At 33.7% G+C, this 72,089-nt stretch overlaps 4 protein-coding genes and 1 non-coding gene across 7 annotated transcripts; 2 read left to right on the top strand and 3 right to left on the bottom strand.

Annotated features, from left to right (window-relative positions):
* The first annotated feature begins 36,833 nt into the window (after positions 1-36,833).
* On the top strand, positions 36,834-44,022 carry LOC115722484 (plastidic glucose transporter 4). Of its 3 annotated transcripts, none has more exons than XM_030651699.2 (14): positions 36,834-37,068; positions 37,397-37,673; positions 38,092-38,215; positions 38,377-38,444; positions 38,629-38,761; positions 38,845-38,944; positions 39,033-39,145; positions 40,790-40,883; positions 41,034-41,187; positions 41,709-41,855; positions 41,948-42,021; positions 42,750-42,838; positions 43,022-43,136; positions 43,584-44,022. In XM_030651699.2, exons 2-14 carry the CDS (start codon positions 37,403-37,405, stop codon positions 43,764-43,766), a joined length of 1,665 nt encoding a protein of 554 aa, XP_030507559.1. In that variant the 5' UTR covers positions 36,834-37,068; positions 37,397-37,402; the 3' UTR covers positions 43,767-44,022. The 3 variants fall into 3 exon arrangements, with proteins under 3 accessions (XP_030507559.1, XP_030507561.1, XP_030507560.1); XM_030651701.2 differs by having other exon boundaries at positions 36,841-37,068; positions 38,095-38,215; XM_030651700.2 differs by having other exon boundaries at positions 36,841-37,136.
* Positions 44,023-44,582: 560 nt separating this feature from the next.
* On the bottom strand, positions 44,583-46,396 carry LOC115723651 (uncharacterized). Its single transcript, XM_030653134.2, has 4 exons — positions 46,220-46,396; positions 45,648-45,708; positions 45,365-45,530; positions 44,583-44,895 (listed from the first exon to the last, which is right to left on the bottom strand). The coding sequence occupies exons 1-4, from the start codon at positions 46,220-46,222 to the stop codon at positions 44,853-44,855; spliced, it is 273 nt and encodes a 90-aa protein (XP_030508994.2). The 5' UTR covers positions 46,223-46,396; the 3' UTR covers positions 44,583-44,852.
* A 149-nt stretch (positions 46,397-46,545) lies between these two features.
* On the bottom strand, positions 46,546-48,808 carry LOC133028940 (uncharacterized). Its single transcript, XM_061104946.1, has 3 exons — positions 48,663-48,808; positions 48,021-48,459; positions 46,546-47,616 (listed from the first exon to the last, which is right to left on the bottom strand). The coding sequence occupies exons 1-3, from the start codon at positions 48,783-48,785 to the stop codon at positions 46,682-46,684; spliced, it is 1,497 nt and encodes a 498-aa protein (XP_060960929.1). The 5' UTR covers positions 48,786-48,808; the 3' UTR covers positions 46,546-46,681.
* A 16,110-nt stretch (positions 48,809-64,918) lies between these two features.
* Positions 64,919-65,025, bottom strand: LOC115724391 (small nucleolar RNA R71). Its single transcript, XR_004013184.1, has one exon. It is a non-coding gene; the product is annotated as a small nucleolar RNA R71 (small nucleolar RNA).
* Positions 65,026-66,562: 1,537 nt separating this feature from the next.
* On the top strand, positions 66,563-69,404 carry LOC133031448 (uncharacterized). Its single transcript, XM_061104945.1, has 5 exons — positions 66,563-67,189; positions 67,336-67,387; positions 67,517-67,995; positions 68,822-69,115; positions 69,309-69,404. The coding sequence occupies exons 1-5, from the start codon at positions 66,563-66,565 to the stop codon at positions 69,402-69,404; spliced, it is 1,548 nt and encodes a 515-aa protein (XP_060960928.1).
* The last annotated feature ends 2,685 nt before the right edge of the window (positions 69,405-72,089 follow it).

Below are 72,089 nucleotides of genomic sequence, written 5' to 3'. Positions count from 1 at the left end.
TATGTCATGAACAAGTTGACTTTTGACTTCCATGAGTTAATCAACAAACGTCAGACATTTAAAAATTTGATTGGAGGACCACAGAAAGGAGGAAACAAAATCCTAGTTCTGGCATTGCTAATGGTACGGCCAAGGCTAAGGCAAACATTGCCTCTACTTCAAAACCCAAAAAGAAGAAGTGGAAGAATAGCAAGAAGCCTCTTAAAGCTATTAACATAGCTAATAAGAATAAAAAGGCTGCTGATTTAAAGGCAAAGCAAAAAAGGAAAGTGCTTCTATTGCAACAAAAAGGGCCACTGGAAACCCTAGTGTCCTAAGTTCTTGGCAAAGAAACAAGGTATTTCTATTTATGCTATAAACTCATGTGTTTTAGAGAATTATTATCCTCTTTGGTTATTAATTCTGGATCTACTAACCATGTTTATTTTCTTCTTATTTCAGCTTTAGCTGCTTAAACTTGGATTGATATCCTAGCAAATTTAGTCGAATGGTTGGACAGAAGGGTGGAGATTGTCCAAGTGAAGATGAAGTTCGAAATCTTCTTTAATTTTTGAATTATTGTTTTAGTTTATGAACAATTTAGTTTCAATTAATTAGTTTGGGATTTTATTCCCTATTTCATATTATTGCAGACAATTCATTATGATATTTTTGAGATTATTAATAAAATTTTCTCTTTAAAAATTTTCATTATGAATTGAGCTTAATGTTTACTTTATCTTGTGTATGCCAATACTAATTATATTATTTTGTTTCATATTTTGTATGTGTTTGTGTTTTATTATTGATACAAAATCTATGGTATTTTATTCTCTGCAAAGAGATATACCATATAAACACTAAGAATTTAAATTCAATGTTTATAAATAATTATTTCTTAAGCAATTATTAAGATTTTTTTTAATATTAAAAGATCTTTTGATCTGATAGAGGTTAAAGAAGTTAAGAAGTAATATATGCAGTTCAAAGATCTTTTATATTTTTTGAACTCTAGATTATATTCATAACTCCACAGGATCTCTATAACACTTAGGGGTGGAATAAGTTATTAACATATGCAGTTCTTTTTCTTTCAACTCTAGATTATATTCAATACACCACAGTATCTCTATGACACACATATTTTGATTAGACATGGATGTAATATAATGAACAGAATTAGCAAATTATTAGAACTTATTCTTGATCCTATAATTGTTCCAATTAATATGTTACTGTAGTAATAAAAATTGATACCAATGAAGTTCTTGGACATAGTATCACAGTACCTTATTTGAGTGAGAGAATTTTAAAATTCTAGCCTATCTTTATTTGGATGACACAAGTGATAGATTAATATGTTATGATCATGATAGGAACTTTAGAATATAATTGAGAAAGTAAATCTAACCATTCATATGGATAAAAATAACTTATCACAATTATGAGGATAAGATAGGAAATTTTGTTAAGTCTATTCGAATGACTTGGGCAAAATACCTAATCCTTATGAAAAAGTTTTATGGTATCTTTAATGATTACTTATTCTTAAACAAGTATTTTACATTAATGTTAATACTAGAATGCTATCTTGATGACTTAGTTTAGAAGAAACTTATAGTTTCAGACTAAGATAAAATGTCACCATAAGATGTCCCTGAGAACCCATAGTAAGAGGTTAAATGTACTCCTATGTACGATTTTAACCAGACTCCTACTGTTGAGTGGGAGTCATCTAAGATGTAATCAAACAAGGAACATTAGGAGACAATCATGGAAGAATCTCTGAAAGTGACCTATATGTTAGATAATAAGGGTTTATATTAGAATCCTTATATCTACACCAACTCATAACCTATTAGAGATGGTGGTTACTCTGGGGGTGGAGAAATTATTCTAGAAGTATGTAAAAACTCATCTATAATAATTTAAGCTTCATCAATGAAGCTAAATAACTTAGTTGTTTTTGAAAGCACTGGAATGTTATTCAAACTAAAAAAAGTTCTTAACAGGTTTATCTCTATTCCATTTGGATAGTGTTGTGAAATTTAATATTGATCTATAATTGCGCAAGTGTACACAATCACAAACAAGTAATAAAGTGATAAATCAAGTATCGTGTCCACAAGGATTGAAAATTAGAAACTAATTTATAAAACTAATTACTCACAAATTGGTTTCAACAAAAATAAAATAAAGTGTTGAGAATATATAAAAATTAACAAATGCAAACTATGAGAAGAAAACAAGCTAGAATTATTAAATTGACCTAAAAATGTAAAGTTGATATAATGGTGCTAATGAGTATTGTTGTAAATTAATAATGTTAACTAGGAATTTAAAATGTCATAATCCTTTTTCCAAAGTGTTTATGATTTGATTATCTAATTAATTAATATATTCCTATGCTCAATTAATTTTAAGAATATCAATTTAAGTACAATTCCTTCAAGTCATACAAGGTAAATAACATATTCCTATGCCATTTACAAATCATACTTTTCCAATGTGATATTCATGCATCATTCAAGCAATTCCACTAACCCTATTTTTTCCAAAATCAAGATTAGCTTGCAACTTACTGATGGTGATCAAGCAAATGTAAGCTATTACAGAATAAGCACTCTTGAATGAACAAAATAAATTCACTAAACATAGCAACAGAATGCCGAATCACAATTCAAGTCAAAAAAATAATTCTAGCAAAATAAAAATTAATTCATAATAGATTGTGCAAAAATTACAAAGTTTAAAAGAAAATAGAGATAGAAATAACTCATTTTAGAGTTGTCACAAGACTCTAAGTTTTTCTTCTAAATTCCTCTTCTTCTTCCTCTTGATTTTTGCCAATCTCAAAATAAAAAATGCTAAATTAAAACCCTAAATAAAACTCACTCTCGCTCTCTTTTTCTTTTTCTTTTTCTTCTTTATTTTTCTCTTTTCTTGTTGTAGGCGTCAGTAGCTTCAAAAAATCTAGCCGCCTTCTTCTTTGCTTCCCGTCAATTCACACCTCTTTCCTTCACATATATCATGAGATGCATGTCAATCTCTTCTCATTTGTAAAATTTCAAATGCCAAGTCCATAATGTGATGGTCCAATTCCCTTTCTTTCTTTTTTTTTTCTTTGTAAATGTTGTTAATAGGAATGGCCCAATAAATATAGCCACTCAATTAGTGAATAAAGTGTAAAATGTTTGGGCTTTGAGTCCATTTCACTTTACATCAAATATTGGTGGTCATTAGTGAGTCCAGCCATGAACTTTAATACTCTTCATTTAAACCAATGTGACAAGCCTAAAATATGCATTTAAACTTTCTACAAAAGAAAAAAACACAATATAGAGATTAATTATATATAAAGTGGAAAACTAAATTAAATTAATAAAATATTACAAAATTAATTAAAATTAATCTAAATACTAAAATTAATATTTATGCAAAACTAAATAAAACTAAGTAAAAATTATTTAAATAAACTAAAAATGCTTGAGTACAAAGCTAAATTAATGCACAAAAAGAGCTAAATAACTCTATTTTCATAGAGTTATCATACCCCAAACTTAAATATTTGCTTGTCCTCAAGCAAAAAGAAATAAAATTAAAATCAAAGTAAGACAATAGGCAATATGACACTAAAGTTGGTGATCTCCAAATTTCTCTTAAAGATTGATTAGTGAACATAGCTTCGAGAAAAATAAAAGATTGTCCAATGATTGTGAAAAATTCAAGCACAAGTTTCATTCTAATTTTGATTACTCTTAGTGTGTGTGTGTGTGAAATACCTTTTATCAAAATATTACTTGCAATTTAGGTCAATTTATGTAAATATGAATTAAGCACAAAATGTCTAAAATGACAGTCTCATAGGTTTATTTTCCATCTCTCTCTCCACTAATGTAGACAAACACAAAACTAAAGATCACAAGGACTTTTTCAAGCTTGTAATGTAAGGCTTAGGTGAAGGTGGTTAAGAGAAGTCATTTTTGGTTCAAATCACCTAAAAGCGCTTTAATTTTTGTAAGACCAAAATGAGACCTCACACTTACTTCCTCAAATAACGTGCTCCCAGGAGTTATAGCAATGCTTTAGCATAGCATTTTTTTCTGCGTTTCTACTCCAGAATGCTAAAGCAATGCTATAAACCTGGAACTTCCAACTTCTAAAAAAAGGTCTTCCTTTATTTTATTTTTTTATTTATTTATTTATTTTTTTTTTTTTTTTTTTGCAAACTTAATTTTAAACACTCTTTCTTTTTTTTTCAAGGGGTGGCACACCCCAAACAATTTTAAACATTTTTTTTGAATAACTAACAATACAAATATAATAATGGCAATATACACAAAATATGGTAACTCTCCCCCAACTTAAAATTTAACATTGTCCCCAATGGTGAGAATAATAAAGTACCACAATGAAAACACTCACTCAATTACCACTCAACCAAAATTACACTCCTCCCATCCCCTTCATGACACAACAAATAAATATCTTAGAATAATAAGGTTCTCAGAGGGTATATGGTGAGAAGATTTATATTTGGCTAGGCTTACATATGGTAAAACAAAAATAAAGGGATTCAATTATGCTCAAAGGGGGTGACTAAGGATGAAATAATACTATGGTTGGCTCGAAAGGCTCAAACGGTCCAAAAATGGTCTAAATCATGTCTTTGGTTAAGCATTGTCTAGGATTTCGCCTCAAAAGAGAATCAAACAAACTCTAAGACTAGTGAGATCACAAAATCATATATTTACACAAATTTCAAATCACACACGATTAAATGATCAAGGCATTCATGCTCAAAATTGGACATATCTCCATCAAAATAAAACTAGCTCAAACAATATTTATATTTTTCAACAAGCTATGCACCTTATCAATCATGTATAAGAATGTGAAAAATCACCAAACCAAAGCACATATGCCTCAATTTTTTTTTTCAAACAAGCAAAATAAAATAAAAGAAAAAAATATTTAGTTTCTCAAAGCATGTTTAAGCACAAAATTCTCAAAGAAGAGTTAAGAAGAAGTCCCCTCGTCAATGATGTGCAAACTTGTTAGTGTCAACCTCCATAAGTGTGTCCAATTCCATTTGACTTTATGCTTGCACCTATAAGAGGAAAAGAAAAGAAAGAGAGAAAAAAAAAACTACAATGCAATTGTCGAAACCATTTAACATTGCATATTTATTGAATTTAAAACAAAATAAAGACAAAGTTTAGAAAGCTTGGGTTGCCTCCCAAGAAGCGCTTGATTTAAAGTCGTCGGCTTGACTTGTTGAGAAGTACTCTTCAAAGAGCGGCTTCCGCCCATAGAGAGTGGCATATGCCCTCACAAATGGGTATTTGTCGTGATCGCCCTCAAGCTTGGCGAGATGTTGAATTGATGAGCACAAATGTTCAACTTTTTTTTACTTCGAAGAATTGGCATGATGGATGCCAAGGTACCATGCCAATGGTGTGGGAGGAGGTAGTGGCCAAAAAGGATCTTCATAAACATAATATTCCATTACCATAAGCTCTTTGACTTGAGGAATTAATAAATGCTCTTGCTGAATTTTTTCATAAACTGGGCAGTTTTGCTATGAAAATGCTACACCATTATGAGCAACAACAAATGTTGACAAACTTGAAATGCTTGCTTCCTCATCCTTTTTTTTCACTACTTTGGATTGAAGAGGGCTCTTGCAATACCTCAAAAATTTCTCCAAGCATCTCCAACTCATCACCACTTCTCAAAATGACATTTTCACTTTCTTTTACCTCCTTTGAATTTTCTATCTCAATGTCCAAAGTTTCATGGGGTTTATCACACAACTCATTGACCAAAAGCTCAAATTGGTTCTCCAATTTCCTCATGGATGAAGCTTGGCCTTGAATTAAGGCATCATGTTTAGCCATGAACTCCATCATCAACACTTCAAGTGAGCTTGGTTGAACCATTTGATGAGGCTCTTCTTCTATGTTGAACTCTTGAAAATCTTCTAATTTCTCATCATTTGGTACTTGAGTGTAAGTGTCAAAATTTGGCTCCAAATTGTTGTAATTGTCCTCCCAAATATGGTCATTGTTTGGACAATTACAACACCACTCATTGTACTCCGCCATGTCTTTCAACATCCAATAGGCTTCATCGATTGATAATTGGTAGAAATTGGTGGTACCATCTCCTCTTTCTACCTATTCTCGTGTGTTTGGATTCAACCCATTGAGGAAGACCTCTAATTGACACTCTTTGGAGAACCAATGATATGGAAATCTCATTAGAAATGTCTTGTATCTCCACCATGCTTCATACAAGGGCTCCAAGTCATATTGAACAAAATTCATAAGGACTTGTCGATGGGACATCTCAAGTACCTTGCAAGTGAAACCAAAACAAGACAAACAAAGCGTAAAATAGAACAAGAAAATAAAATTAAACAAATGAAAACAAAAAAAAACAAATTGATAGTAATTAAGTTCCACAAAAAAAAATTACTAAATCAATCCCCGACAACGGCGCCAAAAACTTGTTGTGAAAATTAATATTGATTTATAATTGCGCAAGTGTACACAATCACAAACAAGTAATAAAGTGATAAATCGAGTATCGTCTCCACAAGGATTGAAAATTGGAAATTAATTTATAAAACTAATTACTCACAAATTGTTTTCAACAAAAATAAAATAAAGTGTTAAGAATATGTAAAAATTAACAAACGCAAACTATGAGAAGAAAACAAGCTAGAATTATTAAATTGACCTAAAAATGCAAAGTTGATATAATGGTGCTAATGAGTATTGTTGTAAATTAATAATGTCGACTAGGAATTTAAAATATCATAATCCTTTTTCCAAAGTATTTATGATTTGATTCTCTAATTAATTAACATATTCCTATGCCCAATTAATTTTAAGAATACCAATTTAAGTAATATTCCTTCAAGTCATACAAGGTAAATAACATATTCCTATGCCATTTACAAATCACACTTTTCCAATGTGATATTCATGCATCATTCAAGCAATTCCACTAACCCTATTTTTTTAAAATAAAGATTAGCTTGCAACTTACTAATGGTGATCAAGCAAATGTAAGCTATTACACAATAAGCACTCTTGACTGAACAAAATCAATTCACTAAACATAGCAACAAAATACCAAATCACAATTAAAGTCAACAAAAATAATTCTAGCAAAATAAAAATTAACTCATAATAGATTGTGCAAAAATTACAAAGTTTAAAAGAAAATTGAGATAGAAATAAAAACTCATTTTAGAGTTGTCACAAGACTCTGAGTTTTTCTTCTAAATTCCTCTTCTTCTTCCTCTTGATTTTTGCCATCAAAATAAAAATGTTAAATTAAAACCATAAATAAAACTCACTCTCTCTCTCTTTTTTTCTTTTCCTTTTTCTTCTTTTTTTTTTTCTCTTTTCTTGCTGTAGGCGTCAGTAACTTCAAAAAATCAAGCCGCCTGCTTCTTTGCTTCCCGTCAATTCACGCCTCTTTCCTTCACATATATCATGAGATGCATGTCAATCTCTTCTCTTTTGTAAAATTTCAAATGCCAAGCCCATAATGTGATGGTCCAATTCCCTTTCTTTCTTTTTTTTTGGGAATTTTCATAAATATGGGAATTGAGGGTATAGTTTTGTTGGAAATTATTTTACCAGGATCTTAGATCTACTCACAAGTATGTTGATTAACACCCTAAATATGAACTTTCTAAAACGATGAAATAAACACATATAAAGTTTAGGAAACCTTACATTGGGTGCAGCGGAATTAAATGAATCCTTCCGTTCAGATCTCTAACCCTTGTATCCTTTCTGTCGCAGAGTATTATCAAGATCTGAACCTGGATCTCTTTCTCTAATTCTTTGGTGCTGAAACTCATTTTTGCTGAAAGTCTTTCTTCACGATCTTCCTCACTATGATTGAGGTATCACTTGCTGTGTGTGGGCACTACTCTAATCATTAAGTGTTTTGAAATATTAAGGAAGAAGAGAGAGAAGGAGTGGTCGCCCAAGGTAGAGAGAGAGAGGCTCAGTTTTTTCTAAATGAAAAGTGTGTTATTTTCCTAAAGCCTTCACTATCTATTTATAGCATTCCACTAGGGTTACGTTTGAATTATTTGGCATTAAAATAATGAAAATATCAGAAGATAATTCCTATAAAAGTGGCTGGCCATGGAAGATTGGATTTGGGCCTCACTTTTTGCAATTTTGCAGTTTTATCACTTTTGCATCTGATTTTCTCAAAAACGCCATTTTTCTAATTCAACCATTTAAATGCCAATTCTAACTATTTAATAACTATAAATAATTATTAAATAATATTGTCATTTATCATATTTATTAATTGAACTATACAAAGTATCATAATTAACAAATATGCCCCTAAAAACTCTTTCTTTACAATTTCGCCCTTACTTAGTGAAAAATTCACAAATAGACATAGTCTAACTTGAGAATGATAATTGATTAATCAAAACTAATTACATGAGTCATACAAGCAATATTATCTCAACTAGTGAGGGGACCATGGGTCTATATAACCGAGCTTCCAATAAGTAGATCAAGAATTTATTACTTAAATTCACTGACTTATTAATTATTCGTTGAATCCACGCATAGAACTTAGAATTGCACTCTCAATATATAGAATGCTCTATATGTTCCACCATATAGACACATCATTAGTTATCCATTGTTATAATCCTAATTTGATCAATGATCCTCCATATGAATGATCTACACCGTAAAGGGATTAGATTATCGTTACACCCTACTATGTATTTTATCCATAAAACACTTGACCCCGTCTAAATGATATTTCCGCTTATGTGAAATGAGTACTCCACCATTTATTTTCGTTTGGTCAAGCTCGAAGGAGATCATCCTTTGCTTACTATTCGCCAAGTAGAAGCTATAGATTCCATGTTTATGTTAGCACTCCCACTCAATTGCACTACCGTGTTCCCAAAATGTACGTATCACCCTGACCTAAAAGTAGGCTTAACTAACAAATCAAAGAACACGAATAGCCTTTCGAGATTGAGCCTAAACATAACAGGATTAAGATCATTTGATCTAGGATCAACTAGGCGATATTGACTTGAATAGATATTACGGTAAGTTTAATAAATCTAAGTCAAAGTTCAACATCGGTCCCTTCCAATGCATACTCCATGCATCCAACCTGAGCTTTACTTTAACCAATGTTCTGGAAAGAACATATCATTTCTCCAAATGCAAGTAAACTCTTGTTGTAGATTATCATATCAGTAAAACCTTGTGTCTGATAAATCTAGGAAACTTTATTCACATAGTCATGTTTACTTTCCAAAGTGTTGACATTACAATAAATAGGATCAAGTATGTGAAAAGGATTTCAGATGAATTTATAAATCAAATAGACAAGCAATTGATAAAGTGAACCAAAACATACACAAATGAATGAAAAATACTTTTGTTTCTTTATTGATGTTGAATTAAATAGATTACATTGAAATGGAGTTTTATTTAGGGCATAAATCCCAAAAAACTCCCACTTGCACTAATATTAAACTAATCAGTACAGATCAATTAATCCTAAATTCTGACGGTGCTTTTCAAATGCAGTCACTTCCAAGACTTTGGTGAATGGATCAGCTAGGTTGTCCTCTGTGTCCACTTTCTCAACTAGTACATCCCCTCTTGCCACGTATTCTCTGATAATGTGATACTTCCTTTCAATGTGTTTGCTTCTCTTGTGGCTACGAGGTTCCTTACTGTTAGCTATCGCTCCATTATTATCACAAAGTAGGACCAGAGGCTTTTCGATTCCAGGGACGACACCGATACTAGTGAAGAACTTTCTTAGCCGGACAAGTTCTTTAGCAACTTCGGCTGCAACTATGTATTCAGCTCCCATAGTCGAGTCCAATATCGTGGTTTGTTTTGCACTTCTCCAAACCACTGCTCCACCCCCAAGAGTAAACACCATCCCAGATGTAGATTTCCTGTCTTCAAGACTTGCCTGGAAATCTGAATCAGTGTAGCCTATGGGATTTAAAGCACCACCCTTGTAGACTAACACAAGATTCCTTGTACTCTTTAAGTATTTCAGAATATACTTAACTGCATTCCAATGTTGTTGTCCTGGATTTGACTGATACCTGCTCACGATTCCAGCTGCATAGCAGATGTCAGGTCTAGTGCATAACATTGCATACATTAGACTTCCAACTGCAGAAGCATAAGGAATTTTTGCCATGTCCTCTATCTCTTGAGGATCAGTCGAAGACTGTTCCTTAGATAGATGAATACCATATTTAGAAGGCATGTTTGCCCCATTGGTGTTATTCATGGAGAATCTCTCTAAAACTTTGTCAATGTAGGTTGTTTGAGAGAGAGCAAGAAATCTGTTCTTCCGGTTTCTGATAATCTGAATACCATGAACATAGGCTGCTTCACCCAAATCTTTCATATCGAATTGAGTGTTGAGCCATTCCTTGATGTGAGTCATTTTCTTGACATTGTTTCCAATAATCAAAATGTCATCAACATAAAGGACCAGGAATACTACTACTTGGTCTTCCTTGAGTTGGTAAACACAAGGTTCATCTTCATTCTGAAGAAAGTCGTAGGTCTTGATGATTTCATCAAACCTTTTGTTCCATGAGCGAGAAGCTTGCTTAAGTCCATAGATAGACCTATTTAGTTTGTAAACTTTCTTTTCCTGCCCTGGAAGAACATGGCCTTCTGGTTGCTCCATATAGATGGTTTCTTCAAGTACCCCATTAAGGAAGGCAGTCTTGACATCCATTTGCCAGATTTCATAATCGAAAGCAACAACTATTGAGAGAAGAATTCGGATGGATTTGAGCATGGCAACAGGACTAAAAGTTTCCTCATAGTCCACGCCTTCTCTTTGGGTACAACCCTTGGCTACAAGTCTAGCTTTAAAAGTTTCGACTTCGCCTCCAGCTCCTCTTTTCTTCTTGTAAACCCACTTGCATCCTATCGGATGATAGTCATCAGGTGCATCTACATATTCCCAGACTTTGTTCTTTTTCATGGAATCCATTTCTGAATCCATGTCGGCCGACCATCGTTTCCGTTGCGGTCTAGCCATTGCCTGTTTATAGGTTAATGGATCGTCTTCAATACCGTCACCAATGACCATATTAATTTCACCATCCAAGCCATAACGAGCTGGTTTTGTTGAAACCCTCCCACTACGACGAGGAGCGGTGATATCTGAACAGGAACTTTGGTAGTAGTTCTCTCAGTTGGTTCGACTGAGGGAGTGGGATTGTCCTCTTCACGAGTGGAAGAGAACAGAAAATTGGAAGGACTTATATCTGAAAGCATTTCCTCCAACACTACTTTACTTTGTGATTTGAAATTTTTAATATAGTAATCTTCAAGGAAAGTGGCATTTGTTGAAACAAACACTTTATCATCCTTGCGACTATAAAATAGTCCACCCCTAGTCTCTTTAGAATTTCCGACAAACATGCAAACTTCAGTTCGTGACTCAAGTTTGCCGTCTTTCTTTCTTAAGACATGAGCAGGGCACCCCCAGATTTTGTAATGGCGTAAACTAGGTGTACGACCAATCCATAGTTCTAAAGGTGTCTTAGGGATTGATTTAGATGGAACAACATTAAAATTTCGGTTGCCATCTGAATTGCATATCCCCAGAAGGACGTAGGTAGAGTTGAAAAACTAAGCATGGACCTAACCATTTCCAAAAGCGTGCGATTCCGTCTTTCTACAACTCCATTTTGCTGTGGAGTGCTAGGGGCGGTTAATTGGGATTCAATTCCAAGTTCAATTAAATGATCTTTGAACTGCATATCCATATATTCTCCACCCCTATCAGTTCGCAAGATTTTTAATGTTTTACCTAATTGGTTTTGAGCCAATTCATGAAATTCCTGAAACTTTGCAAATGTTTCAGATTTCTTATGCATAAGGTAAAGATGTCCATATCTAGAGTAATCGTCAATGAAAGTGACAAAATACTCATAACCACCTCGGGCTTTTACATTCAAAGGTCCACAGACATCGAAATGCACTAACCCTAGGGGTTGTTTGGCACGCTCTCCCTTTGCAGAGAAAGAACGTTTAGTCATTTTTCCTTCCAGGGAGGACTCCCATACTGGAAATTCACCTAAGACGATATTTTTCAATGGATCGTCTTTGGTTAGCCTATTGAGTCTATCAAAGCCTATATGACCTAAACATAAATGCCATAGATATGTTTCATTATCATCAACGATCTTTTGCTTTTTGTGGTTTCTAGGTTTAGCTACTTTAAAAACTTCATTATGTAGGGCAAATGGTGTTTCTGGTCTAAGAACATAAAGCCCCTGTTCCATGGATGCAACACAAATCTGAATGTCATTTCGAGAAACGGTAGAACCAGAACTCGAAAAATCTAATTTGTATTGTTGCAATTGTAAGCATGAAACAGAAACCAAGTTTCTACTGAAATTTGGAATGTATAAGACATTGTCTAATTCCAAAATTCTGTTTTGAAACTTGAGTTTGGCTTTTCCTCTAGCTCTAACCGAAACCATTTCGCCATTACCAACCTTAAGTTTCAACTCTCCGGATTTCAAGTAATTCCATTTCTCAAGCAATTGCAATGAACAACTTACATGGTTTGTAGACCCAGAATCAAGAATCCAAATGGATTTATCATTCTCTAAAACACATGATTCGAAGACTAAAGCATCACTGCTTATTCGTTTGTGATTTGTCGTTCTTGCTTGTTCATGTTGTTGTGAAGTATAACTTGAGGAAGTGGAATCACTTTCTCTTATCTTCTCAACTAAGCTTGAAATAGTAGGATTTATGGAGTTATGAACTATTTGCTCTTCAGAGTGAACAATTCCCAGCTTACTTGCTTTCTGGAATTTTATGTTCATCATGAGCATATGGGAAGTATTACTCTAACAAGGAGTTTATAACTTCAAGTTCAATTGCTAAGATATTAACTAGGAGTGGAATGGGATGAGGGTTATTGGCACTACAACACATCAATAAAACAGAAGTAAGGTTTTTGGTTCAAATTCATACACAAGTTCAGAAAATAACAAATAATCACATATGTTATAAAAATACTAAATCTAACATAGTTTATTTTCCAAGGTTTCCAACATAATGAAATACAGTGTCCCGGTAGGCGAGAGTCAAAGATAACATTAGTTGAATAGAGTAGTCAGCTCATCTAAAATAAAATCATTTTAGCAACCTTTTCTTCGATCAAAATGAGAATCCAACGTTGTCACGGTAGGCGAGAGTCAAGGTTATTCTCATTTTATGAGCTTCCACCATTGTTTCATGTTTTATGAGTTTATCTCTAAGTAGTCACCGTAGGGGAGAGTCTAATAGAGACGAAAACTCACAAAACACTTATCAAATGAAATCTTACGGTGTTAAAAGTGTTCAACGAATAACCATCCATAGGGGGACGAAGTCTAGCGTCTCGAGGTTATATTGAAAAAATTTAACTATTGTAAGACCAACAATGGAGATCGAATATCTTTTGATTAAAGCTCATTATTTAAAAAAAATATGTATTTTATTTAATCATCTGTTCCATGTTATAATAATGAAAAATTACAAATTAAAGTTGGTTTAAATCAAAAAACAACTTTAATTAAATTTCAACTATTATTTAAATTCGAAAAATATCGAACAAGTTCCATATTATAATAATGAAAAATTACAAATTTAAGTTGGTTTAAATAAAAAATCAACTTTAATTAAATTTCAATTATTATTTAAATTCAAAAAATAAATTCGAATATAATGGAACAAATTTGAAAATATCTTATTTAAGTTGTTTTTAGAAGAATCTAAAAAATCAACTTAAATATCTTTCAAATTAGATTTAATTAAATTAAAATTAAATATTCCATTTTAAGTTAATATTTGAAAAAATATCAACTTAAAAAATATCTAAAGAATCTTAATAACCAATTCCTAAAATTCCTCAACTTAATTTTGAAATTTTAAATCAATAAGATATTCAGATTTAAGCTGATTAGTTATAGATAACTAAATATCAACTTAAATAGGAATATTTAATGAAAAATTTAAATTAAGCTTCAGAAAGAATCTAGATGGTTATAATTCTATATTTAATTAAATACAAGAAAATACATATAGTTTAGCTTAGAATATAAAATTCTTTAAACTATGGTTTTCTTAAATTAATTTTAAAAAAAAAATCAAATTAATTATGTTGCTAATCAATTTTATTAGGTTAAACTAATTTAATTAACCTAGTACAGTTATTCACATCAGGCAAATGGGCCTTCACAATTGGGGTGGTTCATGTGAGGGGGTGCTGGGTTCAGTATGTCGTACCCACTTCCATGGCTCCCAACTCTCACACAAGGCCCAAAAGAGAGGAATTTAACCTTAAAATGAACAACTGTTATAAATTGAATAGGCCCAAAAACTAAATGGGCCTAAATAAAATCTATCAAGAACTATGATAATTTATTTAGCAACAACAACCTATATGCATCTATAATAAAATTAAACACATAGGCTCACACAGGCACACAATTTGGATGGATCCTATCATGTTGCTAGGTCATACACAGATGAAAGAAGATTGTAAATATACCTGTTACAAATTATTTACTTGACCAAGGGAGCCATGAGTTAAAATCAGATCATTGGATCTGTCAACAAGTTAACCATGGCTATTTGCAATCAAGCAATAATAGGTTTTAAAAACTTACAAACAAGCTAAAACACATACTCCTCCAACAAGGTTCGCTGGATAGTTGGATGTAGGATTTATTTAATTTTAAATTAAATAATTTCGAAAAATTAATTAAATAAAAAAAAATTATTTTCGAAAATAATAAAAAAAATAAAATTTAAAAATTTCGAAATTAATAAAAAAAATATTTAAATTAAACCTACAATTTTGAAAAATTAGGTTTCAACCAACCTAAATATCATTTCAAAATATGCTAACTACTTTTAAAAATTTAATGTTATTTGATAAATAAAAATTAAATAAAAAATTAAAAAAAAAAAGATAAATAAATATCTTTTTCAGATTTGAAATGTAATTTAAATAAATAAAATAACAAAATTTAAAAGTTAGCAAAATATCTTACATCTATTTAAAATTACATGATTATAGTTATCTTATTTTAAATTTAAATAAGGTCAAATTATTTAAAAAAAATTAATTTGAAAAATTTAATATCTGACCTTAATTTAAAAATAAGATAAGATATAATCAAATTTAAAAATAAGATAGATAATTAAGCAAAAAGATAGATATTTACTATTTTTCAAATTCAAATTATACTAATATCATGAATTAAATTTTAAAAAATATTAATTAATTTAATTATGATACTTAGAATTGAATTAGGAATAGTAAATGTATAAATATAGAACTACACAAAAAAACGGAAGTTAAATCCATGAAATAGCATGAAAAATCGAAGAAAAACGAAAAAAATGCGAGCTGTACGGACGGTATGCAGTGCATACCCGTCCGCGCGTGCATGAGGGATGCTTGGGCGAGGGGACACGGCGCAGGGAGGAATTTGCATGATTTCCGCGCCTGTGTCCCTGTTGCTCAATCCCAAAACTTTTCCAAAACTTCAAAAAATCATAACTAATTCAAATTAAATCGAAATTGAGTTCTGTAAAAAAGGTAACTTGCTTAATTTTTTCCATACCATCCAATAAAAATAATTCCAGAAACAGATATTCAATTATTTTTCACGAAAATTCACAAACATCAATCAATCATCATATAACAGTCAATACAACATGATACCATCCAAAACATCAAACAATCGTTTTAAAGTCCAAATTTCTTGAAAGCAAATCAATTACCATGGCTCTGAGGCCAGTTGTTGGAAATTATTTTACCAGGATCTTAGATCTACTCACAAGTATGTTGATTAACACCCTAAATGTGAACTTTCTAAAACGATGAAATAAACACATATAAAGTTTAGGAAACCTTACATTGGGTGCAGCAGAATTAAATGACTCCTTCCGTTCAGATCTCTAACCCTTGTATCCTTTCTGTTGCAGAGTATTATCAAGATCTAAACCTGGATCTCTTTCTCTAATTCTTTGGTGCTGAAATTCCTTTTTGCTGAAAGTCTTTCTTCACGATCTTCCTCACTATGATTGAGGTATCACTTGCTCTGTGTGGGCACTACTCTAATCACTAAGTGTTTCAAAATATTAAGGAAGAAAAGAGAGAAGGAGTGGTCGACCAAGGTAGAGAGAGAGAGGCTCAGTTTTTTCTGAATGAAAAGTGTGTTATTTTCCTGAAGCCTTCACTATCTATTTATAGCATTCCACTAGGGTTAGGTTTGAATTATTTGGCATTAAAATAATAAAAATATCAGAGGATAATTCCTATAAAAGTGGCCGGCCATGGCAGATTGGATTTGGGCCTCACTTTTTGAAATTTTGCAGTTTTATCACTTTTGCATCTCATTTTCTCAAAAACGCCAATTTTCTAATTCAACCATTTAAATGCCAATTCTAACTATTTAATAACTATAAATAATTATTAAATAATATTGTCATTTATCATATTTATTAATTGAACCATAAAAAGTATCATAATTAACAAATATGCCCCTAGAAACTCTTTCTTTACAATTTCGCCCTTACTTAGTGAAAAATTCACAAATAGACATAGTCTAACTTGAGAATTATAATTGATTAATCATTACCAATTACATGAGTCTTACAAGCAATATTATCTAAACTAGTGGGGGACCATGGGTCTATATAACCGAGCTTCCAATAAGTAGATCAAGAATTTATTACTTAAATTCACTGACTTATTAATTCTTCGTTGAATCCACGCATAGAACTTAGAATTGCACTCTCAATATATAGAATGCTCTATATGTTCCACCATATAGACACATCATTAGTTATCCATTGTTATAATCCTAATTTGATCAATGATCCTCCATATGAATGATCTAAACCGTAAAGGGATTAGATTACCGTTACACCCTACTATGTATTTTATCCTTAAAGCACTTGACCCCGTATAAATGATATTTCAGCTTATGTGAAATGAGTACTCCACCATTTATTTTCCTTTGGTCAAGCTCGAAGGAGATCATCATTTGCTTACTATTCGCCAGATAGAACCTATAGATTCTATGTTTATGTTAGCGCTCCCACTCAATTGCACTACCGTGTTCCCAAAATGTACGTATCACCCTGACCTAAAAGTATAACTAACAAATCAAAGAACACGAATAGCCTTTCGAGATTGAGCCTAAACATAACAGGATTAAGATCATTTAATCTAGGATCAACTAGGCGATATTGACTTGAATAGATATTACGGTAAGTTTAATAAATCTAAGTCAAAGTTCAACATCGGTCCCTTCCGATGCATACTCCATGCATCCAACCTGAGCTTTACTTTAACTAATGTTCTGGAAAGAACATAGCATTTCTCCAAATGCAAGTAAACTCTTGTTGTAGATTATCATATCAGTAAAACCCTATGTCTGATAAATCTATGAAACTTTATTCACATAGTCATGTTTACTTTCCAAAGTGTTGACAACACAATAAACAGGATCAAGTATGTGAAAAGAGTTTCAGATGAATTTATAAATCAAATAGACAAGCAATTGATAAAGTGAACCAAAACATACACAAATGAATGAAAAATACTTCTGTTTTTTTATTGATGTTGAATTAAATAGATTACATTGAAATGAAGTTTTATTTAGGGCATAAAACCCAACAAGTTTACTTTTTTATGGCATAAATAAATAACACTATAGGGTTATGGGTCTTTTTTTTTTTTTTTTTACATTTATATGGATTTTTTTATGGCATATTTTTGAAAAAAAAAATAGAAATTCCATATTTGTAAAAGAACAATAAGTTTTTCCGGAAAAGTCGCCGGAAAAATCACGGTCGCCGGAAAAGTCGTCAGAAAAGTCGCCGGAAAGTCAACATAAAGTCACCGTCGTCGGAAAAGTCAACGTCGCTGGAAAAGTCACTGGAAAAGTCACCAAAGTAAATATCTCATCTATAACTAAAAATATAACGGTTATAATTGAAATATAACCGGTTCTGTAACATAATAAATAAATATAAATAATATAAAATAACTCAAACCAGTTATAATTAAAATAGAACCGGTTCTATAAGAGTGTTACAATGAATAAAAACAAATAACACGAAAGAACTCTAACTAGTTGTAACTAAAATAGAACTGGTTATATAACATAATGAATACAAAACATTGAAATATAAATTAAAGACAAAACTAGTTTCACAATAAAATACTTCATAACACATAATACCTCATAAAACCGATTATAATATTTTTTTAAAAAAAAAGTGGGGATCAAATGTCTCGGATCTAATAAAAATAGAACCGGTTCTATAACATAATGAATAAAAATAAATAACACACAATAACTCAAACCGGTTATAATTAAAATATAACTGGTTTTTTATATTATATTTTTAGTTATTGTGTATTATTATTTGTGTAATTTATTTTGTTACGGAGCTGGTTCTTTTTATATTTATGCTTCAGTATTTTTTCAAATTGATCCTCACCTTTTAAAAAAAATTATAATCGGTTTTATGCGGTATTATGTGTTACGATGTAAAACTAGTTTTGTTTTTAATTTATGTTTTATTGTTTTAGGAACTGATTTCCCCTTTATTTTTTAATTGTAATCGGTTTAAATTATTGTGTGTTTCTTGTTTGTATTCATTATGTTATATAACCGGTTCTATTTTAGTTATAATCGATTTTGAGTTATTTCGTGTTAGTGATTTTTATTCATTGTAACACTCTTACAGAATCGGTTCTATTTTAATTATAATTGGTTTAAATTATTTTGTGTTATTTATTTTTATTCATTATGTTACAGAATCGGTTATATTTTAATTATAACCGATTTGAGTTATTTTGTGTTATTTATTTTTATTCGTTATGTTATAGAACCGGTTCTATTTTTATTATATCCGAGACATTTGATCCCCACTTTTTTTTAAAAAAAAAAATTATAACCGGTTTTATGAGGTATTATGTGTTATGAAGTATTTTATTATGAAACTAGTTTTGTCTTTAATTTATATTTTAGTGTTTTAGGAACTGATTTCTTCTTTGTTTTTAATTGTAATCGGTTTGAGTAATTGCGTGTTACTTGTTTGTATTCATTATGTTATATAACCGGTTCTATTTTAGTTATAACCAGTTTGAGTTCTTTCGTGATATTTGTTTTTATTCATTATAACACTGTTATAGAACCGGTTCTATTTTAGTTATAACTGGTTTGAGTTATTTTATGTTATTTATATTTATTTATTATGTTACAAGACATTTTATGAAATATAACCGGTTTGAGTTATTAGTTTGTATTCATATAACTGGTTATATTTTTAGTTATATACAAGACATTTACTTTGGTGACTTTTCTAGCAATGTTGACTTTCCGGCCACGTTGACCTTTCCGGTGATCGTGATTTTTCCAGCGACTTTTCCAGTGCCAGTGACTTTCCTGGCGACTTTTCTGACAAAATTATTGTTGTTTTGTAAATATGAGATTTCTAATTTTTTTACAAAAATATGGCATAAAAAAACCATATAAATGTAAAAATACGAAAAAAAAAACCCATAACCACTTAGTTTTATTTATTTATGCCATAAAAAATTAAACTTTTAAAATTTTCCCATATTTTGGGTAATTTTTACTTTTTTTTTCTTTGTAAATGTAGTTAATAGGAATGGCCCAATAAATATAGCCACTCAATTAGTGAATAAAGTGTAAAATATTTGGGCTTTGAGTCCGCTTCACTTTACATCAAATATTGGTGGTCACTAGTGAGTCCATCCATGAATATTAATACTCTTCATTTACACCAATGTGACAAGCCTAAAATATGCATTTAAACTTTCTACAAAAGAAAAAAAAATACAATATAGAGATTAATTATAGATAAAGTGGGAAACTAAATTAAATTGATAAAATATTACAAAATTAATCTAAAAATACTAAAATTAATATTTATGCAAAACTAAATAAAACTAAGTAAAAATTATTTTAATAAACTAAAAATGCTTGAGAACAAAGCTAAATTAATGCACAAAAAGAGCTAAATAACTCTATTTTCATAGAGTTATCAGATAGAATTAGAAACATGTTTTCTATATATTCAGATGCACTTAATAAGCAGTAAAGAATTTGTTGGAAATTTATTTTACCAGGATCTTAGATCTACTCACAAGTATGTTTATTAACAACCTAAATATGAACTTTCTAAAACGATGAAATAAACACATATAAAGTTTAGGAAACCTTACATTGGGTGCAGCGGAATAATATGACTCCTTCCGTTCAGATATCTAGCCCTTGATTCCTTTCTGTAGCAGAGCATTATCAATATCTGAACCTGGATCTCTTTCTCTGAATCTTTGATGCTGAATTTCCTTTGCTGATGATCTTTCTTCACGATCTTCCTCACTATGATTGAGGTATTGCTTGATGTGTGTGGGCACTACTCTAATCACTAAGGATTTCGAAATTCAAAGGAAGAAGAAAGAAGAAGTGGTAGCTAAAGATAGGGAGAGAGAAGGCTCAGTTTTTCTGATTCAGAAAGTGTCAGGAAAAAGTCTCATTTTTCTGAAGCCTTCACTATCTATTTGTAGCATACCACTACGGTTAGATTTGAATTATATGGCATTAAAATAATGAAACAAAATCAATTTAAAAACCTACAATAGGTGGCCGGCCAAGCATTAGTGGATTGGGCCTTGGGCTTTGCAATTTTGCAATTTTAACACCTTTTGTATCAGATTTTCTCAAAAATGCCAATTTCCTAATTCAACCATTTAAATGCCAATTCTAACTATTTAATAACTATAAATAATTATTAAATAATATTGTCATTTATCATATTTATTAATTGAACCATACAAAGTATTATAATTAACAAATATGCCCCTATAAACTCTTTCTTTACGATTTCGCCCTTACTTTGTGAAAAATTCACAAATAGACATAGTCTAATTTGAGAATTATAATTGATTAATCAAAACCAATTACATGAGTCTTACAAGCAATATTATCTCAACTAGTGGGGGGACCATGGGTCTATATAACTGAGCTTCCAATAAGTAGATCAAGAATTTAGCACTAAAATTCACTAACTTATTAATTCTTCGTTGAATCCACGCATAGAACTTAGAATTGCACTCTCAGTATATAGAATGCTCTATATGTTCCACCATATAGACACATCATTAGTTATCCATTGTTATAATCCTAATTTGATCAATTATCCTCTATATGAAGGATCTACACAGTAAAGGGATTAAATTACCGTAGCACCCTACTATGTATTTTATCCTTAAAACACTTGACCCCGTATAAATGATATTTCAGCTTATGTGAAATGAGATCTCCACCATTTATTTTCGTTTGGTCAAGCTCGAAAGTGATCATCCTTTGCTTACTATTCGCCAGATAGAAGCTATAGATTCCATGTTTATGCTAGCGCTCCCACTCAATTGCACTACCGTGTTCCCAAAAAGTACGTATCACCCTGACCTAAAAGTAGGCTTAACTAACAATTCAAGGAACACGAATAGCCTTTTAAGATTGAGCCTAATCATAACAGGATTAAGATCATTTGATCTAGGATCAACTAGGCGATATTGACTTGAATATATTTTACGGTAAGTTTAATTAAATCTAAGTCAAAGTTCAATATCGGTCCCTTCCGATGCATACTCCATGCATCCAACCTGAGCTTTACTTTAACCAATGCTCTGGAAAGAACATAGCACTTCTCCAAATGCAAGTAAACTCTGTTGTAGATTATCATATCAGTAAAACCCTGTGTCTGATAAATCTAGGAAACTTTATTCACATAGTCATGTTTACTTTCCAATGTGTTGACGGCACAATAAACAGGATCAAGTATGTGAAAAGGGTTTCAGATGAATCTATACATTATGTACATATAATCATGAGATAAATCATGTGAACCATGCAACATTAAATGTTATTTCTGATCTATATTAATAAGTAAATCTGATTATATTGAAATGAGTTTTATTTAGGGCATAAAACCCAACAAACTCCCACTTGCACTAATATAAAACAAAAAAGTGCGTTTCAAATAATCTCAACACCTTGATATACAAATCAAGTGTAGTAGTAGTAAACGCCTCGTAATAGGATCTGAAAGGTTGAATTAACCACAACCTTTTCTCCACTATTACCCTTCCTTAATCACAAAATCATTGATAATGTGAAATTCCTCTCTATATGTCTACTCTCTTGGGATACTGGATTCTATTATCTTTGGCAACTACTTTTGGTTAATCAGGAAATTAACAATAGTAGTTTAAGGCAATTTGGAATGGTGCCAAAGATGTATAGAACTTTCCTTAGACTGAATAAGTACCTTTCCTGCAGCTTTAACATTCAGTCTCTCTCTAGTAGACCTAGAAACTTCAGATAGGTTTTTACACTTCTCCAAAATCACTATTCCACCCCCAGAGTAATCACCATCTTATCAGAAATATTTACTAGCACATAGGCAAATTTCGAAATCTGATATGGTGTAGTCTAAGAGTTTTAAACACACCCTTATAAACTAACATATAGTTCCTCTTCTTTATCTTAAGATTTACTTGATTGTCTTCCAATGTTCTTCTCCTGGATTAATCTGATACTTACTCATTACTCCCACTCAATAGCAGGTGTCTGGTCTAAGGCATACAAAAGCATATCTAAGACCTCTCACTGTTGATATAAGAAATTCTTTCATGGCTTTATCTTTTCTGGAATAGTTAAGACTTTTCCTTAGATAAATAAAATCTATACCTAAGAAGTTGTGAAGCTTCTATAGATTGCCATTAGAAAGAAAATGCTTCAGCATCTTACTAAAGTAAGTTGCTTGCATTAGAGTAAGTAATTACCAGGTATACCACAAGCCATAGGTTCAGATAAACTCAAACCTATAATACTAGGAACGGGAAGTTTGTTAAGTCCATTGAATGGACTTATAAACGAAATTTCCTTTCATGTCCTTGTAATAGAAAACTTTAGGTTATTCCATGTGAATGGATTAAACCATAGTTCTATTGACTTTTCTTCTTAGTTTCTTATCTTGACAATCCATTACTTGTTTAAACTCACAATGGATTTTAATCACTAGTATCTCCCAAGTCATAAGAAGGTGAGTTCCTAGAAACTCTCCCACTACGACAAGGTACCGTGAATTATGTCAAAGAAAACTAAATGGTATTAACCTCTTTGATTGTGACAAGACAACAGAGGTAGTGGGATCATCATATGTTATATAAGATGATAGAACACTTTTGGAATCAAGAATTAAATATCTCCTTTATTTGCTACTTGTTTTTCAGACTCAGACATTTTCTTAGAAAAGTAGTATTTGTTTGAACAAACACTTTCTTATCTATTGACAATGGGATGGTTCACCCCTAATCACTTAGAATAGCTAACAAACCATGGTTAACAGTTCTAGCTTCTTAAGATTTTGATTAGGTCATCCATGAATCTAGTAATGATTTACATTAAGTATACAACCATTACATCATTCTGAAATTGTATTACCATAGAAGGAATTAGGCAACGACTAGTAACTAATCATCAACATGCAACTCGAAATTTCTGGGGAGGTAAGTTTGGATATAATTCAAAAATCAATTTAATGATCTTTGAACTGCATATCTACTAACTATTTCTCCACCCCTATCAGTTCGCAAGATCTTTAACCACTTACCTTAATGGTTTTAACCATTGCTAGAAATTAATGAAATTTTTTAAACATTTCAAATTTCTTTGCTAAAAGGTATAATCTAGAGTTATCGTTTTAAGAATACAACGAAAAACTCATATCCACCCCTGAATGTACATCCATCTGCGAATGAGATGAACTACTTTCAGTGGATATAGGCATATTAACTCTTTGCAGAGATTGATCATGTCAAATTCACTATGAACAAGATACAAATGCCATAGATTAAAAAAAATGTGGTAGTGTCTTTTGATGACATAGGTTTAGTTACATCAAAGAGTTCTTAGAATAGTGCAAGTGGATCCTGGTCACAGAATACCTAACTCATATTCCATACAGTTTGAATCCATTAATAAAAGATGGATATTAAACACTTGAGAAAGTGTAACTGTATTGTATCTGGAATTAGAAATATAAGAAAATTTCTATTTGGATTCTAAAATTAAAGTCAAAGACTTAAATTCAACCAAATATAATGAGTACTTCTTTCTTGGACCACCACTACTAATACAAACTCTAAGTCAGATTTGCCCATACAAGTAGGAGATTTCTAAGATTGAGGATTTATATCAATTGGGAATAGAATTTCGGGATTATAATCATATGCGTCATTTAATTTCTTAAGAGAAAATATAATGACATGAAATGATTTATAGACCATTCATCCAATGATATGTTTTGAAGCTAATTCGAAATGAATAAGCTAAGAGGAATTAGGATAATTTCGTTTATAAATAAGAATCCAACGATGCTTCGATTAGCGAAAGACAAAGTAATCTTATTTATGTAATCTTCTTGTTTCATATTGTAAAAATACTAGTCTAAGGTGTCATCAATTGATGAACAGCTAGATGTCGCATATACAATACTTATCTTTCGAGATCTTACACTATTATGTATGTCTAATGGTGAAAATCCATTAGGGATTTATCTCATTAGAAAAACAAACATGTTAGACCAACAATGAAGATTCGAAATTAAACTACAACTTAATAACAAAAAATAACATGGTTCAATATAAATTCATACACAATTCAGAAATTATAAACATATAGCAAGTAGGAATGACAAGTGAAAATACTAAAACTTACAATCCTAAATAATTTCCAAGGTTTTCAACAAACTGATATCAGTGTCCCGGTAGGCGAGAGTCAAAGCATCATTTATTGAATAGAGTTGTCAGCTCATCTAAAATAGAAACCATTCTAGCAACCTTTTATTCGATCAAAATAAGAATCCAACGTTGTCCCGGTAGGCGAGAGTCAAGGTTATTCTCATTTCATGAGCCTCTACCATTGTTTCATGTTTCATAAGTTTATCTCTAAGTAGTCACCGTAGGGGAGAGTCTAATAGAGACGAAAACTTACAAAACACTTATCAAATGAAATCTTACGGTGTTAAATGCGTTCAACGAATAACCATCCATAGGGGGACGAAGTCTAGCGTCTCGAGGTTATATTGAAAACATTTAACTTTTGTAAGACCAACAATGGAGATCGAATATCTTAATAATAATCAAGCTCATTATTTAAAGTGAGTTGTATTTTCTTTGATTCTCTTTATTTAATTTATTTATTTTAAATATATATTTATTTAAAATTTCCAATTTAGAATGAAAAATTCTAAATATAAATTTTAATTTAATATTTATAAATTTTACTTAGATGGATATGAAAATAACATGAATTATTTCCATCTTATTAATAATTTCCAATAAATATTTAGAAAAATATTCAATTTAAGTTGTTACAAAATTAATATAAATTAATTTACAACTCAAATTTAATTTTCTATAAATATATATTGCATTTCGAAAAATTAAAGTATTTAAGAATACAATTTTCGAAAATGCATGTTAAATAAAAAATTAATCCTGGAAAAATTATTCTAATTTAATGTTGGCCCAAAATTAATTAATAAAATTAATTTACAACAAAAAATATAATTTTCCTATTTAATTAAATATATAAGAAAAATTTCAAATATTTAAGTATGATGATGAAAATCAACTTAAATATTAATTTTCTATTTAATTAAATACACTAGAAAAATACTTCAAGCAAAAATATCATCTATCTAGATTTTCCTTTGACTAATTAATTCAATTTCTAATAATATACTTTAATTTAATTTATTTTAAATTAATCAATAAATGAAAAAATCATTGATTTAAGTTGATCCAAGAATTAATTAAAATAAATAATTAATTTATAACTTAATCTATTTTTCAAGATAAAATTCCAAATTCTAGCATTTAAGAAATGCAATTTCGAAAATTGATTAATAAAATATAAAAAAAATATATTTTGAAAATTATTTAAATTTAGTTGAAAAAATAAATTTCGACTAAAAATAATTTTCTATTTAATTAAATGTCATGAAAAAAGAAATATTTAAGTATGATGATAAAAATCAACTTAGATATTTAATTTTCAAATTAATTAAATGTATTAAATTCAAGAAATAAATAATTAAGTGTAGAGAAGGCTTAATTATTAATCTCTAGTTTAATACTAGGAAAAATATACTTAAAATAAATTGTACCAAAATTAATTAAATAATTAATTTCACAATTTATAATATTTTCCTATTTAATATTAGAAATAATAAGTAGTCTAGAAATAACTATCTAGAAAATATCTTATTTGACTAAGTATCTTTTCCACAAAATTTGAAAAAATATCTAATTTAAGTTTTATTAGAAAAAATCTAGAACTTAAATATTTTTCAAATTTAAATTTAATTAAATATCAAAAATTAAGTTGTAACCACTTAATTTAAAAATATTCCATTTTAAGTTAATATTCGAAAAGATATTAACTTAAAAAATATCTAAAATATTCCATTTTAAGTTAATATTTGAAAAGATATTAACTTAAAAAATATCTAAAGAATCTTAATAACCAATGCCTAAAATTCCTCAACTTAATTTTAAAATTTAAAATTCAAAAGATATTCAGATTTAAGTTGGTTAGTTGTAGAAAACTAAATATCAACTTAAATAAGAATATTTAATGAAAAATTTAAATTAAGTTCCAGAAAGAATCTAGATGGTTATAATTCTATATTTAATTAAATACAAGAAAATACATATAGTTTAGCTTAGAATAAAAAATTCTTTAAACTATATTTTTCTTAAATTAATTTCAAAATAAATGAAATTAATTATGTTGCTAATCAATTTTATTAGGTTAAACTAGTGTAATTAACCTAGTACAGTCATTCAAATCAGGCAAATGGACCTTCACAATTGGGGTGGTTTGTGTGAGGGGGTGCTGGGTTCAGTATGTCGTACCCACTTCTATGGCTCCCAACTCTCACACAAGGCCCAAAAGAGAGGAATTTAACCTTAATAAGAACAACTGTTATTAATTGAATAAGCCCAATAACTAAATGGTCCTAAATAAATTCTATCAAGAACTATGATAATTTATTTTAGCAACAGCAACCTATATGCATTTATAATCAAATTAAACACATAGGCTCACACAGGCACACTTTGGATGGGTCCTATCACGTTGCTAGGTCATACACAGATGAAAGAAGATTGTAAATTATACCTGTTACAAATTATTATCTTGACCAAGGGAGCCATCAGATCATTAGATCTGGCAAAAAGTAACCATGGTTATTTGCAATCAAGTAATAATAGGTTTTTAAAACTTAGAAACAAGTTAAAACACATACTCCTGCAACAAGGTTAGCTGGATAGTTGGATGTAGGATTTATTTAATTTTAAATTATTTTTTTTTAATTTCGAAAATAATTAATTAAATAATAAAAAAAATTCGAAAATTTAAAAAAAAAAAATTTGAAAAATTCGAAATTTTTTTAAAAAAAAATTAAATTTAAAATTAAACCTACAATTTTTGAAAAATTAGGTTTCAACCAACCTAAATATCATTTCAATAATTTGCTAACTACTTTTAAATTTTAAATGTTATTTTATAAATAAAAATTAAATAAAAAATTAGAAAAGATAAATGAAATATCTTTTCAGATTTTAAATTTAATTTAAATAAATAAAATAACAAAATTTAAAAGTTAGCAAAATATCTTATATCTATTTAAAATTACATGATTATAAATATCTTATTTTAAATTTTTTTTTTTTTTTTGACAAAATATCTTATTTTAAATTTAAATAAGGTCAAAATATCTAAAAAGATTTAAAAAAAATCTTAAAAGATAAGATATAATTAAAAATGTCTTAAAAGATAAGATATCTTAAAAATATCTTAAAAGATTTCATAAATATCTTATAAAATCTGACCTTAAATTTTAAAAAAATATAATCAAATTTAAAAATAAGATAGATTTTTTTAAAGCAAGAAGATAGATACTAATTCTATTCAAATTCAAATTACACTAATATCTTGAATTAAATTTAAAAAATATTAAATTAATTCAAAATGATAATTAGAATTGAATTAGGAATAGTAACAGTATAAATACAAAACTATACAAAAAAAATGGAAGTTAATTCCATGAAAAAGCATGAAAAATTGAAGAAAAACAAAAAATTTCGAAACTGGACGGACAGATTTGCGATCGCAGGAAAAAAATCAGCACAGCCCCGATTTTTTCAAATCTTCAAAAAATCATAACTAATTCAAATAAAATCCAAATTAAGTTCTGTAAAAGGCTAACTTGCTTAATTTTTTCCATACTATCCAATAAAAACAATTCCAGAGATAAAATCGCAATTATTTTTCACAAAAATTTCACAAACAACAATCAATCATCAAATAACACTCAATACAACATGATACCATCCAAAGAACATACAAACAATCGTTTTAAAGTCCAAATTTCTTGCAAGTAAATCAATTACCATGGCTCTGAGGCCAGTTGTTGGAAATTTATTTTACCAGGATCTTAGATCTACTCACAAGTATGTTTATTAACAACCTAAATATGAACTTTCTAAAACGATGAAATAAACACATATAAAGTTTAGGAAACCTTACATTGGGTGCAGCGGAATAATATGACTCCTTCCGTTCAGATATCTAGCCCTTGATTCCTTTCTGTAGCAGAGCATTATCAATATCTGAACCTGGATCTCTTTCTCTGAATCTTTGATGCTGAATTTCCTTTGCTGATGATCTTTCTTCACGATCTTCCTCACTATGATTGAGGTATTGCTTGATGTGTGTGGGCACTACTCTAATCACTAAGGATTTCGAAATTCAAAGGAAGAAGAAAGAAGAAGTGGTAGCTAAAGATAGGGAGAGAGAAGGCTCCGTTTTTCTGATTCAGAAAGTGTCAGGAAAAAGTCTCATTTTTCTGAAGCCTTCACTATCTATTTATAGCATACCACTACGGTTAGATTTGAATTATATGGCATTAAAATAATGAAAAAAAATCAATTTAAAAACCTACAATAGGTGGCCGGCCAAGCATTAGTGGATTGGGCCTTGGGCTTTGCAATTTTGCAATTTTAACACCTTTTGTATCTGATTTTCTCAAAAATGCCAATTTCCTAATTCAACCATTTAAATGCCAATTCTAACTATTTAATAACTATAAATAATTATTAAACAATATTGTCATTTATCATATTTATTAATTGAACCATACAAAGTATCATAATTAACAAATATGCCCCTATAAACTCTTTCTTTACAATTTCGCCCTTACTTTGTGAAAAATTCACAAATAGACATAGTCTAATTTGAGAATTATAATTGATTAATCAAAACCAATTACATGAGTCTTACAAGCAATATTATCTCAACTAGTGGGGGGACCATGGGTCTATATAACCGAGCTTCCAATAAGTAGATCAAGAATTTAGCACTAAAATTCACTAACTTATTAATTCTTCGTTGAATCCACGCATAGAACTTAGAATTGCACTCTCAGTATATAGAATGCTCTATATGTTCCACCATATAGACACATCATTAGTTATCCATTGTTATAATCCTAATTTGATCAATTATCCTCTATATGAAGGATCTACACAGTAAAGGGATTAAATTACCGTAACACCCTACTATGTATTTTATCCTTAAAACACTTGACCCCGTATAAATGATATTTCAGCTTATGTGAAATGAGATCTCCACCATTTATTTTTGTTTGGTCAAGCTCGAAGGTGATCATCCTTTGCTTACTATTCGCCAGATAGAAGCTATAGATTCCATGTTTATGCTAGCGCTCCCACTCAATTGCACTACCGTGTTCCCAAAAAGTACGTATCACCCTGACCTAAAAGTAGGCTTAACTAACAATTCAAGGAACACGAATAGCCTTTTAAGATTGAGCCTAATCATAACAGGATTAAGATCATTTGATCTAGGATCAACTAGGCGATATTGACTTGAATAGATTTTACGGTAAGTTTAATTAAATCTAAGTCAAAGTTCAATATCGGTCCCTTCCGATGCATACTCCATGCATCCAACCTGAGCTTTACTTTAACCAATGCTCTGGAAAGAACATAGCACTTCTCCAAATGCAAGTAAACTCTGTTGTAGATTATCATATCAGTAAAACCCTGTGTCTGATAAATCTAGGAAACTTTATTCACATAGTCATGTTTACTTTCCAATGTGTTGACGGCACAATAAACAGGATCAAGTATGTGAAAAGGGTTTCAGATGAATCTATACATTATGTACATATAATCATGAGATAAATCATGTGAACCATGCAACATTAAATGTTATTTCTGATCTATATTAATAAGTAAATCTGATTATATTGAAATGAGTTTTATTTAGGGCATAAAACCCAACAGAATTCAGTATCCCTAGAGGAGTAATGCATATAGAAAATGATGTTGCTTAATGTTTTATGAGCACGAAGGAAGTAATGGTGGAGAAAGCATTTGCTTACCATAGACTTACAGTTCATGTTATTTGGGTTTAGTCAAGTACACTACACTTGATCTGGATATCAAGACAATACATTAATTGAAATGCACTACTTGTTTTAAGTTAGTGCAATTGGGAGTTTGTTGGGATTCTATGCCCTAAATAAAAGCCATTTCAATATATACAATTTAGGTTTACATGTAGTTTTCATGTTTATGGTTTAATGTATACAATTTAGGTCCAGAACATATAGTTATTCACAATTACAGTGATGTCAACACAGTGGAAGATAATTGTAATTATATGCTTCAAAAGATAATGTCCCATGATTCATCAGTGCACTAAATTTATACTTATGTGATAGTCAGGGATAAAGCTTACTTACACCTTGGATCAGTGTTATGTTCTTTCCAGAAGATTGACAAAGTATGCTAGTATCGGATGTATGGAGTATACATTGGACAGGGACTGATATTGATCTTAGTAAAGATATTAGAATCTTACCGTTTTATCTTTCTAATTCAATATACATAGTTGATCTTAAATAAAAAAAATCTTAATCCTGACATGGTTAAGTTCGATCTCAAGAGTGTTATTTGTTTTCTTAGAGTTGTTAGCCAAAGCCTACCATTTGGTTCATGTAACACTTACAGCTTCGGAAAATGATAGTACAATTGAGTGGGAGCGCTAGTCATAGATATGGAATCTATAGCTTCTATCTGGTCATAGAAGTGAAATTATGATTTTCTTCGAGCTTGGCTTAATAGAGATAAATGGAAGAGCTTATATTTCAGTGATTATATTAGTTTACTGAGATATCATTTATAGGAAGCTAAATTTTCTAAGGATAAAATACATTGAGGGGTAAAATGGTAAATTTATCCCTACTCAATATAAATCATCTATAGAGGATCTTTGATTATTGGGATTAGAACAATGGTTAAATTTTCATAGCGTATCTATATCGTGGAACATATAGGTTCATGGTCCCCATACTAGATGAGACAATACTGCTTGTAAGACTCAGATAATTGATTTTAATTAATCAATTATAATTCTAAAATTAGACTATGTTTATTTATGAATTTTCACTAAGCTAGGGCTTAATTGTGAAGAAAAGAGATTATATGGTTTATTTGTTAATTAAGAGACTTTATTAAGTCTAATTAAAAAATATATTAAATGGAAATTTTATTTGATAATTATTTTTAATTATTACATAACTAGTTCTGGCATTTAAGTGGTTGAATTGGAAAATATGGAATTTGTGAAAGAATAGGATAAATAGTTAAATAATGGCAAAATTACAAGTGGTGGGCCCACATCCTATGGTTGGCAACTATTGCATATTTTTTACCATTTATTTAACAATTTTTTAATGCCAAATAATTCAAACCTAAACCTAGAAGGATTCCTATAAATAGATAGTGATGGACTCAAATTGAAAAATCATAACAGTTGATGCACTTAAGCCTTTCAGTCAAATTTTTAGCCTTCTCTTCTTCTCTCTATTTCGAATCCTTCTCTCTCTCTCTTTCTCTCTTCAATTTTTGAACCCTATAGTGATAGAGTACATGCCCAGGTATGCAAGTTGGTACTCAATCATAGCGTGTAAGACTGTGAAGAATCCAATCAACTGAAGGAGAATCGGGCTCAGATCTTGGTGATACTATGCTACAGAAAGGATACAAGGGTTAGAGATCTAAGTGGAATGAGTCATTATATTCTGCTGCAACCAATGTGAGGTTTCTTAAACTTTATATGTGTTTAAATTCCATTATTTTAGAAATTCATATTTAGGATGTTAAATAACATACATGGTAGTAAATCTAGATCTTGGTAAAATAATCCCCAACAGGCATTTGCTCCTTTATGGTTGTCCATCACTGTCCACCGTCACATCAACGTCCATCTCAAAACAAAGAGGAGGTTCACCCTCATTGATGGACTTGAAGTACTTCGCTTCACTGGGTCGAGGGCACAAGCACTTCTTTATAAATAACTAAAATTAAAAAAATTAAAAATGTTAGTTTTAGCAAAAACAAAAACTCAAAATGTATTAAAATATCAAAATGAAAAAAAAAAAATAATTAGGACTTACCCTTTGGTTGAACAGTTGTGCAATGTCAATTGCCTTCAAGTCTTGTTTCCGCTGGCCCTCCTTGGTTTTTAAATTTATCATTCGAGGGAACCTAGTGCCACTACAATCAGCATACTTCTTTCCCACTTTCTTTATGGCTTCATCTGCTCAATATTGTATGGCAGGTACATAGCCATGTACGGTATACTTTGCCTCCTGAGCAATCTTCTTGCTCTTTTTCTTATCAACGTTCTTCTTGTAACGTGTCATGTCCTTACTCATAGACCACATCAACTTTCAAAAAGCACGCTCACCCCACAGATTTTTGAAGAAGAATTCGAGGTCCTTAACAAATTTCAACATCTCTGGCCAAACTTGGACATTTCCTTCTTTTGAAACCAATACACCCTTAATAAAAGCGATAAGATCAAGCCTGTACACATCTTCTACTACATCACATCTCTCCAATTGGAGCAATAGTGTGTCCAACTACACACCACTCTTCCCTTCAAAATACATCCTCACTAAATGGTCACTGAACTTGGCTTCTATCTCTTCCTCTGTAGGGCCACTACCCATAGGTAAGCCAGTAATCAATCCAAACTCAAGCTGCCCGAATCTCATGTCATTTTTACCAACATAAAACCATATCTCATCTTCCTTCTCTGTTTCAACTTTTATCTTCTACAGGAGTAGGCTGTGGACCAATGTGCCCGGGAAAGCTAATTCTCCAGCTTCCTAGAATGGTCTGAAAGGGCTGGCCAAAACCTTTTCAGTCAATATCATTGCTTCAAACTTGGCTTTAATATCTTTAAACCTATTTGAGCCCCAATAAGTTCGATGGCCTGTGAAATACTCGGTCACTAGCAGCTTAAGTTCAGGAGCCATCTGCAAAATTTATGACAAAAAAAGAGAAACTATTATTAAAACACATAAAAAAAAAGTGTTCCAAAATATCGTAAAATAAATCGCAATATATCGCAAACAAAGTCACCATATATCGATGGTAATCACCAAAAACATACACATAATTTGTAGAAAATGTAGAAAACATCCCCTAGGTATATCTCGCGACATGTCGACAGACGAGTCGTCACATGTCACCAACTACAACAATACTGATACCAAACATACAACACAAAATACCTTATACACAGTCCACGATTTAGCGATATCTTCGCAACATGTTCGCGACACAAGTTAAATTTTGTATGTAGAATTGTTTTTAATTAATTTTAACGAAATTTAGCGACAATATTAACAACATCAAGACTGAACATGTTGTAGATAGAAATCACATGATGTTGTGAAAAATCGCAAAAAACATACACAGCTGCTACATTTTGCTATATCTGGAAAAGAAATCGATAAACATCGCGTACATCGTCGCTAAATGTTGATAATTGGCGAAATGGCAGATCTTGAATCTTAAACATGGAAACTCAACCCAAAATAAAAAAAAATAAATCTAATTCTTAAAAATTAAGCATTTAAAATCCAAAACCCATTTAAAATCAAGTAAAAATTTAGAAATATACCTTCTTCTTGGCGATTTCGTTATGGGTTTCTTGATTATGTTGTAGGTTTTGCGATTTCGTTGTGGGACTTACGATTGTCTTTGGTTTTTGTGGTTGAGGTTTTGTCAGAGGTCGTGGGTCTCGTCGGGGTGGTTAGGTTTCAAGTGGGTTTCGTCTGGTGGGGTGGTGGAGCCAATGGTGGTGGATATTGTCGGTGAGAGTTAGAGATAGAGGGAGGGAGATTTAGATGAGAGAGAGGATAAACAGAGCGAGAGAAACTTTTCAAATGGAAAGGGTATTTTTGGATTTAAGAGTTTTTGGAGTATTATGTTCCTACATTTTCTAAAGTGAAATATTAATACACCATGTACCAATTTTAAGCATGAATAGTCAAATTTCCAAAAGAAATTCTGCAGTTGGGCACGTACCCATACTCATGGCCGGCCAGAGGGTGGGGCACTCGAAGCGTAGGCCCCAGGCCCCACAATTTTGGAGGCTCTGAAAAATTAAAGCTAATATTATATATATAAAAATAAAAATATAATATATGTATATATAAATTTTGGTTCAATAATTTTCATAAAAGAACTTACAACACAATTGGTAAGAGAGGGATTTTATGTTGATGTGTGGGTGTTGGGTTTGAAACCTGGCTCCCTCACATTTTGGGTGTTTTAAAAATTTAAAGGTATTAATTAAATTTTGTAAAGATTATGTAGAGTTTCAATATGTAGGGCTTCAATGCATTACCTAAAATTTATAGCAATTGTTAGGATTTTTCTTAAAAAAAAGTACATTATAAATATTTTTGGTAAGGACTAAGGAGCAAAGATTATATTTAGTAAATAGTTTTTTAAAAATTACTCTTCGTGCAATCAAATAGATAAAAATATTTATTGAATACTAATAAATAAATCAAATATTTTAAAAAAATAACTAACAAGAATATCATAACTAAAATAAAAGTATATTTATTAATTATTATTTATCTTCTTAAATTTAAAAAAACTTCTAACATATATTAAAGAAAAATAATATAATTTTTAACATACTGTTGATTTTTTTTTTTTTTTTACAAAAGTTCTAAAATATATAGCACTTCAATAAAAATGCTATTAATTATAATCAAATATTACGTTGAGTTAAGTTATGTGTGAGAAAAATTATTTATTATATGGAGATAAAAAAAATTAATTATATTGTGTCAAAATTTTAATAATAAATAATATCTCAAAATAAAAATTAAATAATATTTATTTTTTTAGAAAAAGATCCAATTTAAATTTCGGCCTCTCAACACAACAATGTCCTACCCATACTAGGACATAATCGTTTGGCATTTTGTTTTGAAAATTAGATTCCAACAAACATCAATTTCCTCCAACTCCAAGTTCTATGTATGAAAGTTTTAAAGGTGATGAAAATTACATGTAATTATTATAGGGCATGTGTGTGTTTGGTTGTACGAGTGATGTAGAAACGAGTTGCAGGCTGCAAGAGAAACAGCACCACGCAAGCAAAAAAAGCCACAGTTCATCTATCTGTCCCACTGCCACGTATACAATGCCACCACCCCAAAATCTAATCCAAAATCCCCACGTAATCATATTTATATATCCAATCCAAACAAAGAAAAGCTATATTTATTCCAAAATTAAATTTCTATTTGCGTCACCAAAATCAAAAGAAATTAGTACACCTTTTCAAAAAAAAAAAATATATATATATATGATTGGGCACTTCTATAGTGGAGACCCTTAAAACAGACACACCAATGAACACTCCTTTTGTCCTCATTTTATTGGCGGTTAAATAGATCCCATATTATTATGTTGTTGCAACACACACCAGATTGGTAAGAAGAAATATTTATGCTTGTTCTGGACTCTTCAACTGTCTTCTAATCGCTACTGGTCTCCAGGGCTAAATGTTTGAAGATTTTTATTTACTAAGTAAATACGACCAAATTTATGTTTACTATTATGGGTTTGTTTTGAGGAGATATATTTCTATATTTTCTTAAAAGAGAATTGTATTCCATTATAGGCATTTTTTTTATTGTTTGAATACATTTTCAGATTGTACCTATTAATTCCTTGCCCACTATTTTCTCTCTCTCTCTTTTTTTTTTTTTTTTTTCATTTTTCTTTTTTAAAAGGATCTTTCTTCAATTTTTCATTAGTATGTAATTCTGGAATTTTAATTTGAAAATTATGGGTTTTTTGATCAATTGTATAGGATCTCTGGTTTAATGAGTTTATTAGTAGTTGAAACATTTCAGATTTTGTTGCTAGGATGGAGTCTTAAAGATTTCAAATGGTTTCAAGGAAACATCGAGATTCAAGAAAATCCCTCCATGAAATATCATTCTGCTAACCAAACCCTTATTTAATTATTAAATTAATTTATTTCTAAAATTTACTAAACACGACAACGTGTTCCAATCAAAACATTAACTAAAGGACACAGGGGTATACCCTTTCTCACAGATGGAGTAATCACATATATATGCATCCACATTAAATGGGCCCACAAACATCACTTGTAACCAATAATATAACAACAAAATAGACCTATTATTGTGTCCGTTATTAGGGTGTCTATGCTAGAATTTTCCTATATGATTATGATTAGGATAGAATAGATTAAAACCAATTCACGAATAATGTTGATAGCGGCAAATGCTTAGTAAAAAGCTTTTAACTGTCAATCCTTTTTTCAGCGGACTTCCCAACTTTCTCACTCACTACAATATACCACTTCTTTCCCAGAAAACAATTGTCACTAATTAAGCTCATTCTTCTTCTGGGGTTTATTCGTTTCTCATAGAATAATAATAATCTTTCATTTGGGTAATTCCTCTCCTCGCCCTTTCACTATTTTAGATGAACACAACTTGATTTTACGCAACTGAATTCCGGTATACACTTTTGTGTGTGTCAGTGTGTGTGTGTGTTTTTTTCTCCTTTTGATCTTGATTTGTAGATTTTCACTTTGTTAGTGATTTGTAGTTCTATCAATGCCACATAGTATAGTTCATTAATTTGGCTATATTTTTGGTTTGTGATGAATATGACTGTGATCTCGATTGAAAAGTTTTTCTTTTCATTATTTTTTTTTTAGTGAAGTTTGACTTTTTGTAAACTTTTTCTTTGGGATTGGGTTACTTCTCACTGTCAGATAAAGATGCAAGCCTCAACATATTCTGCAGTCAAAGGAAGAGTAGGCTTTGGGGCTGAACACCAGAGAAGGGTATCGCTGGGTCTCGGTGAATCTACGAGTAGAAGAAGAGTTTCAATGTTAAGAAGCCAATACATGACAGATAGAAGTAGTTGCTGTGGTGGGCTGAGCTTGAATTCTGCGACTATGGGAATTGAACTGGGGCGAGCCAGAATGGGCGTTGATGGCATTTTTGGGTCTTCGGCAAAATCCAGATCAGTCAAAGCTCAGGCTTCTGGTTTGATTATTAACCATCATTGCCTTAGTTATCAATGATTTGTTTTGCCATGATGTACTTGACATGTGGAAAATATATTTATATGAAATACCTTGTTGCTGTGTATTCAGGATCTTTTATAGATATTACTTCTCTTTTGAAGTGTTTATGTTTTGGGCATTTGCGATTGATTTATGGCATTACTATTGTGAAAATTGCTTTAAAACCCAACGAAAATGCATATTCGTAATATTTTCGTGGAATTTCTTATCTCAGAACGTGTCATAAAAATGTTTCTATCTCTATTAATGTGTGACCATATATGTTGTACTCTAATTTACTTGAACTTTAATATTATTTGTAGAAGTATCATATGTTAGGGTCCTAGCCATGGATGTTTTATGCCTGATATTTGTTTTCGGTTGTAATTGTGATTCAGAAGAAGACCTTGAGGCTTCTGTGCCTGTGATTCCTTCTACCCAACATGGCAAATCTTCTGGAACAGTTTTACCATTTGTTGGTGTTGCTTGTCTTGGAGCCATTTTGTTTGGTTATCATCTGGGGTAATACGTAGTTGGAATGAGATGTATCATATTTTCTTCTTATTTTAACTTGACCAAATCATTCTCCTTTAATTTGTCCTGACATTGTTTAATATTTTCCCTTTTTACGACTATTTCATCTTACATGAGCCTTACCATGATATTCTAATTCTTTGAGGCAGGGTGGTAAATGGTGCCCTTGAGTATCTCTCCAAGGATCTTGGAATTGCAGAAAATGCTGTAGTGCAAGGCAAGAGTTTGACTCAAAGCTGAATAGAAAATCTTAGCCATAATACAGCTTTTCATTTCTTTATATTGTTGTTTCTTTTAATCTTTCCCATAAAATAAATATCCACTACATAGCAAGTGATATCAAGAATAAAATTTTGCCAATTTTTGGTTTCACTATAATAAAAGAAGTGATGTCTGTGTAGGGTGGATTGTGAGCACACTTCTTGCTGGTGCAACTGTTGGATCATTCACCGGTGGAGCTTTGGCTGACAAGTTTGGAAGGACTAGAACATTTCAGTTAGATGCAATCCCGCTCACCATTGGAGCATTTCTTTGGTATGTCTTTTCCCCATGGAGTTAATGTCACTAATATGAAAACTGAAGAACTGCTACTTAAAAGTAGTGTTTATTACATCCAGTGCCACAGCCCAGAGTGTGCAGACGATGATAATTGGTCGTTTACTTGCTGGCATCGGTATTGGCATCTCTTCTGCCATTGTTCCACTTTACATATCTGAGGTAATGATCTTGAAATCGCATTCTTCTTAGGTCACTAATAAAATATTGAGATTTGCAATTTCGTAATATCAAATTCTAATGGTGTCAGATTTCACCAACTGAAATTCGTGGCGCACTTGGATCTGTAAACCAACTTTTTATATGTATAGGCATCCTTGCAGCACTGGTGGCTGGTTTACCTTTAGCAGCCAATCCTTTATGGTATGTCCTTCCCAATAATTTTCCTGTGAATCATTTACTTAATGTGCAATAGCTGAACAAGAAAAATAAAGAAATAAAAAATTAAGGATAATAAATAGAAAATTCATTATTTGCTGAAAATAATTTATAGAATGAAAATATCAAATCTTTGCATGGTGTGTACTTTAGTATGTTTCATGTAGATGGTATAGTACTGTGCAGGAGATTATAATCAAACTTTGCATAAATGTAATTTGGTATATTTTACATGTAGTGGTATTAACTTGTTCAGATGGTAAAACTTTAATGTGTTAATAGTTTTGTCGCACTAAATAAAATTAGCTACATAGAATTTTTTTCCTTCACAAAATTTATCATGGTGGAATCAAATTAAGACATTGTGATGCTCTTGTATCTTTTTCCGTTATTAAAAGTTAGTGCATATTTGGTGCTACTTTAATTATCACTCCTGAATACAAACTATGGATATACACTGCTCCTTTTTCAATAATGAAAAGCTGTGTATTTGGTGGTACTTTAGACCATAAAAATGCAAGTGTCAGTGCCAAATTCGGTCCTAAAGTGACTAAAAAATATTATATTTGGCACAATATTTAGCATTATGCTCGAACACAAATGTTATATGCAATGCCATACAGAAACCTATGCACATTATTGGAACTAAGTTTAGTTTATATTAAATAAATAATATAAGACCATTGCTATAACGCATCAGTGGTGTCTAGCACCACCTAGAGGTGGTGTCGTGCGATTGGTTAGCGATATCTCATAAAAGCTATTGCATTAAATTATATATGACTCGATACTTAATCATACCAATAGCAATATGACACACGTTGGAGGGTGTTAGGCACCACTAGTGCCTTTTAGCATTTCTTATAATATCATATAACATAGAAGAATGAATTTGATTGGTCAATTTTAATGAGCATTTATTAATGTGCCAAAATTTGATACATGTGTACAATTTGACAAAACTATCAAGATATGCTAACCTTGCACATCTTTTAACATTGCATTTGACTTGAGGGAAAGTGAGAGAGAGAGAGAGGAGAGATAAAGAATGAGGTCTCCATTTTCATTGATTTTGGAGAATTAAGAGGGAGAACTCATCCCTCTCTATCTCTCCTCTTCCTCCCACTTTTTTCTTTTGCAAAATAATTCATTTTTTCTCCCCTTCTGTTTTCATCCTTCCAAAAATCAATAGATAAGGAAGGTGGCATGGTCTAAAGGTTTGAGTAAAGTCTGAGAGTTCATTATGATCTAAATGGACATAAAGCTTAATCTTCAAAAGTTTGCAAAGTGTTCGGTAAAGTAAATTAAATATTTGAATCATTTTGGATTTGAAATAAAATGAAAATAATTTTATCAATCACATAAGTTATGTGTTCATACTGTAGTAATTTAAAGCTTAAAAATAGTATGGAATGGTAATTTTTGAAGTCACTTCTTTGAAATTGATTAGACTAATTCTTATGTCTTGTATGATTCTGCACGCAGAAGAATATGAATTGATGAAAGCTGTTAATATCCACCATTAACATTGGCAATACACAAACTGTTATTATCTTCCTTGTGAGAGTAGTTTGTTTAATTTTAATTAGAACTTTAGTGTACTTATTACTTGATTATGAATTTTATCAGGTGGAGGACAATGTTTGGAATTTCAGCTATACCCTCTATTCTACTGGCAGTAGGAATGTTTTTTGCTCCAGAAAGTCCTCGATGGCTTTTTCAGGTTTTTCTCTCAGAAGTTCTTTTCTAATGTTAGTGGAATTATTAATGGCTTTGATGGTTTCTTTAAGCTGTTGACAAGTAAGTAATTTCATATATATTAGTTGCTCATTTAATTATGAAAAAAAATATTATATATATTTTCCTTTGGCAGCAAGGGAAAATTCCTCAAGCTGAAAAAGCTATCAAAACATTATACGGAAAAGAGAGAGTAGCTGAGGTTATTGGAGATTTATCAGCTGGAAGCCAAGGCTCTACTGAACCTGACGCAGGCTGGTTTGATCTATTTAGTACCCGCTATTGGAAAGGTATAAACATAAGTTGATCGAATTCTTTTGTCCAATATTGTGATGAGATGATATGCGCTTTAGATTGTAATAAGATTCGTTGAGTTCATAATTCTTGAAGACTAAAATTAGAGTAATTCCTATAGATTGATGGGGCACATATTATACAAGCATTCAAAATCCATTAAAATTGCCACCTTTTTCTGTGTTTGTTGGATATTGTTGCATTGCAAATAATATTTTTTTGTCGCTTTTGAAAAATTTGTAGTTCTTGTTAAAAATTTTGATACTTTAGGAAATGTAAAATCTCAACATAATGCTTGATTGTTAAATTAGGTTTGTTGGAAGAAAAGGTAGTAAGACCATGAGTAAAGGTAAAGAAGAATAACTTTCAACAAAATAAACCATTATAACATAAATTGATATTCATCTTGCGCTTTGCTTCCAAAATATGATTGCACATAGGGGCTGAAGAGAAACTACACTGACAATCAATGCTGTTGTTTTCTTTCTTTTTCCTTGACAAATATTTCTTGTTGCAGTTGTTAGCGTTGGTGCAGCACTTTTCTTGTTTCAACAGTTGGCTGGGATCAATGCCGTTGTATACTATTCGACTTCTGTATTCCGCAGTGCAGGAATTGCCTCTGATGTTGCAGCAAGTGCTCTTGTTGGAGCTGCAAATGTCTTTGGTTGGTTTCAGTGTTTTCTCATTCTGAGTGTTTTAAATTTTGGTTTCTCTTTGTATCATGCCATAAAGTGCGTCCAACTGATCCCTTTTCAGGCACAGCTGTGGCATCATCCTTGATGGATAGACAAGGAAGAAAAAGTCTTCTAATCACAAGCTTTGGTGGAATGGTACTGTGTTTTTCCACATGAACTTTTATTTGTATATAGATATCGATCTTTGTACTTTGCTATAACTATATAGATATAGATATTCATTTCATCAATAAAAAAGATTATGCTGTCTTGTATTTTGCTATAGTCATAGAACATAGTGATAAGCTTCCTATTATATTAATGGTTTATTATAGCTCTGTTGTATTAGTTGTTTGTTTTGCTTGTTTTTCTGTTAAGAATTTAATTGTGGCAATTTTTAAGTTGTTACTAGGTTAGTTTCTTACGAAAACAGAAATTAGACTAGTTTCTTGTTTAGAATGAGGAAGTCTATGAAATTAACCAATGAAGAATAATATTAGACTAGTATACTCACAGTAGTCTAACCATGTAACCTTGAAAACTTGGACACTGCCTACCCTGTAGAATATAAAGAAAAGAAAATTATATTTGATTACTAATCGACTGCTCATGAATTTATATAATAATCAAGAGCTTAGCTTGTACCTGGCCAATAAGGCAGTGTTTGAATTAGACAATATATGGATGGTACTATTTTCACTTGCCTTTCCAGTTATATGAAATATTGTCAAATTAGTGTGACAGCTCTTGCAAAAAAATAAATAAAGAAAGAAATTATTGTGACATCTCTTAGGCCTTGCTTAGCGTGTGAGATGTTCTGTTTTCGAGTCTTTCAATTTATGGTTTTATCATATAACAAATGACGCTCTTGCTGACTTGTTTAGGCTGCTTCCATGATGCTGCTTTCTCTGTCCTTTACATGGAAGGTTCTGGCACCATATTCTGGCCCCCTTGCTGTTATTGGGACGGTTCTGTAAGTTCTTACTTCTCATGGCAGCATTCGAAAAGTTTTGTGTGTGTTCTTTTTCTCTTTTTCGTTTTCTCCAAAAACAAATATGATATAGTAAGAGTAGTACTTGGACTGAGTGAGTCCCTTCACATAGTGACTATTTTATCACCGAGAATTCTTAAACTTGGCCTTTTGTTTCATTAACAGATATGTCTTGTCGTTTTCACTTGGTGCTGGTCCTGTGCCTGCTCTTCTTCTTCCAGAGATATTTGCTTCAAGAATCAGAGCAAAAGCAGTTGCTTTGTCATTAGGAATGCATTGGGTGAGTGACCATAAACAAACCTCATTGGTTTGCTACTTTATATTTAACTTCTTCCTCTGTTTTCTATATTATCAGTGTTTTCAAACCATAAATAATCCAATTTCTTTGATCTTGTGTGCTCTGCCTTTGATGAATTTTCAGAGACTGCTTTCCTGAAATAGAAAAATGAAAAATGAAAACAAGCTATACTCTATCATTATTTCTCTTAATACATAGTTTTAAGACCACCCATACTGCTTCAGTTTCGTACCAAAACAATGGCCTTGTGTAGTGGCAATACTCGACCCTATATTTCCTATAAATCAAATGATGTGATGGAATTTTTCTTGCATTTCTTTTTATTATTCATGTTATTTTGCTAGTTTTCAAGCCTGTACTCCTCTTTGTATTTTAATTTGTTTCCCCTTCCTGGTTTCTGAAAATTTGATTGTTTTTGTATTTGATCAGATATCGAACTTCGTGATCGGTCTCTATTTCTTGAGTGTTGTAAACAAGTTCGGTATAAGCTCAGTGTATTTGGGCTTCTCTGCTGTCTGTCTTCTCGCTGTCTTGTACATATCTGGTAATGTTGTTGAAACAAAAGGCAGATCACTGGAAGAGATAGAGCGAGCTCTTAACCCAGCAATTTGAGTTTAACGGCAACAAATATCACTGCAGTTATGGATATTTATTTCAGGGCAAAAGCCATTGTTCTTCACGGACCTAATAGAGGACTATTTAGCTCTCACCACTTCTTTTTTTCTTTTCCGATTCCTTTTGAGATGATGTTAGGCAATTGTCTGTATAGGTCGAGTTTTGGACAAGAACTCTTTCCAGCATGAAATTTCAATGGAACTTGAAATGTCAGACTTGATAAGCTTTGGATATAATAATTTAGCTTGTCTAACACCATGACGCAAATTTATCAATTAGCAGAAATGCATCCACAGTATATATTTTGAGTTGATAACAAACATGAAATTTTTTGGTACTACCTTTTATTTAAAAAGAATAAATAAGTTATTGGGTTACATTTTATTTCACTCTATTTTAAATGATATATGTAAATTTTATTAATAATTGTTAATACTTAAGTAAAATGTGAAATACTTCAATAAATTATACATGTCAAGCATTGAGTAAAAGAACAAGAAACCTAGAATGTATAATTTAAACTAAATTTGGCTATAAATCAATATTATAATTGATCTAAATTTTATCTCTAATACTAAATTTTTATTAAAAGTATAAAAACTTAATTAATTATAAAAATAAAATATAAAAAATTATTAATTACGTTAATAAATGATAAAAAAAAAAGTAAATAAAAAATGTATATTTATTATTATGGAATAAAATATAATCATCTATATTAAATTTAGCACAATTGTTGTTGGCACTGTCACAAATCACTATATATTATATTTCAAAAGTATTAATTTTAAATATGAGTGGATATTTAACATGTTACGAGCAAATGTCATGATTGATTGAAATGTATTCCTTAAAGATCATTACAAAATCTTCTTGTGTGAGAAGTACACTTTATTACATTTTTCATTTTAATTAATCACTTCATAATCAAATAAAGTCCCGGATAAAAATGTTGAATATGTTTCTCAAGATCTAAGAAATCCAATCTTGTTAAGGTAGATCTGCTTTCAGCTACATCCACTAAGCTCGAGAGACCACTTTCAGAGTGCTTCCAGTTTCAAATTAAACATCAGCAAATGATATTTACATGTTTGCTTTTCTTTCCCACCTTTCCTTTGTGTCGAGCCTAGAAAAAAAGCAACCAAAAGAAGGTTAAACTTGCATCAAACATAAAATGAGAAAAGGAAGCAACAAAGCCAAAACTAGCTTGCCAGAAGCTATTAATTCTCAAGCTCTAATAAATTAAGAGAGAAAGGAATCTTATATTTCCAAGAACTCATAATTCTTAAGTTTTTGTGTAACTCCAGACTTATATTAGCATTGACTGGTTTTCACTTTGAAGATTTCTTATTTAACAGAATTCTTGTCTCTATCAAAGCTGCAAATAATAACAATTCTTGTAACAGTATAATTCATGATGATAACTTATAATAACCCCTTAAAGTTAAATTGTACATGCACATCTGATGTTAGTCCAGACTACAAAGTTGTAGTTGTAGAGCACAAATGTTAATGTTTTTTTATCTTCAATTGTTGACTTTTGGCTTAATGTTTTGTTATATTGTTAAATACTAAATAAAGTCCATTACTCATACCCCCAATGTAACTTTTGGTGATGCTTTGGAACAAGATAAGCTGCACCACTTTCTTGCTGAAATGAGGAACTGTTTTCGTTGTCGTAGTTATAACCAAGATCAGTTGGTTCTTTATCTTCACAATCTTTGGTTATTACGTCTTTGCAGTGTGATTTGCTACAACCATCTGCAATATTCCCCAATGGCAATGAGTTTAGACTCTGCATATGTAGCAGTAAACAAAGCACATCTAGTCATCTAGATAATAATATATATATATACAATATAAAAGCTAATGAAGAACCTTTTTGTTTCTTTTTGAACTTTGATTTAGACTTTATTTCTAAACGTCTCCGGTGCAGCTCCTACAATAATAGACAAAATTTAGAAGTGAATGTTGCAACAAAGCTGAGACAAAAACAAGAATAACAATGCAAAATTACAATAAGCAACAGAGCAACGTCTCTTCCTGGAAAGTGCTTTAATAAAAATGTCTAGATTGTTAAAAGTTCCTATCGTCAGAGAACTTGTCACTGAAACGTTACCTTCTAGGTTATTGTTCTTAAGCTAGGACCTTACACCATGTTAAAACCATCCAAATTTAATACAAAAGTAAGAACTTTAGACGCCAATGAGGTAATTGGCCCCTTATTTCTTTCTATAATAAAGCCTGCAAAGACACTCTTCCGTTTTTTAACCTTCAGAAATAATGGAAGACATAGGGGAACCATACCACTTGGACAATTACATACCCAAACCATAATTGCAACCACCCAATTGCATCATACATCTTGATCGGAAAAGAATCAATAAAAACATAAAGAATCCGAATTGTTCTATATATTTCTCAATATAAATGAAATAAGAAAAAGGGACCATTCCGTTAACAAGGAGCTATGGGAGAGCCCCTGGAATACGTTCCTTCATTCCCAGCTTGGTCGGAGGAATTTCCCCCATCCCCTAACACACATTTCAGGGGGCACATCCCCCAAACGCCTTATCGTTCGTGTCTTACACCATAGTTCACTCACTTGTGCTACAAAAACCTAATGAAGAATTTCTAGTTAGCTACTGTTACCCATTAAGAATAATCGTAAGTTATATTCTCACAATTGTGTACATTTGATTGAAACCAAAAATGTACATTGAAAATGAATTGGATTGAAGTTTTCAAGTATGGTTTACTCACGACAGAGTAGAGCTGAGTTTGAAATGCTTTCATTTCATTCTTATGTTCATGATAGATAACAAAGCGAAATTCTCTAATATTTCATTCCATGGATGTTTTCATTGCATGGAATAATGCTTTCTTTTTTATGTCTGATTCAAAAGAAAAAATTAAAATAAACCCTCCGCTAACGCAGAGTCCAACTTCAAGTAGTTTTGAATGATTTTCTCTTGGGAAAGATCAGTGAAATAGCCTTTGCCCACACTTATACCCTCTTCCTTTGCAAGCCGCTCAACTTCAAGTTGAACTCTATCTCCTCCCACATTATTTGGGTCCAACAAATTACAAGCTACTTCAATGACAGTCTCACCATGTGCAAGTGCCATGGCCTGGACCGAAGGAAGGCCTCCTCCTCTTCCACTTACACCCTTTGCAATTCTGCGAATCGCTGAGAGATTGGTAGAGAAAACAGGAACATTATAGTTGTCAACCCACCGGGTTGCTCCGATGACAATGACTCCTTTTGTTGGAATCACATGAGGTGGACCCTCATCTGGCTTGAGTGCCAAGGACTCTTGTTTTAGCCCCCCAACCCACTGGTTTCCACTTGAATTTGGCTTGAAATAACCCAACTCTCTTCTGATTGTATCAAGCGTTCTTCCCTCTCCATGGGCAGCTCCGTATAGAAAAGTAGGTACTTGAAGACCATAACCAACATCTGCAGCCAAAGACTTGGCAATGTTAGCAGCCTGGTCCAGAGAAGTAGAGAGCAAGGGATGGAAGCATATATGGTCCACAATACCAAGCCGGGGATGACTGCCACTGTGCAATTCAAGGTCAATGGACTCCAAAGCAGCCTTAACCATGGCTAGGACTGAGGTTCTCAAGGGGCATGGATCCAAAGATGGTTGTGGATCCAACTTGGAAACAAGTGTGTAGCCAACTCTGTTGTAAGTCTCATCTACAAATTTGTTGATAATGGGAGCTTTTGGGAATAGCTTAGCAGCTCTTTCAATGGACTCTAGAGCTGCCCTGTTTCTGCTTTCAGATATGTACACCTTACAGCAACCAAGCATCGACTTTAACATTATCTTTTCCTTCTCAACTGCCCATATCACAATACAAACTCAACAACAACGTTATATATTTAGATAAACTAAAGAAGAGAACATTTTCTAAGAATCACGTGTCATCATACAAAGGACATTGCAGTAAAAGTCAAGACAAGAGTAAAAAAGCAACATCCAGTAACCAACATGTCGTATTGTATGAGACAAAGACAATAATCTATTTGAAATTCTAAACTGAGTGATAATTGTATTATTGCTTCGAATAATTTAGAACTAAACAAACACTGTAGGATAGAAACACAAAAAGGATCAAATGGTAATGTGGTAGTGGAGTCAATCTAGCTGTAAAACTAGTTTTGAATACAAGCTCAAAAACTAGTTTGACACAGATGATTCTTAAACGTTACCAAAACTCATCACAATTTTTTTTACTGTTAAAATCCCATCTCATTTGCACCTGAAGAAGATTTTGGGTACCCATTGTACTCCAATTTCACACCCATTGAAGCACATACCGCCCTGAACTTCAACCTCAAACTGTCCATAATCTCGTGAACGCTCTCATTCTCAGGTTCCATAATTGGGTATTTCTCAATCAACTCTTCCATTTGCTTAATACCTTTTTGAACCCGAGAAGAAAACTGGGTCGGGTCAACATGGATAGCTGAGTTCCATATATCCACGCATCCCTTGTAGAATCCTAACTCTTCGCCAACCTCAAACCCAGTTTTCAGACCCACTTGTTTACCGTCTTCTTTACCAGAGCCAAGACCATCTTTGTAACCCTCATCGAAGCCTTCTTTCAAATGGGCTTCTTCTAAATTTAGAGAGGAATCAAATATGTCGTCCATGAAAGATGGTTTTTTTTTGTGTTTTTTCTAGCCAATAGCACAAATAAACAAATCAAAAACTAATTATCTATGTTGACTGTTGATGAGTTCAAAATCTGTCTACCCGTTGAATATAGAACAGCCCAATTTTCATCCAATAAAGAAACCCCTAATAGGATTGATTGAACGATACGAAAATGGGAATTGAAAGCGAGAAAAGAGGAATTTGGAGAGAAAAAAAGGTGGGTCACCTGGAACTTGGAAAGCTGGGTCTGCTTGAGGGCAGTAGGCGGCTTGAAATGAGGCTGCAAAGACAGTGACGAAGCTATGGCTGATTCCCTCCTCTCGTCTTCGTCATCGTTTATCTTCTCCATCTTAATAAAGTGATTTATATATGGCCACGGCTGTAGTCCCCTTTCCTTTTAAAAACGAGATTGTCCCTTTTTACAGGTGTCAAATTCTTGATCTTTGTGGTGTTAATTGTTATGATTTATTCCAATTATTTATTATTTTTTTTTTGAAACTAAATTGAGAAACTCCATTAAGATGCATTAAGCCAAAAAATCAGCATACAAACGATAAGCAAATTTAAATAGGGGCAAGTCCGGCTACCACACCGAGCCTCATCTAAATCTAACGCTCGTTTTGCTAAAGAATGAGCAATATAGTTCTTAGACCGATTACAATGCGATAGGGATATGCTACTAAAAGAATTCCTAATATGATGAATATCTTTAAGAACAATACCAAATTCATTAGGACAAGGAGCTCTGCTATTCACAGCCAAAACTACCCGCTGACAATCGGAGAAAGCAGTAATCACCGTATACCCCATCTGCACGCAGCAAGAAAGCCCATGAAGCGAGGCTTTGGCTTCGGCAATGTGAGGTTCCAACAATCCTGCGTAAGGAGCTGCACTCGAGAATAGGACATGCCCCATACGATTGAAACCAAAGCCCCCATCCCTATTTTTCGGTTCTCAACACAAACCCCAGCATCCACAAAAAGATTAAACACACCAAGAACCAGATCGGTATCCGATGAGGTCGATCGATTACTCACGTTGCTAGGAGTCGTACCCATAGAAATTGGCACAACATTATTAGCATCTTGATACTTCCATAAATAATCCATGGCCCAGGCACTAACCATGTTGTCAGAGAGGAGCTTGTGATCATGCACAAAGGTATTTCACCTATTCCAAATTCGTCAGCTAAGGGTTTCAAAATGCTCAAGTTCTTGTCGTCTCAATGTATCCATACACCCCAGTAACAACTCATAATAGCAAGAAGCGTCCTTCAAGGAGTCGAGGCCACTCAAAACCTAGCCCGAACGAATAGACTTAAGAGAAGGGCAGAGCCATAGAGCATGAATAGTAGTCTCGTTATTCTAAAAGCAAATTGGACATATAGTATAAACCTTCATACCATGGCGAGATAAATTGGCATAAGCCGGTGTTATATTCGAAATTTGGCTGCTATCTCAGTGGAGGATACGTGTCAAGATAAAGGGAATATAGATCGGTGCAATCGCTTTTAATGGAATAACTCATTAATTATGTAAGTATCAGAGTATATTTGTAACCTGTAGACTGTAAGGTCTTAGGCGAGGAACTAATATACAAACCGGTACTTAGCATATTAGCGAAAAACCATATGTCACTGAATGCGAATTGCGAGGCATCAAGGACAGTACACATTGGAAGACGAAAACGACATATATCAATTGTGAAAGTCCTTAGTGTACAAACTAAGTGTTACAGACAGATCGACTCAAGACCAAGTAAGTGAGGTGCCCGTCTCGTTAGGGGAAGACGTCATATAACTTCATCCTGTTAGCATTAGCGAGGCTCATAACCCTAGCAAGTCAAGAAGCTAACATTCAAATGAACTTCGAAGAACTCTTTGTAAATAAGAATCGCGATCGACACAAGACATGCATCGTCGACCTCGGAAGGAAAAATGGCCCCAACTTGCTATTGAGATCACTGGAACCAAGCTTCTGTCGAGACAACTCCAGAAATAATAATTAAAGACAAGTTTAAAACACGATCATTTTGACCCAATAAAAGTAGGAAAATCAAAGCTATATGATTTTCAAATCATAAACCGCATTTACACTACGTGATATGTAATCAAATTCCATGATTTTAGGGATGATTGTTGTAAACATATTACAGTCAACTTTGTAATTAACTGTCCACTATATAATTATAAATAGTGACAAAGAAGATCAAAAAAGGGACGACGAAAAAACTCATACAAGAGAGGCCTTAAAAAATAATCAAAAATCTGAATAAGAATGACTCGTGGACTATGCAAAATTTTAACTGCAATACCACGTAAAAAACCCTGCGTTCATATTTTTATTTTTATAGCTTTTATATTTTCTGTGTGAAATCACTACTGTGAGGCTCAAATTTAGTTAACAAAAATCTACGTTAACAGAGCCTCTGTGAAAAAGCTCAGAAAAACCCTCCCTTCTTTTGAAGAAAAACCACCTCCTTCATGGCTGAAAAATCCAGAAAATGTTAACACTCCACATTAGGAAACTAATCATCGTTCTGGGAAAGAGCCCATGGGCTCTAGGAGGTCTACCAACCCGCGATCCAAACAGACTACCCGTTCCAGGAGGACTCAACTTGAGGGTGGCCCTAGTACACGGACCACCCGTTCTCGAAGAACCCAACCCGATGTTGGTCCTAGTACGCGGACAACACGCTCAAGGAGAACTCAGCGTGGGAGCGGTCGAAACCCCAAGACGAGGGATGAAGAGCTCAATCGTGGAGGTGCCCAGTCTATGGGAGAAGGAACTTATGAAACGGAAAACTGCTGATTGAGACGCCGTCTGGAAGAGGCACAACATCGAAATGCTGAGTTAGAGCGTGATGCAGCCTCGGTTAGGGCGACACGGGGGACGAACGCTCAAAATCAACCTGAACCTGGAGTGAGAAGACCACGAGGCAGACCTCCTGGCTCACGAATCAGGAGACAAGAAAATGCCCGGGAAGGACAACCCAGGGAAAACGAGATACCCTCCGAAAATCAGGACGAACAGCCGGATGGGAGACAACCGAAAACTGATGAACGAGAAATCCCTCATGGTAATGAGGAGGATCTTGGGACTCAACTAGGAGAGCGGAGGTCACCTACTAGAAATCACTAGCGTTCTTCCCAAACCCATAGAGCAAGGACTCGTACAGACCCTAATGGGGGAAATACGACAAACCGCTCTCAGGGGGAAAGAGCAGAGGGTGAAGAAGCAAGTGGGACCTCGAGGCGGTCAAGAACCCATAGTCAATCAACTCGAAGAGGAGAAAGTACTCAACGAGCTAATGATCGAAAAAGCATGGGAACTAGTAAATCTGCGAGCCATTCAAAGATAAAGTCTATGAGTAGGACGCGATCTGTGAGTAAGATGAGGTTTGCCAGCAATTACTCCCAACCGGATCTGCGAGAGCACTTGAATCGGAAGAAACCTGACCTTTTCCAACAGCTTGGTCCAAAGCAAGAGGATCCAATCCAATTGCGGATAAACGAGCTGAAGGACAAGTTCAGGAGATATCAAGTGGAGGAATTAGGGAAATCATCAGGATACGACTCTGGCGAGGAGCCTGAGTTGTATTGTAAAGCCCGCTTAGTTAATTTGGAAATTATCAGTTAATTATGATTAATTATGAAATTATTTATAGCTATTTAAATAATTTATTACTGTTATTTATGGAATTCTGAAATGCATGGTTATGTTATTTAGTAGTTTTCATATTTTGCATTTCCGGTGCCCGGTATTTTGGAACTCGGCGTTTGGCTCAGTAGAAATCACAACTTAGCATGTTATTAGTTTGGGACGGTTTATTAGACATTGGGAATGTCGGGAATGGCCGGGAATTTAGAATTTCCCAAAAATACCCCTTTAGTATGGTTTATGTGGTTTAATGGTGGAGGGGCAAAATGGTCTTTTTGCCCCATTAGTATTTTGTCTTTTGTGATTTTATGAAATGGAAAATAAATGTTTAATTGTTTAATAGATGGCTGAAATAAAATGGTATATGTGGCATTTATTCTTTTTCCTTCTCATTTCAACACTTAGCAAAAAAATAGAAAATTTTGAAAAAAAGAAAACTCTCATTTCTCTCTCTCATTTTTGGCCAAGTCTTGGGCAGCAAGGAGCTGATTTCTCCATTGATATTTTCTTGTGAATTCTTCCCTCTTTAAGGTCCATTTCAAGCTAGGTTAGCTCTTGTAACTTCTCTTTATGTTTTGTTAAATTTTGATGAAAAGTTGGTGATGCATGCATAAATTCTTAGTTGTTCTTACTGCTGGGTTTTATGGTTAATTTCTGGGATGTATGTATGTTATTTTGAGGTTAATTAAGCTATTAGAAATGCATGTTTAGTACCTTGTTTCAAGTTTAGAATTTCTAGCTCAAAAATGTGATTTTTTGTGAAAATGTTGTGAATCTGTTGCTGTGATGTTGCTGTTGTTTTTAGTTGATTTCAGAAGTTATTTTAAGCATGTTTAAGTAGAATTAAGCTGCTTGGTATGCATGTTGTTTTGATTTGCTCAAGTTTGAGTTTAGAACTCAAAGCTTGAGCTCCAATGGTGATTTTTGTTTCTGTGGTTTCTGGGTAGGTTTGATGCCTTGGATATGTTCAAGGGAAGGTATAGAACAGGTCTGGAAAGTTTGAATCAATTTGGGGTTGAGTTGGTTGAGTTATGAAAATTTGATGTTGCTGCCTGCGAGGAACCGGAATTCCGGTTGTGCATCCGGAATTCCGGATGGGGGTCCTGGATTTCCCAGAACCGGAATTTCGGTTGGGCAACCGGTCTACCGGTTGGGGAATTTTCAGAACCCGTGTTTTTCCTCGTTTTTATGTTTTAAGGGGTATTGCCATACTTTTTATCGATAGGGAAACTCTTAGTTCCTAGTTTAAGTCCCCGGGAAGTGATTTAGCGTGTCACTTATAGCGTTTTGATTTTTATGGTTTAGGAGCCTGTAATCCGCCGCTCAGCTGAAGTTCCAGTCAGGTTGACCGGCACACCTGAATTCGGAATCCAGGTAAGATTAGTATAACAGTATGCATATGTAGATTACATGTTTAGCGTGCATGTAGGAAGCCTATTAGATTACATTAGTTATGTATGTTGGCTTCGAACCATCCAACCCTGTCACGTCGGTACAGGCTGGAGTATGACCGGTTCGACCGATCAGGCTGACACTTGGTTGGTGGTTCCGTACTATTGACGTATCCCGTCGGTACAGGCTGGAGTATGACCAAGCGGAGTATGACCGGTTCGGCCGATCGGGAGGATATAGTAACACGTCGGTACAGGCTGGAGTATGACCAGCAGCCGGAGTATGACCGGTTCGACCGATCAGGTTGTTACGTGTCAATAGTACCGTCCCTATGAACGTTCAGAACTCAGTACCATGTTGGACATGGCAGTAGTGGCTCAGTACCATGTTGGACATGGCAGTAGCGGGACTCAGTATCGTGTTGGACACGGCAGTTAGAATTATGTATGAGTATTATTATGCTTTTCTTACTGAGTCTGTCGACTCACAGTTCTACGTTTATGTGTAGGTAAAGGCAAGGCTAAAGCTGATGGGCCGTGAGGGAGCTTGGGAAGATTGTACATGTCGGGGCGGTTAGGCCTGGAGCGTACGATCCTCGGGACAGCGAGGCTGATTTTGTAACTGGTCGTTAGACGACTTTTATCTTATGTATCAGTTAATCAGTTAAAACTTTTTGTAAATGATTTTATAATCGGAATCCCGAGTCTTTTGTAATATTATTTTATAAGTTTAATTAAAAAGCAAAATTTTAATTAATCACGTTTTTCCATAAACCTCGTTGATTAGCAACGAGCTGCACAGTATGTTTAAAAATCACGTAATACGCCTATGTTAGTTAGGGTGTTACATGTATCATCCAGATATAATGAATACCCCTTTTCGTTTGGGATTCAAAAACCCACATGTCTCTTCATATGACGAAACCACTGATCCGGTCTCGTATTTGAATAACTTTAACACAATAATACGAGCAAGTAATGTGACAAACAATTTACGCTGTATTTTGTTCCCGCCCTCGCTTGTTGGAGCAGAGAGTAGCTAGTTTAACAAGTTTACTCATCATTCAATAACTTCCTGGGAGCAGCTATCCAAGGTTAGGGTTAAGAATTTGGATGACAACACACAACTTACAGCCTGACAAGACAATAAAGGCATACTTAAGTCGTTTTAGCACGGGTGTGGCTAGGGCTAAGAATTTGGATGACAGCACGCAACTTACAGTCCTTCAGGCAGGGATCTTTACTAATCCTTTAATCGCAGGGGCGAGTTGTGGGATAACTTACAAGGACATCCAGTTAGAAGCATCACTGAGTTCAACGAAAGGGCTCAGAAGCTTGTTCAGAAGGAAGAAGCCCGAAAGGAAATGAATCTGTTAAAAATAAGCTCAGGAAGCAAACCCGACAATGTTTCAATAAGTACTGTTTCCACGAGAATTGATAACTCGGGGGCTTCTGGTTCGAAGAGAAAAGACGGAATTAAAGAACCGTCAAAGGATAAAAAGAAACAGAAGAAGCATGATAAATACGTGCCAGTGTATACTATTTATACCAAGCTTAATGAAACTCGGGAGAATATTTACCTCGCACATGAGCAAATGGTTGCCTTCGGCAAGCCCGAGCCCATGAGGAATTTGAGGAGCAAAAGAGATTATAACAAGTATTGTAAATTCCATAAGGATATTGGGCATAATCGAGCTCGCATTAACCTTAGGCGAGGCACCCTTATCTGCTACTGTTATGCAAGACTTCTTAGTTGTCGACCTGCCATCGGCTTATATCATATTGTTGGGTCATTTAGCACTAATCGGAATAGGGGGAGTCAGTTCGATCAAGCACCTATCCTTGAAATTCCAAACACCAGATAGCATAGGAGTGGTGCGTGGCGACTAGATGCTGGCTTGCGATTGCTATCGCATGGAGCTGCAGCATAGGAAAATCGGTCATCAGTTAATGGCGATCTTGGCAGAAGAAACTGAAAAGAATGACGAAGATCTTGACCCCGGAGTTCAAGATGAGAGAAACATGTTAAAACCAATTGAGGAATCGGAAGAGGTTATTCTCGATCCAAGAAATCCCACAAAGTTTGTATACATTGGGAAGAACCTGGACGAGCAGCTCAAATAGTAGTTAATAAGATTTTTGAAGGCGAACCAGGATCAGTTCGCCTGGAGCCATGGAGATATGATAGGGATCGACCCTAATATTATCTGCCATCATTTAAATGTTGATCTAAGCTACCCAGCGAAGAGATAGAAAAGGAGACCCTTGGATTTCGAGGCAAGGGGCATTAAAACAGGAAGTGGACAAGTTGTTAGTCAACGACTTTATACGCGAGGTGTTCTATCCCCCGTGGATAGCTAATCTTGTTCTCGTCCTGAAGCCTAACGGAACTTGGAGAACTTGTATTGACTTCTCTGATCTGAATAAGGCGTGCCCAATAGATTGTTTTCCACTTCCCAAGATCGACCAGTTGGTGGATGCAACTGTTGGGCACGAGCTTATGTTGTTTATGGACGCATATTCTGGATATAACTAGATAAAAATGCATGTCCTAGATCAAGAACATACAAGCTTCGTAACCAACATGGGACTCTATTGTTATAAAGTCATGTCGTTCGGACTGAAGAACGTTGGGGCAATGTATCAGTGATTGGTAAACGAAATGTTCGCAAACCAAATAGGGTGAAATATGGAGGTTTACGTCGATGATATGTTGGTAAAATCAATAAAAAGTAAGGATCATACCTCAAACCTCGCAGAATGCTTTAAGATATAAAAAAAGTATAATATGAAGCTAAACCTAAAAAAATATTCCTTTGGAGTTTCCTCAAGAAAGTTTCTGGGATTCATAGTTAACGCGAGGGGTATTGAAGTAAATCCTGAAAAAATCAAGGCATTAATAGACATGCCATCACCGACAAAGCCTAAAGAAGTACAAGTCGACTGATAAGTGTGTGCCATTTTTCAACATATTGCGAGGCAACAAAAAGTTTGAGTGGACAAAAGAGTGCGAAGAGGTCTTTCAGAACATAAAAAGGCATCTAACAATGCCTCCAGTTTTGGTGACACGTTGTTTCTCTATTTGGCCATCTCGGAAGATGCGATTAGTGCAGCTACAGTGCGAGAAGAGGGCAAGCACCGACAACCTATTTACTATGTAAGTAAAAGGTTACTAGGGACAGAACCTAGATATCCCCCTCTAGAAAAACTCACGTTGTGCCTAGTCCATGCGTCTCGCAAGCTACGGCCATACTTCCAGACACAATCCATAAAAGTGTTAACTGATCAGCCCTTGAGACAAGTTTTATCGAAACCAGATGCTTCTGGAAGATTGATAAAATGGTCGATTGAACTGGGGCAGCTCGACATAACATACCATCCTCGAACTTCCATCAAGGGCCAAGCTTTGGCTGACTTCTTGATAGAAGGTATAACTCCAGAAAAAATTCCACCTGTTCAGCGAGACGTGGAAACCTGGAAGTTATACGTGGATGGTGCATCCAACGAACAGAGTTCAGGTGCAGGGGTAATATTAATATCACCAGAAGGCTTTAACTTTCACTATGCTCTGAGGTTCCAATTTGACGCATCCAATAACGAGGCTGATTATGAAGCCTTGATCGCCGGCTTAAAGATAGCAGAGCCATTGAAAGTCAAAAATCTCACCTGTCATAGTGATTTGCAGCTGATTGTGAACCAGGTCCTCGGGGAATACCAAGCTAAAGGCTTAAAAATGGCAAAGTGTTTAGAGAAAGTTCGGAAGAACTTGGAAAGATTCGATTACTTTTAAATCGAACGAATTCCAAGAGAACAAAACTCCAACGTCAACGCCTTAGTAAAACTGGCCTCGCAGAATGACTTGGATGAATTGAACTTAGTTCCGGTGGAAATGCTGAGCGAGCCAAGTATATGTGAAACTGAAGACGTCGAGATGATAGATAGCTCTCCTACATGGATGACTCATATTATCAATGATCTACTCGATAAACAACTTCCAAATGACAAAAATGAGGCACAAAAACTATTGTATTCAGTGCCTCGTTACACAATGATCGAAGGCAAACTATATAAAAGAGGGTACTCAATGCCCCTACTTCGGTGTGTTCTTCCCGCAGAAGCAAATGAAATCATCAGAGAAATTCATAAAGGCTTCTGTGGGGATCATGCGGGCTGGCAAAGTCTGTATAAAAAGATCATTAGACAAGGATATTACTGGCCAACGATCAATAAGGACAGACCTGAATTTGTCAAGAAATGTGATAAGTGTTAGAGGTTTTCACATATACCTTGCGTACCGCCAACAGAACTTAGAATGATGACCTCGCCCTACCCATTTGCTATATGGGAGATTGACCTAATTGGGGCATTACCCACTGGGCGAGGAGGAGCTAAGTATGCGGTAGTAGCAGTCGACTTCTTCACTAAATGGACAGAGGTCGAGCTCCTCGTTTCCATAACCTGCAAGAAAGTCCTTAACTTTGTCGTTAAGAACATTATTTGTAGGTTTGGAATTCTCATGAAGATAGTATCCGATAATGGAACCCAATTTGATGGCGACTTGCTCACTGAATTCTGCGAGAAGAATAAAATTATCTAAAGCTTCTCGTCAGTATCCAGGCCTCAGGCAAATGGACAAGTGGAAGCTATTAATAAAACCTTAAAGGATACTATCAAGAAGAAGCTAGACGCTGCCAAAGGCAGATGGGTTGACGAGCTACCTCAGGTACTCTGTGTTGGGTTTTATGCCCTAAATAAAACTCATTTCAATATAATCAGATTTACTTATTAATATAGATCAGAAATAACATTTAATGTTGCATGGTTCACATGATTTATTTCATGATTATATGTACATAATGTATGAATTCTATTTAAGTCCAGAACATATCAATTTGTTAATGATTATAGTGTTGTCAACACAGTGGAATATAATCTTAATTATATGTTCGAAAGTTTATTCCCTGATTTGTTAGAACACTGGATTTAGACTGACATGGTATAATCAGCGATAGGTATTCTTACACCTTGGATAAGTGTTATGTCCTTTCCAGGACATTGGCAAAGTTTACCAGCATCGGATGTACGGAGTATACATCGGAAGGGACCGATATTGAACTTTGATTAGATATATTAGAATTTACCGTAATATCTATTCAATTCAATATCACTTGTTGATCCTAGATCAAATGATCTTAATCCTGATATGATTAGGTTCAATCTTAAGAGTGTTATTCGTGTTCTTTGATTTGTTAGTTAAGCCTGTTGGGTTTTGTGCCCTAAATAAAACCCTTTACAATCTGATTAGTTATCAATATAAGAAATTTGAAGTGATTTATGTTTGCATGAATTTTACATGCTAATGGTTTAATATGTTTATTACATTTACACACAAAATTTGTTAAGTCCAGATCATATGTTTATTCACAATTACAGTATCGTCAACACAGTGGAATGTGATTGTGATCATATGAATCAAAAGACTAAGTCCCTGTTTCATCAGTGTTTTGGATTTACACTGATGTGATAATCAGCGATGATGTGTACTTACACTTGGAGTAAGTGTTATGTTCTTTCCAGGACATTGGTAAAGTATACTAGTTTCGAATGTATGGAGTATACATTGGAGTGGACCGATATTGCAACTTAGTTAAGATATTATAAACTTACCGTCATATCTTTCCAAGTCAATATCAGTAGTTGATCTTAAGATTAAAAGAATCTAAATTCTGATATGCTTAGGCTCAACTCAGGAGTACTATTCATGTTCTTTGATTTATTAGTTAAGCCTACTTTTGGGTCAGGGTGATACGTATATTTTGGGAACATGATAGTATGATTGCGTGGGAGTGCTGAACATAAATATGGAATCTATAGCTTCTACTGGTGTATAGAAGTCAAGTGATGATTCCCTTCGAGCTTAGCTAAATAGAAGTAAATGGATGAGCTATTGTTTAAGTGACTAATTCTTAGATCACTAAACATCATTTACAGGTAGCTAAGTGTTTTAAGGGGAAAAATACGTTGAGGGGTGAGAACGGTAAAATTATCCAATCTCGATGTAAATCATCTATATAGAGGATCTTTGATCACAATAAGATTATAACAAGTGTTAAATGAGATAGCATATCTATATCGTGGAACATATAATATGCTCTATATAAGTCTGAGAGTGCAATTTTAAGTTCTAAGAGTGGATTCAACGAGGAATTAATAAGTAGGGATTTACTTAGTAAATTCGGTTCACTTATTGGAAGCTCAGCATATAGATCCATGGTCCCCATTCTAGTTGAGATTATACTGCTTGTAAGACTCAATAACTGATTGGTGATTAATCAATTATAATTCTAAAGTTAGACTATGTCTAATTTGTGAATTTTCACTAAGAAGGGGTGAAATTGTAAAGAAAAGAGATTCTAGGTTTATTTATTAATTAATAGACTTTATATGTCTAATTAATAATTAAATTAAATGACAACATTATTTAATAATCTATTTTAGTTATTAAATAATTAGTTTTGGCATTTAAAAGGTTAGAATTGGAAAATTGGCGTTTTTGAGAAAATAGAAATAAAATTTGTGAAAACTGCAAAAACCAAGTGAGGCCCATTACACACCTTGGCCGACCACTTAAGCATGTTTTTCAAATTGATATTTTCATTATTTTAATGCCAAAGAATTACTAACCTAAACCTAGTAGTTGCCTATAAATAGAAAGTGATGGCTCAGTCAAATAACAGGTTTTTATAAGTCTTTCTGTCAGAAAATTATTTTTTAGAAAAACCGAACCAACCTCTCTCTCTTTTCTTCTTCTAAATTTCGAAACCCTCAGTGATAGAGTAGTGCCACACACAGCAAGTGGTACCTCAATCATAGTTTGGAAGACTGTGAAGGATCACACACAAAGAGAAGGACATTCGGGCTCAGATCTTGATAATACTCTGCGACAAAAAGGATACAAGGGTTAGAGATCTGAGTGGAAGGAGACATTATTCCGCTGCAACTAATGTAAGGTTTTCTTAACTTTATATGTGTTTATTTATCGTTTTAGAAAGTTCATATTTAGGGTGTTAAACAACATACTTGTGAGTAGATCTAAGATCTTGGTAAAATAAATTCCAACAACTGGCCTAAGAGCTATGGTAATTGATTTGGTTGCAAGAAATTTGGACTTTAAAACGATTGTTTGTGATTTGAATGGTTTCATGTTGTGTTGTGTGTTATATGATGATTGATTGATGTTTGTGAATTTTCGTGAAAAATAATTGAAATTCTGTTTCTGGAATTATTTTTAATGGATAGTATGGAAAAAATTAAGCAATTTACTTTTTTACAGAACTCAAGTTCGATTTTTTGAATTAGTTATGATTTTTTGAAGTTTCGAAAAAAATATCGGGATGAAGCACTCACCCACGCGCGGAACCGAGTGATCCTCGGTTATACCCGTGTTCGGACAAGATCTTGTCCGAGCAACACGCACAGGGGTGTCTGAAACCCCTTCTCCGCGCGCGTAAATGCTGCAGCTCCTCTCCTGCGCCGAGTTTTCTCGGCAGTGCACTCCCTCCTGCGCGCGCAGGCAGGATGCACAGCATACTGTCCGTACAGCTCGCATTTTTTTTTTTCGTTTTTCTTTGATTTTTCATGCTATTTCATGGATTTAACTTCCAATTTTTTTGTGTAGTTTTGTATTTAGACATTTACTATTCCTATTTCAATTCTAAATATCATAATTAAATTAATTAATTTTTTTTAAATTAATTCATGATATTAGTGTAATTTGAATTTGAAAATAGTAAATATCTATCTTTTTTTGCTTAATTATCTATCTTATTTTTAAATTTGATTATATCTTATCTTATTTTTAAATTTAAGGTCAGATATTAAATTTTTTAAATTAAATATATTTTTTTAAATAATTTGACCTTATTTAAATTTAAAATAAGATAACTATAATCATGATATTTTAAATAGAAGTAAGATATTTTGCTAACTTTTAAATTTTATTATTTTATTTATTTAAATTAAATCATAAAATCTGAAAAAGATATTTATTTATCTTTTTTTTTTTTAAATTTTTATTGAATATTTAATTTATAAAATAACATTAAATTTTTAAAAGTAGTTAGCAAATTTTGAAATGATATTTAGGTTAGTTGAAACCTAATTTTTCAAAATTGTAGGTTTAATTTTAAATATTATTTTATTAATTTCAAAAGTATATATATATTATTTTTTTTATTATTTAATTATTTTTCGAAATTTAATTATTTAAAATTAAATAAATCCTACATCCAACTATCCAGCTAACCTTGTTGCAGGAGTATGTGTTTTAGCTTGTTTGTAAGTTTTATAAAACCTATTATTGCTTGATCTAAATTGCCATGGTTAACTTGTTTACAGATCCAATGATCTGATTTTAACCCATGGTTCAGTTGGTCAAGTAAATAATTTGTAACATGTAAATTTTACAATCTTCTTTCATCTGTGTATGACCTAGCAACATGATAGGATCCATCCAAATGTGTGCCTGTGTGAGCCTATATGTTTATTTTATAATATAGATGCATATAGGTTGTTGCTAAATAAAATATCACATCATGATAGATTTTATTTAGGTCCATTTAGTTTTTGGACCTATTCAATTAATAACAGTTATTTATTTTAAGGTTAAATTCCTCTCTTTTGAGCCTTGTGTGAGAGTTGGGGGCCAATAGAAGTGGGTACGACATACTGAACCCAGCTCCCCCTCATATGAACTACCCCAATTGTGAAGGTGTTGGGTTTTATGCCCTAAATAAAACTCATTTCAATATAATCAGATTTGCTTATTAATATAGATCAGAAATAACATTTAATGTTGCATGGTTCACATGATTTATTTCATGATTATATGCACATAATGTATAAATTCATCTGAAACCCTTTTCACATACTTGATCCTGTTTATTGTGCCGTCAACACATTGGAAAGTAAACATGACTATGTGAATAAAGTTTCCTAGATTTATCAGACATAGGGTTTTACTGATATGATAATCTACAACAGAGTTTACTTGCATTTGGAGAAGTGCTATGTTCTTTCCAGAGCATTGGTTAAAGTAAAGCTCAGGTTGGATGCATGGAGTATGCATCGGAAGGGACCGATATTGAACTTTGACTTAGATTTATTAAACTTACCGTAATATCTATTCAAGTCAATATCGCCTAGTTGATCCTAGATCAAATGTTCTTAATCCTGTTATGATTAGGCTCAATCTCGAGAGGCTATTCGTGTTCTTTGATTTGTTAGTTAAGCCTACTTTTAGGTCAGGGTGATACGTACATTTTGGGAACACAGTAGTGCAATTGAGTGGGAGCGCTAGCATAAACATGGAATCTATAGCTTCTATGTGGCAAATAGTAAGCAAAGGATGATCTCCTTCGAGCTTGACCAAACGAACATAAATGGTGGAGTACTCATTTCACATAAGCTGAAATATCATTTATACGGGGTCAAGTGTTTTAAGGAATAAATACATTGTAGGGTGTAACGGTAATTTAATCCCTTTACAGTGTAGATCATTCATATAGAGGATCATTGATCACATTAGGATTATAACAATGGATAACTAATGATGTGTCTATATGGTGGAACATGTAGAGCATTCTATATACTGAGAGTGCAATTCTAAGTTCTATGCGTGGATTCAACGAAGAATTAATAAGTTAGTGAATTTTAGTGCTAAATTCTTGATCTACTTATTGGAAGCTCGGTTATATAGACCCATGGTCCCCCCACTAGTTGAGATAATATTGCTTGTAAGACTCATGTAATTGGTTTTGATTAATCAATTATAATTCTCAAATTAGACTATGTCTATTTGTGAATTTTTCACTAAGTAAGGGCGAAATTGTAAAGAAAGAGTTTTAGGGGCATATTTGTTAATTATGATACTTTGTATGGTTCAATTAATAAATATGATAAATGAAAATATTATTTAATAATTATTTATAGTTATTAAATAATTAGAATTGGCATTTAAATGTTTGAATTAGGAAATTGGCATTTTTGAGAAAATCAGATACAAAAGGTGTTAAAATTGTAAAATTGCAAAACCCAAGGCCCAATCCACTAAGGCATGGCCGGCCACCTATTGTGTGTGTTTTAAATTGATTTTTTCATTATTTTAATGCCATATAATTCAAACCTAACCCTAGTGGAATGCTATAAATAGATAGTGAAGGCTTCAGAAAAATAACATTTTTCTTCTGACACTTTCTGAATCAGAAAAACTGAGCCTTCCCTCTCCCTATCTTTAGCTGCCACTTCTTCTTTCTCTTCCCTCTTGATAATTTCGAAATCCTTAGTGATTAGAGTAGTGCCCACACACATCAAGCAATACCTCAATCATAGTGAGGAAGATCGTGAAGAAAGATCATCAGCAAAGGAGATTCAGCATCAAAGATTCAGAGAAAGAGATCCAGGTTCAGATATTGATAATGCTCTGCTACAGAAAGGAATCAAGGGCTAGATATCTGAACGGAAGGAGTCATTATATTCCGCTGCAACCAATGTAAGGTTTCCTAAACTTTATATGTGTTTATTTCATCGTTTTAGAAAGTTCATATTTAGGGTGTTAATAAACATACTTGTGAGTAGATCTAAGATCCTGGTCAAATAAATTCCAACAACTGGCCTCAGAGCCATGGTAATTGATTTACTTGCAAGAAATTTGGACTTTAAAACGATTGTTTGTATGTTCTTTGGATGGTATCATGTTGTATTGAGTGTTATTTGATGATTGATTGATGTTTGTGAAATTTTCGTGAAAAATAATTGCGATTTTATCTCTGGAATTATTTTTATTGGATAGTATGGAAAAAATTAAGCAAGTTAGCCTTTTACAGAACTTAATTTGGATTTTATTTGAATTAGTTATGATTTTTTGAAGATTTGAAAAAATCGGGGCTGTGCTGATATTTTCCTGCGATCGCAAATCTGTCCGTACAGTTTCGAAATTTTTTGTTTTTCTTCAATTTTTCATGCTTTTTCATGGAATTAACTTCCAATTTTTTGTATAGTTTTGTATTTATACTATTACAAATACAAAAACTCAAAAACTCAAAAATTGAGTTTTCTTCGGCTCAGCACGTCTTTTAACGAATTTCTGCACCCGAGATCTCTTTTATTCCAAAGAACCTGAAAACATAGAAAACAAGCGTAATTCCGTCCCAACACAGCTAAAAACGCACATAAATTGGATCCAAAACATAGGCTAAAAATAGCCTAACATTAATGGAGTTAGTGATGATGCTATTCGACTGAGACTGTTCCCATTCTCTCTTAGAGAGCGAGCCAAGAGTTGGCTAAACTCCTTGCCACCCAACTCTATTGCCACCTGGAATGATCTTGCAACGAAATTCTTGTCAAAGTTCTTTCCTCCAGCCAAGTCTGCAAAGCTGAGAGGAGAAATTAATAACTTCTGCCAACAAGATAATGAATCTCTCCATGAGGCTTGGGAGAGGTTTAAAGATCTGATCAGAAAGTGCCCGCACCATGGTATAGAGAAGTGGATGCTAGTCCACAACTTCTATAATGGATTGGTAGGAAATACAAGAACTTTAATAGATGCTGCAGCTGGAGGAGCCTTTATGAGGAAGAGTGCTAATGAGGCTTATGATCTATTAGAGGAGATGGCTCTAAACAATCAACAGTGGCCAACTGAGAGGAGTCAATCAAAGAAGATAGCTGGTGTGTTGGAGGTCGATGCCATCGCCAAGTTGACAGCACAGGTTGAGGCATTGACAAAGATAATTGCAGGGCAAGCTAAACAAGCCCAAGTTGTGTGTGAGTTATGTGGGGGAAGCCATCACTTTTCAGAATGCCAAGCTGATGTGGATGATTTGCCAATGGATGAAGCTAAAGCCATTGGAAACTATTCACAGAACAACAACAACAACTATGGGTTCAACCAGGGTAATAACCGAAGAAACAGTGGGTTCTATCAGCAACGAAATCAGAACCAGAATCAGAATCAACAGTTTAATCAGCAACAAACCTCTGGTGGAAATTCTAGTTTGCAGACAGATTTACTGCTTCAATTCATGACTGAAACTAGATCTTCAATCAAAGACCTGCAGACACAGATGGGCCAACTAGCAACTCAAATAGCAACCCGTCCTCAAGGGAATTTGCCTAGCACAACAGAAGTAAACCCCAAGGATAACTGCAAGGCAATTACCCTGAGAAGCGGTAAAAATTATGATGGTCCTGAAATGCCACAACTACTGAATGGAGAAAAGGAGAATGAAGAGCAACCAATGTCAACCCCAACACCCACTCCAACGAGGACTACTGATAGTCAACCACAGCCACAGCAGTCTCCACCAACTAATATAGATCACCATGTGAAAATACCCTATCCTCAGAGGCTAAGAAAGTCAAGTCTAGACAAGCAGTTCACCAAATTCCTGGAAGTGTTCAAAAGACTTCACATTAACATTCCCTTTGCTGAAGCTCTAGAGCAGATGCCAAGTTATGTGAAGTTTATGAAGGAAATCCTGTCAAGGAAGAGAAAGATGGAGGACTATGAGACAGTTGCTCTAACTGAAGAGTGCAGTGCCATCCTACAGAAGAAACTCCCACCTAAACTCAGAGATCCAGGGAGTTTCACTATTCCTTGTACTATAGGAAAAATTGAGGGAATAAATGCACTTTGTGACTTGGGAGCTAGCATTAACTTGATGCCTCTATCGGTGTTTAAAAGACTGCAGTTGGGTGAAGCAAAGCCAACAACAGTAACTCTCCAATTGGCGGACCGATCACTAGCCCATCCTAGAGGAGTCATTGAAGATGTGTTAGTTAAGGTTGATAAGTTCATCTTTCCAGCTGATTTCATCTTTTTGGATATGGAAGAAGATAGCAATGTCCCAATTATTCTGGGGAGACCATTCTTGGCAACTGGCCAAGCCTTAATCGATGTTCAGAAGGGTGAATTAAAGCTGAGAGTCCAAGGAGAAGAAGTGGTCTTTAATGTGCTCAAGGCTATGACTTACCCAAAGGCAAGTGATAACTGTTTCTTCATTGATTTGATTGATGAAATGGTGAGTGAGAAAAAGCTGCTAGATGATCCTCTTGAACTAAGTCTAACTGAAGATGAATTGACGGAGCAAGAAGGACAAGAGGTCATGGGGTATGTGAAGTGGCTTGATTCTTATGGGCCTTTGAACAGAAGATACTTTGAGGAATTGGGAGCGGTTCTAAAAGAGCTGAAGCCATCGACTGAAAAGCCCCCAGAACTTGAATTGAAGGTGCTTCCTAGTCACTTGAGGTATGAGTTTTTAGGTCAAGATAAAAAACTGCCAGTTATTGTTTCAGCTTCTCTCTCTGATGTGGAAACTGATAGACTTTTGAGGGTACTTCGAGCTCATAACAAGGCCATCGCTTGGACACTAGGAGATGTTAAAGGAATCAGTCCTTCAATAATGATGCATCGAATTCTCATGGAAGACAACGCCAAACCAACAATTGATGCTCAAAGAAGACTCAATCCACCCATGAAAGAAGTAGTCAGAAAAGAAGTAGTTAAGTGGTTGGATGCTGGAGTTGCTTATCCTATTTCAGATAGTAAATGGGTTAGCCCGGTGCAAGTGGTCCCGAAGAAAGGTGGAATGACGGTGATCAAGAATGAAAAGAATGAGTTGATTCCTACAAGAACGATCCTTACGGTTGGAGGATCTGCATCGATTATAGGAAACTAAACAAGGCAACCAGAAAAGATCACTTCCCTTTGCCCTGCCTTGATCAAATGCTAGACAGATTAGCAGGGCAAGAATATTACTGTTTTCTTGATGGATATTCTGGATACCACCAGATAGCTATAGCACCTGAAGATCAGGAGAAGACAACTTTCACATGCCCCTATGGTACCTTTGCTTTCAGAAGAATGCCCTTCGGCTTGTGCAACGCCACTGCCACTTTTCAAAGGTGTATGATGGCTATCTTTTCAAATTTAATTGAATCTTGTATTGAAATTTTTATGGATGACTTCTCAGTGTTTGGTTCTTCCTTTGATCATTGTTTGGAAAACCTGGAAAAAGTACTAACAAGGTGCGAGAAGTCTAACTTGGTGTTAAACTGTGAGAAGTGTCACTTTATGGTAACAGAAGGAATTGTTCTTGGGCACAAAATTTCAAAAGCAGGAATTGAGGTGGATAAAGCAAAGGTCTCAACAATAGAAAATTTGCCACCTCCAGTTTCTGTAAAAGGAGTGAGGAGTTTCCTGGGACATGCTGGCTTCTACCGTAGATTTATCAAGGAATTCTCTAAAATCTCAAAACCTTTATCGAGCTTACTTGTAAATGGAGTTCCATTTGAGTTCGGAGAAGATTGTTTAAAAGCTTTCAAGATTTTAAAGGAGAAATTGATTACAGCACTGATAGTAACTTCACCAAATTGGGGACTGCCGTTTGAGTTGATGCGTGATGCTAGTGACTATGCCATTGGAGCGGTTCTGGGTCAAAGAGTTGACAGAGTATTCCACACAATCTACTATGCTAGTAGAACTCTGAATGATGCTCAATTAAACTACGCTACTACAGAGAAAGAAATGCTGGCAATAGTGTTTGCTTGTGACAAATTTCGACCCTACCTAATTGGAAATAAGGTAATTGTTTACACAGATCATTCAGCAATCAAATACCTTATGACCAAGAAGGATGCAAAACCAAGACTAATTCGGTGGGTACTCTTACTTCAAGAGTTCGATTTAGAGATAAAAGATAAAAAGGGCACCGAGAACCTGGTAGCAGACCATTTGTCAAGATTAGAGCTGCAAGAGAGTCAGAATACAAAGGAGGTACAAATAAATGAGCAATTTCCTGATGAACAACTCTTTAGTGTGAGGGAAAACCTGATGGTACCTTGGTACGCTGACTATGTTAATTTCTTGGCTGCAAAAATAACTCCACCCGAGCTTTCGCGTCAACAATTGAAGAAATTCTTTTCTGAGGTGAAACATTACTATTGGGAAGAACCAATCCTCTACAAGCACTGCGCCGATCAGATCATAAGGAGATGTGTTCCTGAAGAGGAGATGTATTCTATCCTAAATCACTGTCATGCTTTACCATGTGGGGGACATTTTAGTGGAAATAGAACATTTTGCAAAGGTGTTGCAAAGTGGATTCGTTTGGCCAACGCTATTCAAGGATGCTACTACTTTTGTAAAGGCATGTGATCATTGTCAACGAACAGTAATATCTCAAGAAGAAACGAGATGCCTTTAACAGAATTCTAGAAGTTGAATTGTTTGATGTATGTGGAATAGACTATATGGGTCCTTTTCCTTCATCCTTTAGCAATCGGTACATTCTTTTGTTGTTGATTATGTGTCTAAATGGGTCGAAGCGTCAGCTACACCTCAAAATGATGGAAAGACAGTTCTCCGCTTCTTACAAAAGAACATTTTTACTCGGTTTGGTACTCCTCGAGCAATAGTAAGCGATGAAGGGAGCCACTTTTGTAACAAGCAGTTTGAAGCACTTCTTTCAAGATATGGTGTTCGACATCGAACTGCTTTACCATACCATCCCCAAAGTAATGGCCAAGCTGAAATCTCTAACCGAGAGATTAAGATGATTCTGGAGAAAACAGTGCAAAGATCAAGGAAAGATTGGTCAAGGAAGTTGGATGATGCACTGTGGGCATACAGAACAGCTTTCAAAACACCGATTGGCATGTCCCCATATCGGTTGGTGTTTGGAAAGGTTTGTCATTTACCGGTGGAGTTAGAGCATAGAGCTTTTTGGGCCATGAAGACTCTTAACATGGAACTAAAAGCTGCAGGGGAGAAAAGATCACATTACGGTGAATGAGCTAGATGAATTTCGGAACGAAGCCTATGAAAACGCAAAGATATACAAAGAGAGAACTAAAAAGTAGCACGATCAAGGTCTAATACGAAAAGAGTTTCAGCCAGGACAGCAAGTGTTAATCTTCAATTCAAGGCTGAAACTGTTTCCTGGAAAGCTGAAATCAAGATGGTCAGGACCATTTACGGTGGTCAAGGTGTTTCCTTATGGAGCGGTGGAGTTAAAAGGTGAAAGTCCAACAACTTTCAAAGTCAATGGACAAAGGTTAAAGCTCTACTTGGGAGGTCAGTTTGACCAAGCCAAGTCCGCCATGATCTTGGCGCCACTTTGAATTGCAAGGCTCAGCGTCTAGCTGTATGACGATAAACACAGCGCTTCTGGGAGGCAGCCCAAGTATTATTTTGTTTTGGTTGTTTTGTTAGTATTTCAATATTTTAGTTTTAGTACTACACATTATTTCTTTTTAATTGAATCGTGAAAAGCGTGAAAAAAAAAATAAATAAATTTCAACTGGAAGCCCAGAGGTCGCGACTAGCATTAAGCCTAGTCGCGACCCATTTCTCAAGTCGCGACCTCAGTCGCGACTTGCTGATTTTCCAGAAACACCTAAATTTTCCTCGTTAGCAAGTCACGACTAGCCTTGGCCCAGGTCGCGACTTGCTGACCAAAAATTCTATAAATTCACACTTTCCCCCTCATTCAACCCTACACAAACCAAATTCAAATTTCAAATCCTCTCAGCCGACCCTACCCTATTTTCCTCTCAAAAATTCAAATTTTCATCTTCAAACTTCAATCTTTTCATCTTTTCTCAAATTTCTTAAACCCAATCCAATCAAAAACCCAATTTCACTCAACAATCTACACATATCAGCAAAACCCACACCAAATAATACCCAAATCCAAAACTCACCATTGTTGTCACCCTCAACCTCAAGCTTTTAAGAACATTCAACAATGGAGGTGGAATAAAGCGTTTTCGGGTTTGTAAGTATCACTTTCTTCATTCTTGCAAAAATTTGATTAATTATTTTAAATTTTGAGTGATATAATTGTGTGTGGTGTAAAAATATTGATGATATTGGGTTTATTATTATTGTATTGTGGTATTAAGTGGTTAGGAACATTGATTGAGTGAATTTTTTTTTATTGGGATAGAGGAAATATAAGGGGAGGTGCTGCCCAATTTTTTCTTAGGAAAAAAAAAGAGTTTTAGAAAAAAAGTTTCAGAAAAAAAAAAAAATCGAAAAAAAAAAAAATTTCTAAAAAAAAAAAAAAAAAAAAGAAAAAAATGGCACCAAAGAGGACAAGGAATGTTGAAGAAGGTTCGTCTTCGAACCCACCACCAACGGGTTTTGATAGAACCCGCTTCGGTAATATCGAGGCTCATAATCGCTTCGTAAGGTTGAAGAATAGAGCTTATATTGAAGATAGGGGTATTGAATTCCCTGAAAATCCATTGAGGCGCCAACCTCGGTTTGAGACAATCCGAGCGCAAATTGAAAGAATGAAGTGGGGAAGTTTTGTGGATACTCGGGGTCGGGCTAATGTTACTATGGCCTGTGAATTCCTTGCAAATTGGCCTGACCGCCGAAATGGGGAAGTGAAGGTTCGTGGAAAGAAAGTTCCCGCCATCGCCGACGCATTCAATGTGATGTTCTCTCGTCCCGCATTATACTAGGGAGGAACAACGCCTCCGAATTATTGAGGAGGAAGAGCAATTTGATATGGTGGATGTCGCGGAGACAGTGGGATTTCCTGGGTTGAGGTTCCATGACAATGATGGTACCGAGGGGTCGCCCAATATTCTGTACGGGTGTGAGATTAACCCGGTGGCAAAAACATGGCTGTACTTTGTGAGTGCTCGGTTAGTGCCTAACAAGCATTTTTCCGATGTCCAAATGGATCGCCTTAAATATGTGTATGCCATAATGAAAGGGTACAACATTAACATTGGACAAGTCATACGGCAGAGCATTGACCAAATCGTGCAAGGAGCCACGGGAGGTGGTTTCGGTTTGGCAGGGGTTATCACGTAACTGCGGGGCATATGAAGTTCCCCAGTTAGAGTTTGACAACACGGTGTTGCCACTTCGTAAGATGGACATCGCCTTTGTCAACAGGCTGAAAGAGCCACACCCCTATGGGCAGCCACCACCTGATGCACCGCAAGGGCGTAGGTGGCAACGTGAGCCTAGTGTTGAAGAAGAAGAAGAGGAGCAAACACTTCAATTGCCTGGGCCCATCGATCCTACAACACAATACACTCATGCACACTCGAGTTACATAATTCAAGAGAACAACCACATGCAACAATACATGGTGCGAGAGGAGTATCTATGATGAGGGACAAGTTCAGCAACTCAACTCTCTCATCAACAGAATGAACATTGGGATTGATGACCCAAACTACTTGGCACAACCTCCTCGGTTCTATCCCTATGACCAGCCGCCACCACCCAACCCTTTCTGAGAGGGTCTCAGGTAAGTTTCTTCTCTCTGCATTTTACTGTATACATTGGGGACAATGTAATATTTTAGTTTGGGGGGAGAAACTTAAAATTTTTTTAAATTCTGCACTTTAATTTCTGCATTTTAATTTTCTGTTTTAATTTTTAATTTTAGTTAAGGAATGGCAATAAGCTTGATGATAGTTGTATACTGCTGATTAGTGTAATGTGATCTGAAATTGTAAAATAACTGTGTGCTTGATTCTGTTAACTCTTTGGATTAGTTTGGATGCTTAGAAACCTGT

The sequence above is a fragment of the Cannabis sativa genome, chromosome 9 (assembly GCF_029168945.1).
Source record: "Cannabis sativa cultivar Pink pepper isolate KNU-18-1 chromosome 9, ASM2916894v1, whole genome shotgun sequence".
NCBI lineage: Eukaryota > Viridiplantae > Streptophyta > Magnoliopsida > Rosales > Cannabaceae > Cannabis > Cannabis sativa.
The sequence above is the reverse complement of the archived record's forward strand: the minus strand, read 5'-3'. Positions and strand labels throughout refer to the sequence as shown.

Excerpts from the sequence above, each read along its gene's own strand:
- LOC115722484 (XM_030651699.2), top strand. The coding sequence starts at position 37,403 with ATGCAAGCCTCAACATATTCTGCAGTCAAAGGAAGAGTAGGCTTTGGG. Across the intron at positions 37,674-38,091 it reads AGTCAAAGCTCAGGCTTCTG|AAGAAGACCTTGAGGCTTCT; the intron begins GTTTGATTATTA and ends ATTGTGATTCAG. Across the intron at positions 40,884-41,033 it reads GTCCTCGATGGCTTTTTCAG|CAAGGGAAAATTCCTCAAGC; the intron begins GTTTTTCTCTCA and ends TTCCTTTGGCAG.
- LOC115723651 (XM_030653134.2), bottom strand. Across the intron at positions 45,531-45,647 it reads GTTCAAAAAGAAACAAAAAG|ATGGTTGTAGCAAATCACAC; the intron begins GTTCTTCATTAG and ends GGAATATTGCAG. Across the intron at positions 44,896-45,364 it reads CACCAAAAGTTACATTGGGG|GCTCGACACAAAGGAAAGGT; the intron begins GTATGAGTAATG and ends CTTTTTTTCTAG.
- LOC133028940 (XM_061104946.1), bottom strand. The coding sequence starts at position 48,785 with ATGGAGAAGATAAACGATGACGAAGACGAGAGGAGGGAATCAGCCATA. Across the intron at positions 48,460-48,662 it reads CCCAGCTTTCCAAGTTCCAG|AAAAAACACAAAAAAAAACC; the intron begins GTGACCCACCTT and ends GCTATTGGCTAG. Across the intron at positions 47,617-48,020 it reads AGGTGCAAATGAGATGGGAT|TTGAGAAGGAAAAGATAATG; the intron begins TTTAACAGTAAA and ends TGATATGGGCAG.
- LOC133031448 (XM_061104945.1), top strand. The coding sequence starts at position 66,563 with ATGGTGAGTGAGAAAAAGCTGCTAGATGATCCTCTTGAACTAAGTCTA. Across the intron at positions 67,388-67,516 it reads AACTTTCACATGCCCCTATG|TGTTTGGTTCTTCCTTTGAT; the intron begins GTACCTTTGCTT and ends ATGACTTCTCAG. Across the intron at positions 67,996-68,821 it reads TGGGTCAAAGAGTTGACAGA|CAATCGGTACATTCTTTTGT; the intron begins GTATTCCACACA and ends TTCATCCTTTAG.